The 71,571-nt window shown below is 36.1% G+C and overlaps 5 protein-coding genes across 10 annotated transcripts; 3 read left to right on the forward strand and 2 right to left on the reverse strand.

Moving 5' to 3' along the window:
* Nucleotides 1-4,173: 4,173 nt before the first annotated feature.
* On the reverse strand, nt 4,174-9,187 carry atp5fa1 (ATP synthase F1 subunit alpha). The gene is made up of 11 exons (XM_058759070.1): nt 9,032-9,187; nt 8,232-8,307; nt 7,961-8,130; nt 7,168-7,341; nt 6,894-7,060; nt 6,517-6,817; nt 5,159-5,383; nt 4,955-5,062; nt 4,726-4,870; nt 4,485-4,635; nt 4,174-4,394 (listed from the first exon to the last, which is right to left on the reverse strand). Exons 1-11 carry the CDS (start codon nt 9,089-9,091, stop codon nt 4,316-4,318), a joined length of 1,656 nt encoding a protein of 551 aa, XP_058615053.1. The 5' UTR covers nt 9,092-9,187; the 3' UTR covers nt 4,174-4,315.
* A 5,764-nt stretch (nt 9,188-14,951) lies between these two features.
* On the forward strand, nt 14,952-19,138 carry haus1 (HAUS augmin-like complex, subunit 1). Of its 2 annotated transcripts, none has more exons than XM_058758049.1 (9): nt 14,952-15,068; nt 15,518-15,692; nt 15,824-15,959; nt 16,133-16,267; nt 16,754-16,877; nt 16,972-17,037; nt 18,167-18,238; nt 18,814-18,861; nt 18,955-19,138. In XM_058758049.1, exons 1-9 carry the CDS (start codon nt 15,048-15,050, stop codon nt 19,012-19,014), a joined length of 837 nt encoding a protein of 278 aa, XP_058614032.1. In that variant the 5' UTR covers nt 14,952-15,047; the 3' UTR covers nt 19,015-19,138. The 2 variants fall into 2 exon arrangements, with proteins under 2 accessions (XP_058614032.1, XP_058614033.1); XM_058758050.1 differs by lacking the exon at nt 14,952-15,068 and adding an exon at nt 15,118-15,136.
* Nucleotides 19,139-19,193: 55 nt separating this feature from the next.
* ark2n (arkadia (rnf111) N-terminal like PKA signaling regulator 2n) lies at nt 19,194-42,020 on the forward strand. Of its 3 annotated transcripts, XM_058758047.1 has the most exons (5): nt 19,194-19,363; nt 23,149-23,910; nt 35,520-35,591; nt 36,248-36,332; nt 37,153-42,020. In XM_058758047.1, exons 2-5 carry the CDS (start codon nt 23,220-23,222, stop codon nt 37,313-37,315), a joined length of 1,011 nt encoding a protein of 336 aa, XP_058614030.1. In that variant the 5' UTR covers nt 19,194-19,363; nt 23,149-23,219; the 3' UTR covers nt 37,316-42,020. The 3 variants fall into 3 exon arrangements, with proteins under 3 accessions (XP_058614030.1, XP_058614029.1, XP_058614031.1); XM_058758048.1 differs by lacking the exon at nt 35,520-35,591 and having other exon boundaries at nt 19,197-19,363; XM_058758046.1 differs by lacking the exons at nt 35,520-35,591; nt 36,248-36,332; nt 37,153-42,020 and adding an exon at nt 29,267-30,028 and having other exon boundaries at nt 19,195-19,363.
* Nucleotides 42,021-44,220: 2,200 nt separating this feature from the next.
* Nucleotides 44,221-64,704, forward strand: ark2ca (arkadia (RNF111) C-terminal like ring finger ubiquitin ligase 2Ca). Of its 3 annotated transcripts, none has more exons than XM_058758410.1 (8): nt 44,221-44,420; nt 54,844-55,042; nt 55,276-55,437; nt 58,993-59,119; nt 59,349-59,453; nt 59,537-59,632; nt 59,730-59,833; nt 61,114-64,704. In XM_058758410.1, the coding sequence occupies exons 1-8, from the start codon at nt 44,360-44,362 to the stop codon at nt 61,229-61,231; spliced, it is 972 nt and encodes a 323-aa protein (XP_058614393.1). In that variant the 5' UTR covers nt 44,221-44,359; the 3' UTR covers nt 61,232-64,704. The 3 variants fall into 3 exon arrangements, 2 of the variants coding, with proteins under 2 accessions (XP_058614393.1, XP_058614391.1); XM_058758408.1 differs by having other exon boundaries at nt 55,312-55,437; XR_009267957.1 differs by lacking the exons at nt 54,844-55,042; nt 55,276-55,437; nt 58,993-59,119; ... (2 more) ...; nt 59,730-59,833; nt 61,114-64,704 and adding an exon at nt 46,088-50,142 and having other exon boundaries at nt 44,280-44,420.
* A 1,865-nt stretch (nt 64,705-66,569) lies between these two features.
* On the reverse strand, nt 66,570-69,097 carry LOC131528389 (beta-1,3-galactosyltransferase 9). The gene is made up of 2 exons (XM_058757475.1): nt 69,092-69,097; nt 66,570-67,676 (listed from the first exon to the last, which is right to left on the reverse strand). The coding sequence occupies exons 1-2, from the start codon at nt 69,095-69,097 to the stop codon at nt 66,570-66,572; spliced, it is 1,113 nt and encodes a 370-aa protein (XP_058613458.1).
* Nucleotides 69,098-71,571: the final 2,474 nt, after the last annotated feature.

A 71,571-nucleotide genomic window follows, 5' to 3' on the forward strand; every position in this document is an offset into this window, starting at 1 on the left:
AATCAACTTTGTCATATTGACTATGCAACATAAGTTTCTTATGAATACAGTTTCATGATTTTAGGCCAGAACAAAATAGTAAAAATGTTGAAGTTGGGATGTAATGAAAGCACATATTGTGTGACACATATTCAAATACAACTTATTATCGAAAAAGAAAAAAATTCAAACAGAGACTTGTTTCATATTAAAAATTCATGATAAAGGCCAGAAAGGGTAAAACTTTACTTAAGCCTTTTATAAAATTAGTTTTAATACATTAATTATGCATCTTACAATGCATTGCACATGGATAATTGTAACCACAGGTAATACATTAAAACACTTATCAATTCATTGTTAGACTGTGCATTTTAAATGCGGTTAAAATTATTTACAAGAAGATATAATGTATTTCAACGCACATTATGAATAACTATAATGCATTATATCATTTAATAACCCTTTATAATGCATTATACATAAAGCCTTTAAGTAAAGTGTTACCAAAAAAAAAAATGCATGGATGAGTTGTTCACAATAAGATCAAAAACATGCATTTTAGAAAATATATAGAGTGGATTTTACTGTAGTTTCATGCCATCTTTTTTGACAGATCCATGTGCAAAGTATCAAAGATAAACTATCTAGAAAAACACAAGATGGCCTATAAAAACAAAAGACACAAGTGAAACCAATGTCTGATGGCAGATTACAGATGTGGATGTGACAATTTTATTAAGAGGAAAGTAAAGGGACAAAAAAATATGCAAATAAAGCCTAGTAAAATTAGAGTAATAAGTCACTCTAGGTCATATGACAACAGCAATACAATAGAAGACACAAATGGTATAGTAAAACTCAAGAATGAACAATTACTTCATAATGTAATGTAATACATAAGCCAAACTACAGGCTGATCATTAATATGAAATACAACTGATGTGCGGTCACAGGTGTGCATATATCAGCATATAATGCTGCTCATACAATCAGAATCTAGAGTCAATACTTTCTGTTTTATAAATGGATATATTGAATATCTGCGTCTCTTTGTTCCTCCTCATTAAACCTGAACCCCCTCTTATCCACATGTGCTGATGTCTAGATTCTCAGACGTGGATTCACCGCTAAACCTCATCTCAAATGACGCACACTCGTACAGCAGGCCTGGAGCATCCGGTCTGGTTTATAGATGCGCACACACACACACACACTCCAACATCAGACCTTCCGAGTCCTCGTGCCAAGAGTGTGTTTGTCATATTAAAAACTTCTACCACGGGACATAATAATACCGGAGCCTTTACACATATGTAAATATAGCAGCAGAGAATTTTACACATGGGAGATCAGATGTGTTTGTGTGTGTGATCGTAAGCTTTTCGTAGACGTGTGTGTACTGTATCCCGCTGGTATATAACATCTCCTCCTGCCCAGTAAAGGAGCACAACCTTGTATAAATACACTCTTAAGAAAAAATGGTTCTAAACAGCAACAGATTAGGGTTTTTTGGCTTTTTGTTACACACTTTTAAAAATAAAGATTCTAAAAGGGGGGTTTCAATGCCATAGAAGAACCATTTTGGTTCCCCAAAGAATCTTTCAGGGAATTTTTTTTTTTTCCCCATGTGAAGAACATTTTATTATCTAAAGATTTATTTTCAAGCATGTACTCATAAAAATTGGCATCAATAGTTTCATGAATTTGAATATCACTGGAACCTTTCCATTCAAGGTTCTTTATAGTGTAAAAAGGTTCCATAGATTATTAAATTGGTTTTTTTAAGAACTGTTCACTGAAAGGTTCTTTAGGGAACCATAAACGGTGGTTCTACTACAGCATTGCTGTGAAAACCCCCTGTTGGAGCCTTAGTTTTTAAAAGTATAAAGAAACTTTTGTGCATTGAAAATGTCCCATGAGATCATTCATGGAGCCATAGATGCCAATGAAGAACCTTTATTTTTAAGTGTTGAATCTTTTTTAGAATGTTCCATAAGTAAACATGCTTTGAAAGTTCTTTAGAGAATCTTATTAAAGAACCTTTTAGTAATAGTATACCCCCGCTACCTGGTAGGAAACCAGTTAAAATTTGAAAGTTAACATTTATAGAAAGAAATCAATTGCCTGTTGAGGATGTGTAGGTGGATGGTTGAGCTCCAGAAAATCAATAATGAGGTGGTTTTGAGGTGAGTGTTACAGATTTTAAAAGCAAAAAGGCGTTGAAAGGGGCCTAAACTCTAATACAGTAAAATGGCTCTTCAGAATGATATGGTTCTAAACAGGAAACAAGTTACAAATTTGATGTTAAATTTTTAAGGAGGAGACTGTTGAGCTTTAGAAAATCAATAACAGTTACAGATTTAAAAAAACAAGGCAGCGGGGGGGAAAAGAATCCTATACTAACACAAAGATCCAGTTCTTCAGGACGGCATGCTTTTAAGTCACTGTGTGTAAAGAACCTTTTAAAAAAAAATAAACATCTTACACACGTGCCAAGATACAAGCTACACATGTACTCTTCCAGACTTGGCTAAATGATTTTTTCGTGAGGGATTTGTGCTTTGATTTTGCGAATTTAATAATTGGATCCAGCTGTTTGATTCTGATGAGAGACGCAGAGAGAACAACATGCAATGGTACTTTGTCAACAGATGCTTGAGGGTCTGTGTGTGTGTGTGTGTTTTCTGAGGTACATTATGCAAGCGGCTAGGATGTGAGTTTACAGAGATGATGTAGGTATATATATATATATCTCTCTGTGTATATATATGGAGAGAGAGAGAGAGAGTTCTGACATCAGAATGTAAAACCTATTTGGTTCTAGGGGCAGGCGTTCAAAAGTAACCATAATCCTATTTAATATGTATATTTAAAGCTATATTTAAACAAACCTTGATCAGCTACTACAGTATAATTTGCCATCTTATATGTGCCGAAGTGCATTGTTTCCACCTGGTGGTAAAGTCATGAAACACAAACACTAGTAGAGAAGTTTTACTTGACTGTCTCTAGTGGCGGAATGTGTGTAACTGAACTGAAATGACCTCAACCATATTACTAGTGGCAGACAATCAAAAACTAGGTAAAGAGGTTTGAAAAACTTCATTTTTCCAGGCAATGCAATCAGACTTAAAATAAGAGTCCCAGATTTCAGCTTTCATGCAAACCTCAGATTCCCAAATCTCTAAATGGACCCCCCCCCCCAAAAAAACACTCCATGGCTGCCAAACCTTGCTCTTTGGGAGATAGTCAAGTTCTCTCATCTTCACCTGCATAAGCAATATGCTCAATTACCGGCTGTCAGCAGGTACAGAATAGAGAGTCAAACACAAGGGCACAGCAAAACAGAATTCCCACTTCACAATTAAGTTTCCAATTTTAAATTGTCAGACCAGTATAATCATTAAACTAAATGAAAACATTAACTGAAATAAAAAGCATCCATCCTAACTGGGGGAAAAAACCCCGCAGAAACTCAATTACCTTACATTTATAAAAATGGCCTCACAGACTAAATATATTGATTATTAGTAATGGAAATGCCAAAGCTTATCAAAAAAATATATATATATTTTAGTGTCAGTACACACAGACACAAATGACTTTGACAGTGACCATTATTTATAAAACAATCAGTTGTAGAACCAGATGTGAAGCCAGTGGCTGTAATGGAACATAACACTTTGGAAGTTGTTAGTCATTTTTATGACCACTAGATTGCCACAGCATAAACAGTTTTGAGAAGCTTCACTGCGCCATCACTGATAGTTAGAAGTGAGTGTAAATAAGACAAACTGAAAACAAATAACCACATTAAAAAGCCAAGCTATAACAAAACAAGATAAAAGGAGAAATTTTAGAAAGCACTTGATGCAGAATAAATGTCAAGTTACTAGAAAATGCACCAGTTGGCAGGCCTAAACTTTCTAGCTGCAGAACAATGAAGAATTTTAGTACCATACATAACAGATTTGAGTTTCATTTTTTATTCAAACTAAAGTATATTATGGCATTTAAAAAAAAAAAAAAAAAAAGCTTCTTAAACCAATTAGAAAGTAGACATACAGCATTCAGATAAAAATCACGATTTATTCACTTTAACACCACACCAGCATCAAGGCTATTTTCATGCCGATCTCAGCATAAATGATAAAAATCACAAGAACACAATAAATGCAGAGAAGCAAGAGATGGAGTTGGGAACACTTTATTCTCCGTTAGGAGACTTCTGTACATTGAGGATCAAGTGCCACTTGAACAATTCTTTAGGTTTGTATAAATTTAAGCAGAAGCACTATGCAAACATTGACAAAACAGTGATACAGGAAATGGTCTACTCGAAGCTTGAGAGGAAGTTAAGCACGACCTCCTTGAGTTTTGCATCAGAGGCCTCTGAAATCTTACCGTCGGTCCTGAAACGCAAGAGAACACACATTTAGATGTGAAACTCAGTAACAAAATGTTCACTGGCTTTTCTTCCACAAATGCTCATGAAAACTTGCCTGATGGCTGAGAGCAGATCCTGGTGCTGGCTGATGACGTGTTGAAGGAAGGATTTCTCAAATCTGGTGATCTTGCTAGGCTCCATCTTGTCCAAGTGTCCTCTCACACCAGCGTAAATGACAGCCACCTGCTCCTCAATGGCCATGGGACCTTAAGACAAAACAGCACAGGAACGTTACAAACTTGTAGTTTACGAGTGAACCTGTCCTCCTATGCAGTAGGGGGCAGCAGTGAACTTACAGTACTGGCCCTGCTTGAGCAGCTCTGTGAGTCGCACGCCTCTGTTCAGCAGCTGCTGTGTGGCAGCGTCCAGATCAGAACCAAACTGGGCAAAGGCGGCCACCTCACGGTACTGGGCCAACTCCAGCTTCATGGTACCAGCCACCTGGAGAATGAACAGATGGGTGTTTTATAGCCATTTTGACATCGAAATGAGCTCAAAAGCATCAACTGGGAGCAAAAAACGAACCTGCTTCATGGCCCTGGTCTGGGCAGCAGAGCCGACACGGGACACAGACAGACCCACGTTAATAGCGGGACGGATACCCTTGTAGAACAACTCAGTCTCCAAGAAAATCTGCAGGAAGAGATTGAAAAGATCAGCTTGAGAATCAAATCGTTGATTGTGCAGAAGACCTGCTTGCGCAGAAGACCTGCTTGCATGGCGACTCACTTGTCCGTCAGTGATGGAGATGACATTGGTGGGAATGTAAGCGGACACGTCTCCGGCTTGGGTCTCGATAACGGGCAGGGCGGTGAGGGATCCACCACCGAAGTTGTCGTTCATCTTGGCTGCTCTCTCCAGCAGACGGGAGTGCAGGTAGAAGACGTCACCGGGATAGGCCTCACGACCAGGGGGACGACGCAGCAGCAGGGACATTTGGCGGTATGCAACAGCCTGAAGAGTGCATGGTTTACAATTATTTTCTGCATTCAGACTCCAGATGCGTAAACTCCTTTAATATAATTCATAAAGCATCCTAGGATGCATCTAATGAAGTTGGGAGAGCATCTAAAGCATGTACGTGATTGTGAGGCACTTTAAATGAAGTGGGTTTTTTTTTGTGCGACAACATAATTCCCATCAGATCGGCACAATTTAGGAGGAAAAACAAAAAAAAAAGTTCAGGTTGTTCATTTACAGTGCTGCACAATTTTGCCAAAATTCTGTATTTTTAATACAGCTATAAATAAGCAAAAATATTACAATTATAAATGTCAATGCATTTAATAAAAAAGGAATTTAACAAATGGATTTTAATAGTACAACTGTAGGAAAATATTTATGGCTTTAATTCATTCATTGTCAAACATTACACCATTGAACCTAATTGACAGAAAACTGCAGGAAGAAAGCCCTTAAAAGTTTCTTGTTAGAAGCACTTCAGGTGCATGCAGCTGATGCACATTAAAGTGATCCGTTGAAGCGATTCTTAAATCCACATTAAAGCATTCCGAACGCAGAGCAAATGGGGTTTGCATGAGGCAGCATTTACGGTGAACAAAGCCAGTGCAAACCCCAACTGATAATGAGCTGCTCCTATCCAAGAGCAAATTGCTGCACTTTGGGTGAAAACATGCAGGGATTTAATTAAAAAAAATAAAATCCCTCTTCACAATTCATAATCCAGTCACAATTCAGTTTCATTAGGATTAATCATGCAGCCCTAACTACCATATAGTTTAGCACTATAAGATGGGGAGAAAGTACCAAGCACAACTTTGACTTTGATATTTGGACCAGTGTATTAAAGAGGAGGTCACACTAGCAGTTTTGTAGGCAAAAAGTCCATTGAATAGTCAAGTGTAGCAATAACTAAAACACAGCTCACATAGAGGCTTGGTTTGTACAAAGTGACTTCTTTCTATTGGTCAGCATGGCAAACCCACAGCCAATTTGAGCTAGCGGAGTAAATCCTTCACCCTCACATGAAATTCCCAATTCAATGGGTTCCTGGATTTGGCCAGAAAAAAATAAAAATAAAAATTCTCACTCAATAGTAGACCGCAGCTTTAGTACGAAGTTCTCACCTGTTTGGAAAGATCGTCGTAGATGATCAGGGCGTGTTTGCCGTTGTCTCTGAAGTACTCGCCCATGGAGCAGCCGGAGTATGGAGCCAGGTACTGCAGGGGAGCAGCATCAGACGCGGTGGCAGACACCACGATGGTGTATTTCATAGCACCAGTGTCTGTCAGCCTCTTCACCAGCTGGGCCACGGTGGATCTCTTCTGACCGATGGCCACGTAGATGCAGTACAGCTTCTTTTTCTCTTCAGTGCCATCGTTGAAGCGCTTCTGGTTGATGATGGTGTCGATGGCAATGGCGGTTTTGCTGGAGGAAACAAATGGAAATGGATGACCAAGCGCAAATGAAGCAAGGATTTAAATTAGTCAAGTCACTATCTTACCCAGTCTGACGGTCTCCAATGATGAGCTCTCTCTGGCCACGGCCAATGGGCACCAGACTATCCACGGCTTTGATGCCGGTCTGCATGGGCTCCCTCACAGAGATGCGGGGGATGATGCCAGGGGCCTTCAGACCCACACGCCTACGCTGATTAGAGCCCAGGGGTCCCTGTGGAGGAGAAATGGAGACTGATTGGTCAACTCAAGTACGACATTTATTGGATATAGAAATTAAGAGCAGCTAAAACTATGCAAGAATCCAGATGGTGGTCAGACCTTGCCATCAATGGCGTTTCCCAGAGCGTCCACAACACGGCCGAGCAGCTCCTCTCCGACAGGAACGTCCACGATAGCCCCGGTTCTCTTGACAATGTCACCTTCTTTGATCAGTTTGTCGTTACCAAACACCACAACACCAACGTTATCAGGCTCCAAGTTCAGAGACATGCCCTATGGAGAGAAACGAAAGTCAAAAGCTACCAGTTAAACAAAAGCAATACTAAGACCGGATTACATACTCCTAATTAAAGCCCAGTTCATTTGTAGTAAATGTTAGTACAACTACACGTTTTGACTGGACTATTTAATTAGGCAGTCTATAATTTATATTTTACACTTTTTAAAATACCTACACCATTTCATACTGGAAAAAAAAAAAAAAAAAAAAAAAAATAGTATGCTATACCATTTCATTTAAAGGAATCACATTTTATACTTCATTTTACTGTAGTACGTAAAATTTCAACTTATTTTTAAATAAATCAAGACTTAAGTGGAAACACCACAAATGTAATCAAAACATAGAACGTCCATTAAACTACAAAAATTAAACTAAAAAAGTTATTCATAAATAATTAAGACTTCAAATTAAAATATGGAGTTAAAAACAAAGTCAATACTTGACTGGCAAGCATATGCACACCAGTTTCTCAAAACATTCAGAACTACAATAATATACCATCAGAGCTAATCAAAGCCAAAACCTATGTATATTGTGTGCATTAAGCAGAATATCAATCAAACTCCTTGACAGCTCAAGCCACGACCTCTTGACCCCTGGCTAACTCACCTTCAGACCGGAGGAGAACTCCACCATCTCTTCAGCCTGCACGTTCCTCAGCCCGTACACACGAGCGATACCGTCACCGATGGACAGCACACGGCCGGTCTCCTCCAGATCAGCACTAGTTTCGGCTCCAAGAATCTTCTCCTCCAGAATACTGGACACCTCCGCTGTGCCTGAGAAATAAAACTTTGCGTTGAGTGTGCATGACAGAAAGTGCAAAAAAATAATGCAATAATACTAGAAAAACCCAGAAGAAAAAGTACTGTTTAATAACCTGTCTTCTGCAGCCATGGTCTGGCAGTGTGCAGGTTCTTCGCTCCAACGCATGCAGCAGCAACATTCTTGGAAACCTGCAATTGCAAATATATTGGTTATAATCCCACAATGAAAGTGTTTGTGATGAACATGCAGCCATAAAAATCGAGCTTGTTGCAAGCGAGCCCTTGACCTTCATGTGCCATCAACAACAACGTCACTGGAGCTAAACCCATTCTCTCCTTTAAATAAGATTTAGAAAGCAGACCAACTACAAATACCAATCAAAGCGCGTTTGTTTAATTTCTCATTTGCAAGAAGTCACTATTGCATACTGATTGCCTTTAATGATCATAATGCGGCACAAAGCACAATGTCGTCATCCAAACTTCCGCATAAGTGAAGAATAAACTACAGTGCAACAACAAAAATGATAGATTATGGACGCACTAAAACATTAAACACTAAAAAGACACCAAGTTTACGTAGTAAAGTTAATGACAGCTGACATGTCATCCACCCAAGCAGCATTTCCTGACCTTCAATTGGGAAAGTCATTCATTGATTACAACCTTGCTAAACATGCACTCGTACGCTTTTCTAATTTAAATAGAAATTCAAAACACGTAGATTCCGTTCCCTTAAACTACACACGGCTGTAGCTCAATACGAGAATCAAATAAAGCTAAGAGAAGCGCAGCATACGCAGGCCCTTTATTAATGCAAGATGGCGCCGCGCACCTTCACGCCTTTTACAAGCGCTGACATTCACCGGCTCCGTGCTGCGCGTTCGTTAAAACACCACAAAATGAGACTTACGAATCCGGCCCGTCTGGGCAGGGTGCGGGCCAGAGCCGCCGCGACGCGAACGGAGAGCATGTTTACGGAGAGTTTGTGTAGTGGAAGCTCGAGCTAGTGTTCTCCTGCTGCGGCCGGCTGGAGCGCGATGAGCCGAGTGAAGGAAATGGAGGTCGCGAGCGCAGCTCATATAGGAAAGGTCAGCGACTGACCCGGATGTAGTTCGGCGACACGACGACGAGACTTTTTTGTTCATATAAATTATAATAACATATAAAGTCAAGGTTATGTCTATCAAACAGCGTTTGTGTTGATTAAAAAATAATAATTTACTTTTATGCATTTAACAGACGCTCATCCAAAAGCTGACATATTATGACTGATTACTTCTTTTCAGAATGTAAAAGAATTCTGACCAACATTAATTATTTTAGAAATATATGTATAAACAATTTTTATTATTTATACATTTATTATTATTATTATATTTTTAAGCATTTATACATGTCCTTCAATTAAAGCTATAAAAAGGAAAAAGATAAAATAATAATTATGTATAAATAATTATGTTTTGTGAAATAAATACACACTTGATATTCTATCAATTGCATATTTATTCTCTAACTGCTAGCTTTTCTTGAAAAACTAACACTAGCTAAAAAAAACTAAAACAAACACCTTGCTACGTGTACTGTGTTAGGCTAACCAAGACTTGTCATAGCACTTGCATGTTGTTGCTCTTTTGTTGGTTTTGATTGCTTCTATTGTCCTGTCTTTGGATAAAAGCCTCTGCTAAATGACTAAATGTGACCCTGGACGACAAAACCAGTCTTAAGTGTCAATTTTTCGAAATTGAGATTTATACATCATCTGAAAGCTGAATAAATAAGCTTTCCATTGATGTATGGTTTGTTAGGATCGGACAATATTTGGCCGAGATACAACTATTTGAAAATCTGGAATCTGAGGGTGCAAAAAAATCTAAATATTAAGAAAATCGCCTTTAAAGTTGTCCAAATGAAGTTCTTAGCAATGCATATTACTAATCAAAAATTAAATTTTGATACATTTACGGTAAGAACATGGAACATGATCTTTACTTAATATCCTAATGATTTTTGGCATAAAAGAAAAATCGACAATTTTGACCCATACAATGTATTTTTGGCTATTGCTACAAATATACCCCAGCGACTTAAGACTGGTTTTGTGCTCCAGGGTCACATATGTAAATGTAAATGTAATAAAACAGTTGGCTAAATTATATTCACATGGTTAAGTTTTTTTTTTATTCCAATAAATGGTTATTTATCCTTTAAAAAAACACACTGAGCTTAAATTATTGGGTAACACTTTACAATAAGGTGTCATTTGTTAACATTAGTTAATGTATTAACTAACATGAACAAACAATGATCAATACATTTATTACACTATTTATTCATCTTTGTTAACGTTAGTTAATAAAAATAGAGTTGTTCATTGTTAGTTCATGTTAGCTCACAGTGCATTAACTAATGTTAACAAACACAACTTGTGATTTTAATAATGCATTAGTAAATGCTAAATTAACATTAACTGAGATTAAGAAATGCTGTAGAAGTATTGTTCATTCTTAGTTCATGTTAACTAATGTTGTTAACTAATGTTAACTAATGAACCTTATTGTAAAGTGTTACCAATTATTGTTTAAAAGAGAATATTGTACTGTGAAAATGTATATATATTAACAATTATTAATGCATTGTTTCTTTTTCCTCTTTAAATTCCCTTGAAACGTTTTGTTCGTTTGCAATTTTTTATTTATTTATTTTTTAATTCAATGCTTTGAATAATAACACAGAAAGGCATTCATAACTGGGAGATTTACAAATAAAGACTGAGATTACACTCAATTTTCGTTCACACTCTGTATAATCATATAACAAATTCAATTTAAAATAAAATAAAATAAATAAAAAAACATTGGTGAAGAAAAAAAAAAAGGAAGGAAAAAAAGACAGAAGAAACAGGGGAGTAGGAGGTTTTCACATTATGAAACCAAAATCCTCTAATAAAGTAAACAAATATCTTGCTTTGGGACTTTTCATCCCTCTTAACGTCTCCAACTATATTACAAATTCCTCTTTACACACCAGTAATCGTGGGGGAGTTTATGAATGTAAAATTTTAGCAAAAGCAACATTATTTATTACATAGGATATCTTTTTATCCTTAAATAAGCCAAACTTAACAATTTCCCATGAGAGGATCAGTCTTACAGGTAATATTTGGTGTATCCAAAAGAATGCATCATTCCAGAATGTTTGTACCAAATTACACTGAAAAAAACAAGTGTTCAACTGTTTCTATCTCCAAATTGCATAATTGGCATATATTAGAATCCCCAACATTAAATCTTACTCTTAAAAATTATTTTGCAGGATAAATGTGATTCATAATTTTAAAGTGCACCTCTTTACATTTAGGGTTGACAGGGAATGCAAGAAAATTGGTTCTAATTTCAGACACTTTTTTCTTATCAAAATGACAAAATATATAAGATCTCTTTACTGGTCCTGGAAAACAACGTTTTCTAGAACTAGAACATTTTTTATCAGCAAAGTTAACATTTTCTATCATAAGATCAGGCATTTTGGAAATTAAATTTACATTTAGTTATTTAGCAGATTCTTTTATCCAAAGCGACTTACAAATGAGAACAATAGAAGCAATCAAAAACAACAAAAGAGCAACAATATGCAAGCGCTATGACAAGTCTTGGTTAGCGTTAGCCTAACGCAGTACACGCAGCAAGTGTGGGTTTTTTTTGGTTGTTTTTTTTTTTTTATAAAGAAAACAAGTAGATATAAATAACAAAGAAAGCTAGTGTTAGAGGGTCAGCTAGATACAAAGAAGACTAATAAATACAAAGAAGACAGATAGATAAAATAGAATTAGAATAGAGAGTGCTAGAGTTAAAGGGTCAAATAAAGATGGAAGAGATGTGTTTTTAGCCGATTCTTGAAGATGGGTAAGGATTCAGCTGCTCGAATTGAGTTGGGCAGGTCATTCCACCAGATGGGAACATTTAATGAAAAAGTCAGTGAAAGTGATTTTGTGCCTCTTTGGGATGAACAATAATGCGACGTTCACTTGCAGAACGCAAGCTTCTAGAGGCACATAAGTCTGAAGTAGTGAATTTAGGTAAAGGGGTGCAGAGCCAGTGCTGGTTTTGTAGACAAACATCAATGCCTTGAATTTTATGTGAGCAGCTATTGGTAGCCGGTGCAAATTGATGAACAGAGGCGTGACGTGCGTTCTTTTCAGCTCATTAAATATTAATCTTGCAGCGGCATTTTGGATTAATTGTAGAGGTTTAATGGAATTGGCTGGAAGACCTGCCAAGAGAGCATTGCAATAGTCAAGTCTGGACAGAACAAGAGCTTGAACAAGGAGTTGTGTTGCATGTTCTGAAAGAAAGGGCCTGATCTTCCTAATGTTGTATAAAGCAAATGTGCAGAACTGGGCAGTTTTAGCAATGTGGTCTGAGAAATTCAGCTTATCATCAATTACAGCTCCAAGGTTTCTGGCTGTTTTTGAAGGAGTTATGGTTGATGAGCCTAACTGGAAAGTTAAATTTTGATGAAGTGATGGGTTTGTTGAAACCACAAGCAGTTCTGTCTTAGCCAGGTTGAGTTGAAGGTGATGGTCCTTCATCCAGCAAGAAATGTCTGTTAGACATGCTGAGATGCGAGCAGCTATCGTCGGATCATCAGGATAGAATGAGAGGTAGAGTTGAGTGTCATCAGCATAGCAGTGATATGAAAAGCCATGTTTCTGAATGACAGAACCTAGTGATGCCATGTAGACAGAGAAGAGAAGTGGTCCAAGAACTGAGCCCTGAGGCACCCCAGTAGCTAGATGTTGCGACTTGGATACCTCACCTCTCCAAGATACCTTGAAGGACCTATTTGAGAGGTAAGACTCAAACCACTGGAGTGCGGTTCCTGAGATGCCCTTTCCCAATAGGGTTGACAGGAGGATCTGGTGGTTGGCTGTATCAAAAGCAGCGGACAGATCCAGCAAGATAAGTAATGAAGACTTGGAAGCTGCTCTTGCAAGTCTTAGGGCTTCAACAACTGATTGGTTGCTGTCCAAGAGGTTTTTCTGTGTGAGAAAGGCAGAGACTTAGTTGAACACAGCTTGTTCAAGTGTTTTTGCAATGAAAGGATGAAGGGAAACCAGTCTGTAGTTCTCTGAAAGAGATGGGTTAAGGGTGGGGTTTTTTTTAAGTAGTGGGGTTATACAAGCCTGTCTAAATGCTGAGGGAAAAACACCAGTGTGATTATTGTTGAATATTATTATTATTATTAATGATTATTGTTGAATATTTGACTTCTTCCTTAACTAAATTAATCATCTGCAATGGTATACTCTTAATGATAGTATCATACATTTTAGGGATGCAACTTACATTGTATTTACCACAAATATCATCATAACTCAATATATTCCCTAAGTTATCCATAACATGTGTTAGTGACCATATGCCTTTCTTCCAGCAATCATCAGTAAACATAGATTTTCTATTCACCAAAATACACCTGTTATTCCAGATAGACATGCTATGTGGGCTAAAATTATGTTTAAAAATCAGTTTCCAGTATAATAGTACTTGTTGATGGAAAGCAGAAAGTTTTATGGGGAGTTTAGACAATTCAAAATCGCTTTGTAACAAAAAACTAATACCAGCACATTTTTTTGAATATAGCTGTAGGAATCTGAAACCAAAATGAAGATTCATTATTTATGAACGACTGTAACCACTTAAGTTTTCATTTTCCATATGAAATCAAAATGTAACTTATTTATTGCCTTTATCTTTTTAGCAGACACTGCTAAAGAAAAACATGGATAGATGAATCTAGAAAGACTTTCTACTTTCGTTAATAAGATTCTACCAAAGATCGTTATGTTTCTCTGCAACCAATTGTTGATTATTAATCTACATTTCTCTAGATTTTTATCAACATTTAAGTTTTCTAAATTATCTGTTTTCTTAGATAACCAATTACCTAATTATTTAATTTAATTTTTTACTGGGATATTATATAATGATATACTAGGGTGATCATGGATGGCCAATAGCTCGCATTTTGACATATTCAACCATAAACCTTAAGCTTTTAAAAAAAATGATTATAGACTGGAGTGCTAAGGGAATTTGCTGTTCATTTCTTAGAAAAAGAGTCGTATCATCAGCAAATTGACTGATAATAAAATGATTCCCTTCTAAGTTGATGCCCAATATGTTGCCCAATTTAATTAAAATAGACAACATTTCTGCAACCATGATAAAAAGTAAAGGTGAACAACCACAACCTTGTCTAATACCTCTTTTGACTGAGAACATTGAACATGTACCTTGAGTAAGAGCTACAGAGCTGTTTATGTCTTTATAGAGCATTTTAACAATATTTATAAATTTTGGACCAAAACCAAAGTGTTTAAGAGTTTGAAAATTAAATGAGTCTTCCACCATGTCAAAAACCTTATAGAAATCCAAACCTAAAATAAACCCATCTTCTTCAATTAAATGACTATATTCAATCAAATAAAAAATTAACCCAATATTATTATAAATTGATCGATCCTTTAAAAATCCTGATTGTATCACACTGATAATTTGTGATATTCCAGTTTTCAATCTAGAAGCCATAGTCATAGTAAATACATTGTAATCTGTATTTAGAAGTATTATGGGGCGTAAATTATCTAATGATCTCTTATCTTTACCTGGTTTTGGTAACAAAATTATAATATACCGAATTTCTTTCTTGACGTCTTTTTTCCAGATGGATAAAATATTACTCGTTGTAATTGGGCGGTGCTTCTGCATCCCAGAATCTCATTGGTCGATTTGTCATGTGGGTAGCCAATGAATAATGCGCTTTGAGACCCCGGAAATAGAAGAACAAATTTAGTGGCGGGATGTTTAGTTGTTGTATTCGGAACAAGTAAATTCGATCGGATGTGACACACAGTTCGTGGAAAAATGTGCGAGAAAAGCAAAATCGTGAGTTAATGTCTTTGTAGAATACATTAGCGTTATATACACCAAGCTAATAAAGTACTGAATACGATGTAAGTTGCTTCAAACGCGTAAACGTTCACTGCAGCTCCGTTGTTTGTGTTTACCTGTGCTAAGTACACTTACTAGTCTTATTATACTAGATATACTATATTTTACGTCTTATGCAACACGTCCTTACATGATAGATGTGAACAAAACAGAAAGAACAAAATACCTTGGCACTATTATGTTTTTGAACATGTCCTATAGCAATCCCATGGTATTCTTTATAGTTAAAAAAAAAAAAAGGCAATGCATATGGCAGTCATTCAGAATCATATCAACGTACCATGATGTTCTGACACAAACAACTTGGTTTTATTCCATTAAATGTATTGCATGTAAATGCATGTAGCATTTACAGTGCATCTGCATATACTGTGTAATTGCAGGTGAGCCAGTGGCTCAGGAAGGTGTTTGGGCAGCAGCCTGTGCCGGAGTTTGAAGTGAACACACGCACGGTGGAGATTCTGTACGAGCTGGCGGAGAGCAGTGAGATGAGATGCAGAGAGGTTGAGCTGCTCATCGAGGACCACAAGCAGAAAACAGAAGAGTACAGCAGCGACGGTGAGACTCTGAGACAGCCACTTTGGAAAATGTAGTCTGACAAATGCGTAACGATTCTGTAAGTGTACAATTTTTTTTTGTTGTGGAATAAATTAATTTGGGGTTACTGACTTCATTGGGGTCCTTGACAGGAGCTCATCTCCAAGAAGTGCTTCTCCAGGCAGTGGGACTTCAGGCTGGAGGACTTTCCAAACCCACAGTGGACCTGCTGTCGGTGCTGGAGGAAACCGCTGAAGTGCTCAAACTCAGAGACACATCACTTGGGAGGTAAAATGATACTCATAAATGCATCATATACAGCAATTGCATCACATGCAAGAGATGATTTAGGCATGTTCCTGAGTCCAGATGCATTGTGGTTCTGGAACGGTTCATTTTGAGCTAAGTCTGACATTTGCATTGTGAGTTTTGTGGTTGATTTCACACTCTTGGCTGTCCAGCTATATGCCTGCAATCAATAAACTGACCAATGACGTGCTGGAGGCAGAGAAAACAGACCGGAGGTTGCAGCGGGAACTTTCTGCAGTTAGGAAGAAAATGACTGCAACGGTTGTTCTTCGGAAGAAACTTCAGGAGTAAGAAAACACAAAAGATAATGCATTTCACATTGCTGTTATTGTGTTATTAACTGTATACATTTTTAATGAAGGATTCTTACCGGTCATGGTTTTTACTGTCATTTATTCTGCTTTCTTAAGTCCATTATTTTCGTGCGAGGGCCCCTCATACTAAAATTTAAAAAGCTCCTATTTTTTTTATAAATACCAAATTTATAGTCTAAAAAAATAATATTATAAATATGTCCGAAATATTATTTGGAAAATATTTAGTTTCTATTAAGTTACATTATTATATATTTTTTTCCTACACACTATAGTACTGTACTAAAACATTTTTAATCTTATTTCATTTATTTGTTTTAATCACATTTTTATGTGTATTATTATAATTGGATTTATTTAATCATTTATGTGTATTTAATATAATATGTGTAATGAATTGTTGTTTATTTTAATCTAATTTATTTCAATTTATATCTAAAACTTGCATTTGTTTTCCAGTGATCTGATGAAGATTACACACATACAGCAGGTGGAAGAAGCTACAGCAGAGGAGAGGCTTCTGAACATGGACTTCATGAAGAATAAATCCAGAGATCTCACTTGCAGGAATAAGATTGCACAGGTGCGTGTCACCATTTTCATCCAGTTGTCAAATTATTATCATTTAATATCTTTCATGCAGCCCTATACAAACAGAATCTGTGTGTTTGTGACAGGAAAAGCTGGATTCACGGCAGATGGAGGATTCTCTTACCCATCAGGCCATCCTGCAGTTATCAGAGGTAAACTGCTTGACCAGATTACAGATTGATGCCATATTCATGCAACATCGTAATTACTGAAATGAAATGTAATAATGCCAAAAATGATCCATGTGCAACTTTTTTGATTTTGCAGGCAAATTACATTAATTTAGGCATTAATCAACCTATATATATTTAATAAACATACACTATATTGCCAAAAGTATTGGGTCACCCCCTTCAAATGAACAGGTTTGAGTACTTTAGTAGAGTACAAATGTTAATGTTTAAGCATATAATGATATTCTAGGGAATTGTGTGCTTTTAATTTTATAGCAACAGTTTGGACAGGACCCTTTTCTATTCTAACGTGACAATGCCTCTGTGTATAAGGCAAGGTTCAAAAAGAAATGATTGATTCAGTCAGTGTGGAAGAACTTGACTGGTCTGCAGAAAGCCAGCTGAACACCTCTGGTGTGACTTTAAATGCAGATCTTGAGCCAAAAACTCATCACCAAACACCAATGACTTGATACAGTCATTTTAGACACTTCCAAAACTGTTGCAACAGAGATGGAAATACAATTTTTAAATACATAAATTATGTTTCCATCTTTCTTGCCACAGTTTTGGAAGTGCCTTTTTCTGTTCTAAAGAAGGAGGTGTCCTAATACGTTTGTCCATATAGTGTATGTACAAGTCATTGGTGTTTGGTAAAGAGTTTTTGGCTCAAGATCTGCATTTAAAGTCACACCAGAGGTGTTCAGCTGGCTTTCTGCAGACCAGTCAAGTTCTTCCACTCTGACTGAATCAATCATTTCTTTTTGAACCTTGCCTTATACACAGAGGCATTGTCATGTTAGAATAGAAAAGGGTCCTGTCCAAACTGTTGCTATAAAATTAGAAGCACACAATTCCCTAGAATATCATTATATGATTTGTACTCATGGAAATTATTAAAGTAGTCAAACCTGTTTATTAGAAGGAGGTGACCCAATACTTTTGGCAATATAGTGTATTTTGTGCACACCTCCTATTGGAATTAAAGGTTTACATTTATATGTTCATAAATGTAAAAAAATATAAATTTAAGGAATATCCACTGTATCAGAACTGCACTATGAAATTGAATTGCATTCTTTTCTCTCATCTTTTATTCTATACTTAGAAAATCGCAGCTCTGAAAGAGGAAACACTACCTTTGAAGAAGAAACTAGAGCCGTATACCGACTTGAGCCCTGTAAGTACAATTTACATGAAGATTACAGAATGACAGAATTGTTTTATTGAACACTGAAACCATCTTGAGTTTTGCTTAGGAAAGCACTGATTGGTTTTGTTGTTTGATGTGTGGGTTGGTTAACAAATAATTATTTTGTCATAGCACAGTATGAACACATTATTCAATAAAATAATCACTTTCACGTCGAAATAAATAATTGCTAATTGTTTTAAAATTCTATCATTGTTCTTTAAACCGTTTTCTCAGTTTATCATCACTATTATATAGGTTACAGGTTATTATATATAATTAAAACTTTAAATTACTTGAAATAATTTTAATTTAGTTTGACTTAATGTACTAAAATAACTAATACTAAAATAAAAATGAATAAAACTAAAATAAAAATTACATTTAATAAAAACATTACATAAGCATCCAACAGAATTACTAAAACTTTAAGTAAAATGAAAATGGAAAGTATATGAACTGATTCAAGACATGAATAAAAACTATAATAGTATGTCAATAATACTAAAATAACACTGGTTTTCATTATGGTTGTATATTTATTTATTTTTATATTTTCCCAGAGTCCAGCACTTGCACGGGTGAAAATCGAGGAAGCTAAAAGAGAGCTGGTAATTTGATTTAATGTAACTTATTTTTATTTTAATATTATTTATCTTTGTTGGATATAGTAATTTTTGTGTAATGTTTTCTTTTTCCCCAAGGCTGCCCTGGATGCCCAGCTGGAGCAGAAAGTGGACTTCATGAACACTTTATCTCGATAATAAAAAAATAAAAAAAAATTATATATTCGAAAATAAACAATAAAATAAAAGTGTGTTAATAATTGTAATGTGCTGTCTGTAATAAACGCAATTCCTCTCCGAATCTCACGGTGGCGCCTTTTGTTTTTCCCGGCTCCGCCGCAGCGGAAATGACGATTACACATTTGTTCCAGCGACGGCTAGTGGGGACATTTTAAATTAGCAAACTGTGCTAAAGCGGTCGCAAAGTCGAGAACACACAGCTGTTATACCACAAAACTTAAGTTAACTCCTTATTTTCCTCATGAATATGGTGCTGCGAGCCTGAGATGTTCCACAGAACACACACATGAGGACAGATTCGAACCTGGTAAGCTGCTGTCGACGGCTATCGAGCGCGCTCTTATCACTGCGCCCTTCCATTTTGAGCCTCTACTGCAGTTTTGACCCAAACCTACTCTCGGTTTAATTAATGCACGCGTTTATACATGCATACATGCGGGTTATATCCACGCAACGTGCAGATGTACCGGTTACCGTGCAACTTTCAGTCTGGAAGCGTTACAGCAACAGTGTGTCGCAGGACGAGTGTTTGTGCTGCAGTGTCTGTATTAGCATAGAGCAACATTTATTTTCGCTTGTTTTACTTTTTTCCTTATTTCTGTAATTATTTAAGAGCCGTATTCCGTCGTATGCATGCACTATGATTTATAAGCTGATTTTGAGGAAGTATGCGTTGATGTTTATTCATTGCAAATAAGAGCGTGTAAAGCTTGGGGGCCGTTGCATGCTCGCTCGATCTTCATACATGATGGATGCATTGATGCCTGTCTGAGAGCGCGTCGTGTCTCAGGGTTCCTGCGCGAGGAACTAGTCATGATATGGAAACTCGTATAAAGATTACCATGGTAACCGCAATTTTAGCCAAAATACCATCGCTGCTGCAGTTTTTGTTGCTGTCGTAATGAACGTGGGATCTCCTTTAAAACGTGTAAGAAGCTTTCTGAATCTATATTTTAACTTCTCGTATTCAAAGTTGACATGGTATCTAAAATCGTTATGCTACAGTTTGTAAGTATTGTCTGATCTGTGGCAGTCACTCAGTGCGTGCTTGGCTTGTAATAATACAGAATGTTATATTTAGTTTTTGATAAGACTCTGCCATATGTATATGTAAAATGAATGGGGGAAGGGATATTTCCCGTTCAAAATATCACAAGTTGCTTCTTGTTTGTTTGTTTATTCTTGTTTTATGTGGCATCTTTTAATTTGTTGCATCCACAGCTGTATTTTCTTTACTGTTAATTAGAAGAATAAATTTGAGGAAGATTCTTTTGCTCAAGGCTGCATTTATTTAATCAGTAATACAGAAAAAAGACTGTAATTGTGAAATATTATTCTCTTTATTTTAAAGTGTTTTATTTCAATCTGCTTTAAAATATAATTTATTCCTGTGATGCAAAGCTGAATTTTCACATGATCCTTCAGAAATCGTTCTAATATGCTGATTTATAAACAATATCGGAAACAGATGTGCTGCTTAATATTTTTAATTTTTTTGGACCTGTGATACTTTTTCTGGATTCTGTGATAAATAGAAAGAACAGTGTTTATTCAAAATATTTTGTTTTCAGTTTATTTTTTTGTTACAAACTCTCAAAGGTTTGGGGTTACTAAATTTCTTTTCTTATTTTTTAAAGAAATTAGCACTTTTATTCAGCAAGGATATAACAATGGATTAAAAGTGATAGTAAAGACATTGTTAGAAAGGATTTCTATTTTGAATAAATAGAAAAAAGTATCACAGTAAATATTAACAGTTTCAACACATAATAAATCGGTATATTAGAATGACTTCTGAAGGATTGTGTGACACTGAAGACTGGAGTAATGGCTGATGAAAATTCAGCTGCATCACAAATAATATTTTAAAGTATATTAAAATAAGAAATCAATAAAATAAATTGCAATAATATTTCACAATATATTTTTGATCAATTAAATACAGCCTTGATGAGCATAAGAGACTCCATTAAAAAAAAAAAAAAAAACATGAAAAATCTTACTGATCCCAAACTTTTGGATGGCAGTGTATATATAAAACATCAATTTCCAAATTTTTGATGGCATTATTTAATGTGTACATACGCATTTCAAGTATTGAGCATCAGATTTCTGAATGAAGTGTTTTGGTGTGTAAAACAGGGTCATGAGTTACAATAGTAAAGTTTTGGTTTTGCTTGTCTGGAGAGGAGAATTTAAAGATCTGTAGTGTTTTGTTTCACACGTTATGGAAAACTTATGAGATGAATTTAAAATTGATTGAATTGATTTTTCCATACTGAAAAAGTCATGAATATTTATATATTCAGTGTAAACGTTTTATATATATATCTGGTTTGAATTCTTAAAGTTATGAATATTTTTATAGTTGGTATGAACTTTTCTAGTTATGCTTTCATTGAAATATTGTGAGATCTAAAAATTTTGCATATGTTGCTGTTTGTGAGATTAGTCTCTATTAAATGATTTTTAATATGGCAAACTATATTTGTAAGTTTTCATGCAGTGTGACCGAAGCCTCTTCAAACACTTGAACGCAGCAAAAATTTGTTTATGGACATAAGGTTTTGAAAGCATTTCAAGGCCAGGCTGTTGTGAAATGCAGCATTGTGCATTGGAGTCCGATGACATGTAGAAAGGTTGATGAGAGCTTCACTGGTGCGTGATAGTTCAGTGTTCTAGCTGGTTACCCGAAGCCACTGAATCCCAGTGGTGGTCAAAAGTGAGAAACTGAACTAACCATATAAACATTAGACATTTGTCACCAGTAGGGCTGGGCCAATTCTTCTATTAATACAATTTTTAACTAGTCAACTTGAAAATGTAACTGCAACATGATTCAAGTAACTTTTTCTTTATTAACTCTCTAGTTAAAGAAAATTCTATTCCAAGTGCACCACACACAAAGTTGTCAACCATGTAAATGTTAAACAAATCACTTGTTAAATATCTTTGCAGAAAAGATGCATGAACTACATCTTGTACAAACGTGTCTTATACATATATGTTGAGAAATAATATAAGGAAAATGCTTTAAAAAAATCTCAAATTAAGGTAATTCAAAATGACTGAAGGTATAACACCAGTAGATTATTATTTACTATAAATGTTCTGTAAACAGCAGCTTTCAGCCTGTCACCACGATGCAAACATGAAATATCAAACGTACAGTATGTTCTTTACAGGTTTTCTTTATTCGATTGCGCTGCTTTTCCATTGTTTTTTTTTTCAGTGTAAACATGGATGCGTTTGACTGTTGCGCTCGCGTCTCTTGCATAGGGCTGGGAAAATAAATCGATGCATCACGAATCGAGAAATGATTCAGCTTCGAATCTAAAATTTTCCGAATGCATGGCGATTCTTTCTCGAGTCGATTCTGAGCTTAGTTTTGGACAGCAGATGGCGCTGCATGCTTTAGAAACTGCCGCACTCTGCTCGTTTCCAAATCCTTACACACACTTGAACCTAAAATAATCATTCATAAAATTCTAAAAGGTTGAAGTGATTTACAAGGGTGTTCACAGTGGGCTGTGTTTACATTAATCTCGCATCATAAAGCATTCTGAGCTGAGGTGAAATTACAGACTCAGCCAAACGCACAAGCGCTCTTCTTCATGAGCGTTTGAGTGTGTGGATAAAAACTGGATTAGAGCGCCATCTGCTGTTAAAATCTAAGCTCAGAATCGATTTCAGAGAGAATCACGATGCATTCGGAAAATCTCAGAATCGATTCTGCACCGATTTATTGTCGCAGCCCTACTCTTGCAGCATCTCATGCATGAAACGGCATTCAAAAAACACGGCGCTCAAGTTGAAAGAAGTTCACTCCCATCTTCTTGCATGTTTTTCTTATTCCATTGCCTGCATCGCATCTTTGTCAACACAAAAGTGCCTTCTGTGTGATATGCGGTTGGATCGTTTACTCTTATCATTGGCATAGTGTCTAATTCTAACGATTGGTAATATTTTTACTCAATCGCGATTTCCTCGATTTCTAAAATCGTGGCAAAACATTAAATTTGAATTAATCGATAAAATCAGAAAAATCACCCTAGTCCGCAGTTATATTGACACACAATTCCTGTTTTCCAGGTCAACTGCCCCTGTTTATTGCCAGTCAACTGCCACTTCAGAGACTCTGCCCCTGGCCCCGCCCTCCAGAGATGACTGATGCCCAGAAGGCCAACGAGCTCCCTGAGTGCCCCACAGAGGGCGGGGCCACAACCGAGGAGCAGGACATGCCCCTGAGACAAGATACCACGCCCACCAGCTCACCGGCGTGCGATGAGCCAATCAGCTCGCAGAGTCCTGACAAACAGCCCGCCCCCGGCCTGCTCTCCATGCCGTGCTTACTAAAGGAGCTTCATAGAGACTCCGCCCCCGGGCAGCCGCAGGAAACGGACCCGCCCCCGGCTGCTGCCCAGTCCTGCGCGCAGGAAGACAGCGATTCCTCCGTCTGCCTGCGGTCGCCTTCCTCCTCCGGTCACCTGGGAGACTCTGACACGCTTTCATCAGCGGAGGAAGTGCCTGCGCCCGTTCAGACGGCCGGCAGGAAGTCGCGGCGTTCGCATTCTGAGAGCGACACGTCCTCCGTGGCAATGGCAGCCAAGAAGAACCGCTGCCAGGAGAAGCAGGTGAACGGGCGCGTGCGGGTCAGAGGCCCGCGCAGCCAGCAGCAGAAGCAGCGCATGCGACAGCTGCGACAGAAACGCGAGGCGGCGGCGAGACGCAAACCTGATGTGCTCCAGGACAGCAGCACCAGCGACAGCGACATCACAGCCCACTCGTCCTCATCCTCGCCACTAACGGCCTCGTCCGACAACGAGGGAGAGACAATCAACTCTCACGCACCAGGTAACTGAACACACACACAGCATTTTGTCTAGGCTACTTTGTGTGGACACGCATACAACACAAACAAATCCTGAACAAATCGATTCGCTGATGCATCACGGTTCTTTCCCAGATGATTCTGGATTAGATTTACAAATATTCATTTGTTTATTATGTAACGGCCAATATGACTTGTTAGGTGTCTGACAACTAGTGGAACCCCTTTTTAAATTTTTTTATTTTTGTAATTTGACAATAATAACTAAACGTTAGATTACAGCTATATATATATATATTTTTTTTTTTTCAATATTATTAGTAAATGTGCTATTGATGATGATAATAATAATGTTAATGACAATAAATCATTACTTATCTGACCATCTCACTTTTAATTTCTGTTAAGAAAATAACAGTGCCAGTAAATAACACACTTATCTTTCTATTGATGTTATATTGCTATTAATAATAATAACTGTTGATGTTATTATTTTTAATACGTTTCCTATCTGATATTTCACTTAATATTTTTTTACATTTTTCATTGTGTAATTATTTTTATTAATATATTTTATTAATGTTAATTACTAATTGCTTATCTGACTGAAAAATAAAAACTTATATGGTGCCAGTAAAATGACAGCAATAAATTTATATTTATTTATTTTTATTATTTTCATTTATCATTATGTATTATTATTATTATTTCAATAAATAATTACTAATCTGACCATCTCACCGAATAACTTACAAAATAAAAAATAACTATATGGTGCCAGTAATCGGTACACATTGTTTTTAACTGGTTAAGAAAAGGTGTGGAAAAAAAAAAGTAGTATGAAATCTCACTAAAACCCTTTGCTGTTGCTGGAAAAATTGAGATGCATCGAGAATCGTTTTGGAATCATATTGTGACTCTGAATCGAAACGGAATCTTGAGGTGCGTGAAGATTCCCACCTCTAGTCCTGAAACAAACGAACACCTGCAGTGAAGCCATTTTGACATTTAATTTCTCTCATGCACAGTGTTGGGGGTAACGCATTACAAGTAACGTGAGTTACGTAATCGATTACTTTTTTCAAGTAACTAGTAAAGTAACGCATTACTTTTAAATTTAAAAGAAAATATCTGAGTTACTTTTTCAAAAAAGTAATGCCAGTTACTTAGTTTTTCCAATTATTCACTGACAAGTCTCCTGTCCCCATGTTGGGAGAAATCGGAAGTACAGAGGCGTTGTGTGCGCTGTGTGAACATGTTACTGTAGTTCTAGACTAAATGTCAGCATGTATTAATTCATCTCACTCGCAAAAAACAGATTTAGTATTCCTCAAAATGAATTAAAACAGTGAACTGCAAACTCAGAATATGACGCAAACCTGCAATAATTAAAAGTTAAACAACACAAATGTATCTAATCCCATTTTATTAACCAATGTTTTTGCTGTTGATCCAGTTCAACCATACTAATAAGCAAAAGTGACTTTAGATAAACTAACAATTGTGCTTCATTGTTTTTTATTGCTGAAGAGCGTTGAACCACCTTCTCCTGCGTTCTATTGTACAGACGTGAATGTAGTTTTCCTTCAACCTGAGGTTTATTCATTACACGTTTTGGTGTGAAAGGGCTTTTACATTTGCTATAAATAGAACTTCTTATATTAAACACAAACAATCAAGCCCTGCTCATATTTAAAAAGTAACGCAAAAGTAGCACAAAAGTAACATAATGCATTACTTTCCATAAAAAGTAACCAAGTAACGTAATTAGTTACTTTTTTAGGGAGTAACGCAATATTGTAATGCATTACTTTTAAAAGTAACTTTCCCCAACACTGCTCATGCATTGTTTGGTGCATGTTTCCTGAATGACGGAACGGTTGAATAAACATACACTCATAGATCAGGCAAATCACACACAGTCTCGTCACAAAACATGACGGATCTCCTGCAGCGGTCAGGTGTGTTTTTCTGTGCATGCATGTTGAATGACCTCATATGCAAAGCGGCAGGTGAGGAATGTTTTTCCACTATCAGAATACAACAGCGTTCTGACCTTACACTGACCTCAGTCTTTAGTGACCACTAACTCTGGATAGTCTTTAAAAGCTTTCAAATCCAAGGTTGTGTCAAGTATAACAAAATACACAGCAGCTAATTTGGGTAACGTTTTTGTACTTTCAATAGTCTAAAGCTGTTGCTTTTCTGCCGACAAATGTTCAAGCAATAGATATTCACTAAAATAGCAATTAAACACAATGACATTAGAATCAAGTATATTTATGATCAACAATGAATGCTGATGGACAAAATGAATTTCATTGTAATGAATGCAGAGCAAAGTCCATTTGATTGGAGGTCAATTATACCAGATATTGGATGAAAGGTTTGCATTAGTATATCACAAGATTTTCTTCATTCTGTCTTGTCTTTCAGTTGCCTCAGTATCTGTTGTCTTTGTGTCCTATATCTGTGGCTTGTGTGTGTAATGTGTCTGCAGTTTTTTTGTTCATTTATTCTTATACATATACTTGTTAGTTAGGATATGCATTATGTCCTTGTGGGGCCACCAGGGGGCATTTCCCTATTTGGGGCCACATTGTTGGCATGGCAGGAGTTGAATCTCAGTATATGTGATCGTTTGTGGAGCATATCATTACGGAAGTTATAAGCGGCCATGCATTATTTTTTTCCCCCTTGTTTTCTCGTGATCTCGACATAACGAGTTGTTTTCGTCGTGATCTCGACATAACAAAGGTTGTTCTCCACGTTACACAACCGTGCCAACAGGTGGCAGTATAGAACTATAGATGGGAGTTGTATACTGTATATCCACTATACGCATTTGGGACAGAGGACCTTCTTCGTGATCGCTATAATTTGTGCAGTTCATTACTGACATTTAATTAACTTATAAATGTTAAATGCTTGAATAAATATGATCATTTTGCTTAATTGTATCCGTTATCTTTCGTCGTTACTGCTGCTCGACTCATCAGTTTCTCATTTACAACGACGTATGTGCATCTTTCTTATTTTTAATCTTTATCGTTAATAAATGTATATTAATAAGAAATGTGATTTACATGTGTATAATTTAGTTCAATGATGTTATAGTGTTGTGACCTAATCTTTTGTATTTTCAACATTTCTTTGTAAACCACACACGCACACATAACAGCATCCAAGCTTGTAACGCACATATATCACAGCCTATCCTACATGACTAATAAAAATCACAAAGAAATTATTCCAATATATTATTATATATAATTTTATATATAAGGAAAATTAAGTGAGTTGAATCCAAGCAGCTTAAGATTTTTAGAATAGGCTAGTTCTTCTTTGGATTCTTCTAAGGCGCTCCGCCTGTGTTGAATGCTTGTTGTTAGACCATTTAAACATGTTAATTACACAAATAAAATGTTTAGCGTAGCCTAACTCTGGACAAAATCAGCAGTGATTAGCCTATTTATTTTATTGTAGACGTTATTTCTAATTGAAGCAACATTTGCTGAAATATCCACAAGATAAAGTATAAGAGTGCACAGTTATCTGTCGATCATTTGCACCTCAAAGGGAGCATTACAAAATGCTTAACGCTGCTTAATGCATTAGAGAGCGTTTTTAAAAGACCAAACTCAGTAAACACATTATTAATAAATTATAATGGCCTATGTACAGACAAGCAGATGATACGCGTTTTTCTTATAGCCTATTTCTATGGGTAAAACGCTTAACGCGTTAAACGCATTGCGTTCTTATTATGGGCTTATTTGCTTGTCTGTACATGGAATGCTTTATTAATGATGTGTTCACTGAGTTTGGTCTTGTAAAAACACTGCCTTAATGCATTAAGCCACGTTACGTGTTGTCCATACGGTTGGCTATTCTATGGGAGGAAAATGCTTAACGCGGAATTAAACGCATTGCTTTCTTATTATGGGCTCATCTTCTTGTCTGTACATAGTATGAATTACTAATAATGTGTATACTACGTTTTGTCTTTTAAAAACACTCTCAATTAACGCATTAAGCCAGGTTAAGTATTTTAGAATGTCACAGTCAAGGTTGCGTTCGTTACTGTAGCAACAGTAGACTCACGATGCATCAAACAATTAATGTTAAAAGAACCACTTTTGTTATGTCGAAATCATGAGGATAAAAGAAAGAAAAAAAAATATATAATAATGCATGGCCGCTTAGAACTTCCGTATATCATAACTTTATATTGTAAATTATATATTAGTTGTGCAGATTTATGTAGTTTTAAGGCCTGTTTGGTAGTTCCAGTTTTGTTCAGTCTTTTAGCTTTATTTATTTATTTATTTATTTTTTGAAAGCAGATGCAATTGCAGCAGTGTTATAACTACTATATAGTAATGTAGTATTTATTAATTTATTTTGGATTAACTTTTATTTTTAATATTTGCCTTTTTTTTTTTTTTATCTTTGTATTTTCTGCTTTCATTTAAATTTTGAATTGACTTGCATTTTTGTTAAATTTTTTTATTTTAGTTTGTCATTTTATGTGCTTTTGTCATTATTAATTTTTTATTTCTGTATAGCTTTAATTTCAGTTTTACGTTTAGTAATGTTAGTAATTTTTTCAACACATTTTATTTCAGTTAATTGTCAAGGCAACATTTCCAAGTTACTTAAGTATTTCACCTAATATGTAAGTATTATTTTGATATTTTATTTCAGCTTTATTTTAGTTAACAAAATCCATTTTTTTTGATAGTTTTAGATAACAATAACAACACAAGCAATGTTTCTAAGGTATTTTCCCCTGAAGTTATGCCTCTAAATCCATCCTTTTTAAAACGGTCATCTAAGCTCTACTTTTGTGCACATTCACCACCTTAAAAAATTGCTAGCACTTGTCAAATCATCTGATCTTACTAACATTCCTGTTATAACGCATAATTCGTGAGGTCTTTGATTAGGTTTGCGTAAATCTTGTTAATTAGTCTTTTTATTCATTGATTATCTCTCAGGATGGCATTTATAGTTCAGAAATTCATCTGCTCTCTGATATGTCTCTGAACAAGCATAATGATGCAGTAGTAGTTGACTAGTTTTTCAGACAGGTTAATTTCAAACGTCTCTAGTTACACTTCTGTCTTTATTTCTTCACATGTAATATTCTGAGGGTTGGTTGGTGTTATAGTGGTTCAAAATCTGGTATCTTCCTCACTGTGTGATCTTTAAGCCATCTTTAGTCATGTGACCGTTGGTGAACTGTACCCAGAATGCACTGCGAGAGCTGCATGATTGTCCCCAGCATGCTCGCCGGTGTGCACGCAATAACGCCGCCGCTTTCTGCCTTCCTGTGTGTCTGACGTGTCTCTCTCGGCACTGCCGTCTGTCTTTAAGCTGGCCATCGCCGAGCCGACGCTTCCGGAGCATCAGCGCGTGGGCGGGGCCAATTCGACATGGGCGTGGCCAGCGGAACCCTGGGCGGAGTCTTGGAGGAAGCTCTTACGCGATTCGCCGCGATGCAGAGACAGACCGAGGAGCGCTTTCGCGTGTGGATGGACAGACTGACCCGCCTGCATTCGGACGATGACCTTTCGTCCAGCGAAAATCAAGAGGGGCGGAGCCACGTTAGCTCGTTCCTGCCGTCGTCGGAGTCGCAGGAAACACTGGCGGCCTATCAGATGGCTCGACTCAGCGCCATCACGGTTCCACCGCCTCAGACTGCCGGTGTCAATGGAAGCGCAGAGCCGCCTGAACCGAACGTTTAAAGAACAGTGACGCAACACAACTGTGCCGTCTCAATTCGACCGCTGAAGTGGAGGCTTAGGACAGTGCACAAACTTTCTCTTTATCTCTTACTAAATTCATCTTCATTCTGGCTTCCACATCTATCTCTTTCTCTCTATTAAAGGATCAGTTTTCCTACAAATGAAACATTTACTCATCCTCATGCCTTTCTGAACCCATTTGAATGAATATTGAATAGTGGATTTTTGAGGAATATTGTGGTAATTTGATGAAAGTGAACAAGAAACTCAGGCTGTCGAGCTCCAGACAGTGTTATTTTAGTATCATACCATTCTACTGTATGATACTATTATAGTTTTTATGCATTTTTGAATCAGGTTTTAATTTTTATTACTTTAGTTAATTTTTTTTTTTTAAATGTAAACTTTTTTAGTTTGTTGTTTTAGTATATCATTTTAGTAAACAAAATTCAAATGAGAAATGTCTGTTTCAGTTAATGTTCATTTTAGCTTTTTTTTTTTTTTCATTTTTAGTTGTGTGTATGTATATGTGTATATATATACACACACACATTAAGTTAATAAAAAAATTTGTGCTGTCAAACGATTAATCGCATCAAAAATAAGTTTTTGTTTACATTATATATGCATGTGGACTGTGTATTTAATATGTATATATGAATACACACACACAATATATATTTTGAAAATATTTACATGTTTATACATTTATATATTCAGATATTTTATATTATATATAAATATATTACATGCATAAACATAACATATTTTTACTAAATGTATACATGCATGTGTTTGTATTTATATATACATTATAAATATACACCTTATACACGCATATATTATGTAAACAAAAACTTATTTTGGTTGCGATTAATCGCGATTAATCGTTTGACAGCACTAAAAATTTTTTTTTTAACTTTTTACATTACAAAAAAAAAAAAAAAACTATAAAAACCCTGGCTCTAGAAATGCTAAAAAAAAACTAAAAAAAAAACGTTTCATTGAATTATAAAAATATTTGATAATATTGTATGATTTCAGAAGATGTTGATTATAGTGCACGAGTTATATGGAAGGCTTTTATGCTGTTTTTTGTTGCCCCCCCCCCCCCTCCATTTTTGGAGGTTGTCAGAGCCAGTTGCCATTGTAAAAAAAAAATAACAGCCAGGATATTCTAAAATTCAGATCTGGCGTTCAGTGGAAATAATAATATAATATGGGTTTGGAACGACATGAGGATGAATAAATAAAGACAGAAATTTCTTAAACCATTTCTTTAACTTCATGTGTCTTCTATTAACATTTTCCGTTGTTTTATATTGGCATCTCAGGGCCGCCCTCCACACTCAGTGCCTTTGCGATCTCATTGCTTTGGGAGAGCCAGTTTCTTCCAATCACTTGGAGATGAATCATTTAAAAGAATCATTTGTCTTGCCTGTAGAACTGTTTCATGACATTATTTCTACAAGAGACTTCTGAAGTTTCACATCGACTGCCATGTGTCTCTTTGTCTTCATCTGGGCTGGCATGTCTACCAAAGATCTCTTGTTTGCATTGTGGATTGGTTTAGGTTCTTATTTAATCGCTTCTTCCAAAGCGGAATATGCATGATATAAGCTGACAGCAGAGAGCTGTAATGTAATGACAGCCTGTACATAGGTTTTTATGCTAAATACTAACTTACGACACAAACGAACATCAAACACTGATAGAAACAGTCCGTGATGCACATGCAATAAACTGGTGATTCTACTACTTCTACTGGACACAATGTCTAAAGCAAGAGATACTGATCACTTTTTTTGGCTATATGTGTCTATTTAAGGGTGATTTCCATAAAAACATGTCAGAGTCGTATTTTACCCCAAAGTTAATGTTTACATAAAAACAAAAAAACCTAAATTTAGATGCATTAAGTTTTAATGCATTTTGAAATTATTTTGACCGTTATGCACATTAGTTACTGTAATGCATCTGGTTGTTTTTACTCTGAGTTGATGCTTCTCATTATATTGTGGTATCTGAAATATCCCATAATACAATAATTTAAAAAAAAAAAAAAAAAATTTAAATGCAGCACAACATATACTGATATATAAATAGTTTACTTTGAATATTTGTTTGAAATATTAGAATTTTTTTTTTTCATGTTCCTGCAATGAGAATGTTTTTGTTTTTTCAGCAAAATCTTCTTAATTGTTAATGTCACAATTTCAAAATTATTAGTATGCATATAAATAGACTTCAATATATTGCCAAATATAATTTCATGTCATTTCTTTTTGATTTTAGGGTGAAATATGAGCTGGCCAGATTTCATGAGATTCGCCCGTCATGTGCTTCCTCCACACTAACACAAACACACTCATAGTAAAGGTTTACTGTAGTTATAGACTTACAGGAGGACTTGAAAGCTGTTTGCTGTACTGCTTTACTGTATAGAGTGTCTGAAGGAGATTGTTTACGTTTTTATGTCTTTTGGTGTAATAATAACCAGGCCGCCTAAGTTTAGTGTCATAATGTTTTAGATGGAGGATAGAAATTCCTTCCTTCCTTAGAAACCAAGAAATGAGTAACCAGAGATAGATGTCTTTTTATTTGTTCCAAATATGTTTCTTTATTTTTAATGTCCTATACTACTGCCTCACCGAACGTAAAAGTGTGCCAGGCGACGTTCAGTTGTGTTTTCATGTCTATGTAACACATTATTGACGTGTGATATCTGCTCTGTCGTTAGCTGGTAAATAAATATACAAGTATTTTACCAGCATTCATCTGTTTTGCCTGACTTTCATAGCCTTGTTATCCAGGTAGTTTACATTTAATGTCCATGTATGGATCGTGGGGTGTGCCGTCTGTTATCACAGACTATACTTTTGTAGAACTTTTAATTTTTTTATTTTAACTAAGTGTTTTGAAAACAAGAAAAAAATTACCATATTTACTTTAATAACACATCCCCCTGGTCTTATAAGGAACAGTTCATCAGTGCACTTTATTCTATAAAGGAAAAAAGTTCGTCTTTGTAGTCTTAAGTTAACAAAATCTTCAATAATAGTGAGACGTACATTCAATTCCTGATGGATAAAATAGTCTTTACACATTTTTACTGTCGAATATCCTCTTTCTCTTAGAAAATGTTGTATTATGGAGAAAAAAAGGGATTCTGAACACTTTTTCCAGTGGAAATAAAGGCATTATTTATGGATAATTTTGTCAGTATTCAGTCAAAAATTTAGCTACTGAGCTTTGATTAATTATGCAGTTTAAAAAAAAAAAAAAAAACCTGTGCTGAGAAAAAAAAGTAGTTGATAAAAAGATTGAATCTAATATGTGGTGGTAATATAGCATAAAGAGAAACTTGTACATTATTTTTTGACTGAACACCACAAGTGTAAAGGGCTTTTCACACTGAACGCGAAAATTTGGCGCGATGACGCTTTTGAATCGAAACAATAGATCCCTAAACAAACACCGAAGAAGAGTAAGTTCCGAGCGATTCCGAAAGAGAAGGGAGTGGATGCTGAGTTCTTGTTATCTTTGGCATCTGAGAACAGATTTATTCTCACATGTTCTTAATATAATTTCTATTAATTCTCCACTGAATTATGTGATCGGGAGTGTCCGTTTTCTTCCACGTGTGCGAGTGTTATGAGTCAGAGCGCGTTAACTCTCTAGATCTAACGTATTAAAGGGGTCAAATGACGTTGCTAAAAAGAACATTATTTTGTGTATTTGGTGTAATGCAAAAAACACATTATTTTCCACATACTGTACATTATTGTTGCTCCTCTATGCCCCGCCTTTCTGAAACGCGTCGATTTCTACAAAGCTCATCGTTCTGAGAAGCGAGGCGTGCTCTGATTGGCCAGCTATCCAGTGCGTTGTGATTGGCCCGAATACCTCAAGCATGAGATGGAAATGTTACGCCCCTCACCATATTGTGATGCAGTGTCCCGGCGCAAAGACACAAAAACCCATTATAAAGGAGGCATTTGTTGCATCCAGTGGGGACATAATTACTGATTATAATGACTTATACTGTCTTTTACATTACCATGTTTGCATTTGTGATCGGAGAAACGACAAACAACAAGCACTGCTCTACACAGCTCAAAACTTGCGTTTGAATAGTCAGTGGCAAATTCTTTAAATATGAAAACATACTTACAGGCTGTGAGTCAGAAGCGCCAGACTGTCCTTGCAATGTTGGAATTGCCCCACTTTATGGAAACAGTCTTTGAGCATAACATTAGCTGGCAGGCTACTCCCAGGTTCAGGAAATAGTCCTCCGTTAAAATACGCTGCACACACTCGAATATTTGGGTTGAACTGTTCTGGAACAGTGTCGTAAATACAACTTAACCACTGATTTCTAGTTGTGTCCTCTTTTGGAAGCCCAAACAAAGTAGTTTCGCTTTCACAACGAAACACAGCGTCTCCAGGACATGGAGCCGGCGGCAGCAACAATACTACAGCAAGAATGAAAATCACACCCCCTTTCTTTGCGTATACATTTGGGCGGTGTTTTGCAAATCTCCCCACACCGTGACGTAGACATGTGGGGGTGTGTTTGAACGAGCCGTTTTATGGGGGTGTGGTCGAGTCTTAACTTTTATAAACAATATCTCTTTGGTTTTGAGACTTTAGTCTTTGCAACTTTAGGGATCTTATCTATGCACAAACAGCTTGTAACACTCCAAAGAGAAAGGAAAACTTGAAATCGCATCATATGACCCCTTTAAAAAAAAAATAGAGTGAAATTTATTTCTACGCATGAAATATGAAAGCAAATAGACATGATTATTATGACGATATATTTTCTGTATGTGTTTTGTATGCAGCTCGGTAATTTTATAACAATAAAGGATGTTTATGACACTAAGCAGTGTGCTTGTCTGCCTATTACAGAATCAAAATCAACTATAGATCACAATCGGAAGTTATTGCAAGCACTCGATGATGGTTTAAAGTGGGTTTTAAGCAAAAACATTAATAACGTACATAAATTTTCGAATGTGGCTTGATGCTACTTCTGTTTGTATTTTAAGATGTTTTCTTGTAAGCATTATAGATAGTTTGTGTTTCTGGCATAGAACGAAACTTTATTTGTCTTAATTTAATGCTGTATATTGAGCAGCAGACGATGTTAAATCCATATACGAGACGCATATCTGAGGAAAAATGCATTGTTGGTCGGCGCCACCTAGCTTGCAGGCGTGAATTAGCAGAATTAGCTTGGTGTGAAATCAACGTTCGTCGCTTTTTCGCATCGCGCTAAGTGTGAAACGGCCAGTGTAAACGCGTCCCAAAAAAGTACAAGATTATACATTTTTATGGAAGTTTTTTGAGCGAAGTCAGTAAGTTTTAGTCCAATGAGATAACAGTAAAGGAATCGCTCACCAAAAATGAAAATTCTGTCATTTACTCTCGCTCAAGTTCTTTCCAAACCTGTATGAGTTTCTTTCTTCTGTTGAACACAAAAGAAGACACTTTGAAGAATGTTGGTAACCAAACAGTTAGTGGTAGCTGTTGACTTCCATAGTTTTGGAAAATAGTCAATGTCTACCATCAGCATTCTTCAAAATATCTTGTTCAGCATGAGGGTTAATGTTTTATTGCTGGCAAAACGTCTAATGTGCATTTAATGTAAATGCTGTTTAAATTTCATTTTTATTCAGGGAATAATAAAGTCTGCAGCATGCTACAAATGCAGTTTAAACCTAAAAGCAAAACATTCAATGTTTCACTTTAATCTTTAATCCAGCATTTGGAAATCTAGATAGATTTTCAAAAGGAACTAATTAGACTAATAAACAAATGTCTCAGCAGAATTCCGCACAGACAGATCTTCTGAACGGCGTGTGTGTGTGTTGCAGTGGGTCCTGCAGTGATTGGACACTATGATATTTCAGACACTCACTCCGAACAGGAACAGCAGTCGCTCTCAGGTTCGTTTCTACTGTAGTTTGACTGTACATTCGTACACAATGGCTGCGTCCCAACTCGCATACTAATATTAGATTAGCAAACTTGTAGTACTTTCAAAAATGTGCGTCAATACGTGCTTTTAGATCACAATCCCTTGCACTACCAAAGAGATGTTTTGTGATTTTTGTGCAATTTCACCCTTTTCCGTAGACAAAAGTGGGAAGCAGCTACAGTAGTTTTTTTGTTATGGATGTGATTTCATGAATTTGAAGTATTCAATCAACAGACCGAACTTTAATTTTGAGCAAAATTACTTTATGCAAAACCACTGGGGCCGCAACATGCCACCTCAATTTCCACTACAACCAATCATGTGTAATTTAAACGTTGTGTTGAAGTACTTCTAGTGTGCGTATTGTGATGCAGCCATTTCCTCATTGACTTACCTCACATTTACTGAGATGAATATGTTCTGGCCTCAACTACAGGACATTTTGTGTGCAGTAGTGAAATCCAGACAGTTTGTCAGGAGCTGTTTGATTTGTTTTTGTGTATGTGCGTTTTGTTCCTGTTGTTTTACATCAGTTTCTCTCACATTTCATTCTGAGGATGGCAGTGAATGTTGAAGCTGTAGGTTTTTTGTAGTTTTGCTGAATGTAGTGTGTTGTTTGTGTAGGTGCAGTAGAAGTCCAGCCATCTCAGGTGAGTCTGGCGTCCACAGACAGTGAAGTGGAGATCGTTGGAGTTCAAGAGAACGCCAGGTGAGCCGATCCTCGTCATTCAGCAGTCGTTTAGTAGTATTCATATTCTAACTAGGTAATCAATAACATGCACATCACGTTTTGCTTCCAAACAAGAATTTGCAGAATTGTAAATTGGTAGTTTAACTACATTTAAACAATTCTTGTAGAATGTATCATGACCTTGTAGTAATTGTGAAACTACGCTGAATATTTGGACTATTGTAAAAAAAAAAAAAAATGTAATTAAAAATTATTAGTCACACCACACAACTATTTTTTAGAAGCAAAAACTGTAAAAAGTGATTAATTAATAAATAAATGACTGGTTGCAGCTCCTGTATGTGTGTGTGTGTGTGTGTATATATATATATAATGCTTTATATTACACCCAATGACAACAAAAATGGTCTTGATTCTAGCCATTTAAATATTTGCCAGTGAGAGAAATATTAGAGCAAGAAAAAAATATCTGTCCATGGGCTCAGAAAAATCAATTTAATTCAAAGGGAAAACAAGTTTTCATACCCCTTTGACACACGTTCTTCTTTTAAGCATAAAGTCCCTTTATTTTGTTCAACTTCATATCTTCATTTTGTAACTCAAGTAGGCCTAAATCTTTCTTGATTTGAGAATGTTTACATATTTGAATTGCAAAATAAGGCATAAATACCAAGCAAGGTATTCATTTTTTGCACCATATGCAACTTTGAGCTCATATTTAAGACAACTTAAGGCCTTCATCTGTGGAAATGTGGATTTAGACCAGCAGAAACCCTGTTTATTAAATTTTTCAAGGTTTTTTTTTTTTTTTTTGTGACTCTTGTAATGTTATTTTCAGCGTGGTCTCGAGGTTTCCTCGCGGAGTGATCCAGTCGCTTTCTTCCTGGAAGCAGAGAGCTCCGGCTCAGTGGACGTCCGTCTCGGCGCAGTCCGGCTGGGTTCCTCCTCCTGAGGTGGTGGATCTGACACTGGATGAAGACCGGCACAGATACCTGCTGTGATCAAACACACTCACACATACACGCTTAGATACACACTCATATACATGTGACTGGTGGGCCGAGTGACTCAAACCATAATGACTGTTGAATCTAAGAACACAGAACGATGCTTTCATTAAATGAAAAACACTTCAAACTGCTCAATGTTTGCTTCTGATGGATTGTTTGCTACTGTGAGACACTGGATGAGTAAATGACAGCAGATTTTATAGGGTGGTAATGTTTAATGAGCAAATACTGTACCAAGTTCTCCCATGATAAAGTCAGGTATCAAAGCTACTGCTCTGAAAAACTAAATATGGGGCTTCCTTATAGAAATTAATACTGAATGTAAACAGGTGAATCTCACAAAAACATATTTGGTCATATTTCACTCCAAAATCAAGAATATAGAATTTATATTTAGCCGAAAACAAGCATAGCACTTTTTTTAGTGCTATTAAGATTTTAGAATTGACATTTATTGTTATTGTCATTTTTAAAAAGACTATAATTTGAAATATTTAAAATGTTGTACTGATTTAATTTAAAAAATATATTTTAATTTTATTATAATTATTAAAATAATTTTATCCTTATCTATGTTTTTTCTGTAATACAGTAAATCATGGATGCTCTACGTTAGAGTGTTTATGAAATTGTCAAATTTTGAAAATGTTAATCATCCTAAAAATGTGCTTTTTATTTCTTTATTCAGATTATAATTTCTTGTTTGTTTGTTTTTCCATTGATTTTGGGGCATTTTTGTGAGATTCAGCTGAAAAAGTTTAATCGCTCCTCAAACCTCAGTCATTTCAAAATGGCAAATCAGGGATGTTTTACTTTGTCACATCCTCAGATTTCAACGTCTTCTCTTCTTTTGAGTCACTTTGCCCCCCTGAAAAAACAGCCACACTTACATGATCCTGCTGTCGGCCTCAGGAGTCGCTTGCTGAACCGCCCCAGCCCCTGTTTTTGTGATGTAACTTCCTGTTAAGCTGCTGAAGAGCTGTTAGCCGAGACCTAAACGCAATCCTGCTGGTCTTACTCTCAGCGGAGCCGGAGCGGACGCCCCACTGCTCTGTGTGTGTGTGTTCACTGTCAATCATTTGATGCTGCTCTGCTGTGTGGGGAGAAGCCTTGGATTGTGTGTACCTCACCCAATACTGCTTTCACAATACGTTTGCGTGCGTGTGAGTGTGTGTGTGTGTGTGTGTGTGTGTGTGTATCCTGAGCATTAGAGATTTTCAGAGCATGTTCATTACATACATCTTGCATCGTCATGAAACGGACCCTTGCTTTTATTATGCCAATGGAACTTCTTATTCAAATACACTAGCAGTCAAAAGTTTGGAATAATTACGATTTTTTTTTTCATGTTTTTGAAAGAAGTCTGTTATGCTCATCAAGGCTGCTTTTGTTTGATGATAAATCTAGAAAAAAACTGTAATATTTGTGAAATATTATTACAATTTAAAATAAGTGTCTTCTATGTAAAATGTAATTTATTCCTGTGATGCGCAGCTGAATTTTCAGCATCATTACTCCAGTCTTCAGTGTCACATGATCCTTCAGAAATCATTCTAATATGCTGATTTGCTATTCATGAAATATTCATATTATTATTAATGTTGAAAACCATTTTTGCTGTGTAATATTTTGTAGCAACAGTGATACGCTACCATTCAAAAGTTTGGGATGAGGATTTTTTTCAAAGAAAAAATTAATACTTTTATTCAGCATTAAATTGATTACAGGTGACAGTAAAGACATTTAAAGATGAAAATAATAAGCAGCACAACTGTTTTCAACACTGATGATGATAAATGTTTCTTGAGCAGCAAATCAGTATATTATGTGACACTGAAGACTGGAGTAATGATGCTGAAAGTTCAGCTTTGCATCACAGAAATAAATTGCATTTTAAAATATATTCAAGTAGAAAACAGCTATTTTTCTCAATATTACAGTTTTACTGTATTTTAATCAAATAAATACAGCCTTGGTAGGCAGAAGAGACTTCTTTCAAAAATATTAATAATTCCTAACTTTTGAACTGTAGTGTATCTTGTTGTGAATACAATCAATGTGTGATGAGAAAAAAACAGTGATTTTTGTTCTAAATGGGGTCTAATTTGCATATAGACTTTTTAAGCAGTTTAACCACAACTTTTGTTTTATATACATGTTTCTATGGTTGCATCATGCTATCCCAGACACCACTGAAGCTATTTATTGATATTTGCTGTGTTTTACTTGATGTTACATATATGGATCATTTCTTCGAAGAGCAATATGAATATTCATCTTGAAAACTGTGCGTATTAAAGGGATGGTTCACCCAATAAATGAAAACTGTCATCATTTGTTCACCCTCACGTCTTTTTAAACCCTTTTTAGACTTACTTTCTGCTTTAGAAAACAGAAGATGAATTGAAGAATATTCGTGCTGATTTTTTCCATTAAAAGTAAACTGCATAAAAGTGATATGGACTAGTTTTATGGTGCTTTATTGTCATTTATGGCGACTGAAAGTCGCTGTGCTTTCATAATATGGAAAAGAGCAACATGAACGTTCTTCAAAACATCTCCTTTGGTGTTTCTCAGAAGAAACGTAAGTCCATTAAGGTGACTAAATAATGACAAAATGTTCATTTCTGGGCACACCGTCCCTTTAAGTTTGAGTCTTGGCAATATATTCAGTCTGTATACCATCAGATGTAGAGAAAGGTTTCCTTTTGTTTTTCTTCCTCACGATTGTCACTTGTCAGACCACTGTGTGTGAGGAGCACTCACTACCTGAATGTGAATTATTCAGCTTGTGTATCGCCCTCGAACCCTGCAGGACGTTTCTGAAGCTGTGCCAGTGGCCATTTTGGCTCACTTAGCCCCGCCTTAAACTGTGACCCGCCCCTCTGAGAGTTTGATTGGACTTCTACTTCTGTCAATCACAGGAGGTGAATATTAACAGCTGATTGAAAAAGGGAAAATGAAGTTCCAAAGCAGGAAAACAGATAGTAGCTGAGAAATTTAAAGGGATGGTTCATTCAAAAATTACAAATTCTCTTCTTTTTCTAGCTCTCATGTCATCTGAGGTTTTTTACCTTTTTGTTTGAACTTCCTTTAAGATGCGTCCCTCTGTCAAACACAAGCAATTTCTATTCTAAAACTCTAAGACATTGTCTTCTCTGGCCTCGATAGTGAAGGCAGTTGCTGGATCCCAGCTGCTGTCTCATGTTCAGGCTGCTTTTGTGAAGGAAAGGAAGTCCTTTCAGAGTTAAAAGTGGGCACATCTGTCACTAGTGACTGTGGACACTAGCATTCCCGGAATGTGTCATATCTGCTTTTCCTGTGTTAGCAAAGAGCACAGAGACAGTCCTGCACTCTCCGGGATGAAAGACTGATGCTTTAAAGGGATAGTTCACATAGATACTAAAATAATCATCATTTAATCGCTCTCGTGTTGTTCTAAACCTGTACGACTGACTAAAAGATGTTTAGTAGAGTTTACTAAATCAATGGGGACAGATGCTGTAAATCTCCAAAAGTGACATTAAAACACTACTGAACTAGTTCATGCAACTTGTGCATCTCACAAGCAGGCAAACAGTAGCTTTGTGAGGAACAGTTCCAAATTTAAGGCATTGTTTAGTGAAAATATTCTTAACTGAAGCTCTCAAATCTCATTTTCACTTATGCATATTCATACTTTTGAGCTTTCTATTCAACAAAGAACATGCTGCACAACTGTTTTCAATATTGATAATAATAAAGAATGTTTCTTGAGCAGCAAATCAGCATATTAGAATGATTTCTGAAGGATCATGTGACACTGAAGACTGCAGTAATGATGCTGAAAATTCAGCTTTGCATCACAGGAATAAATTACATTTTAAAATGTATATATATATATATATATATATATATATATATATATGTATAAAACAGTTATTTTAAATAGCAATAATATTACTGATTTTGCTGTATTTTTGATCAAATAAATGCAGCCTTGAGGCATCTTTCAAACATATTAATCTCAAGTCCCCGAAGTGTATTTAATTACATTTTTGTTGACATTTTTTGGAGCTCAGCAGCATTAGTTCCCATTAACTTTCTTTGTAAGGAAGAGAACATTGAACACATTCTACAGAAGTTTTGTTTTCCGTGAATGAAGTCGTACGGGTTTGGAACCAGAAGTGAGTAAAAGATGACATTTGAACTATTCCTGCTGTTGTCAAATGCTCTCCCCAGCATATCCGGCTCTTATTTCTTAGCATTTCTAAATGTTATGTTTCAGATTTCACAGCATTGTGCTCTCAAGCCTCCATTATGATGACGACATCCTCCTCCTCGCCTGTGTTTTGTCTCCAATCATGTGTCTTGTGTTTCCTGCTGGAATGTTTTGTAATTTGAGACAGATTTAAGAATCCCAGCAATAATCCAACATCCAGAGAACAGAGGGACAGACCTATGCGACTGAATATAATATAAGTCACGTGACGTGAGGGGTTTGGATTTTTATTAGGTTTCCACTGCATTTGAAAAACACTTTCCCTTTAATTTAATCATGTTACTCTATTTTTGTTCATTTCATTTTGACAGTATTTTAAATTAACAGCAAAAGAGTGTTAATATTTTTTGCTTCTGCAAGTCTTTCTTCCTTTAAACATTTATGTAGAATAAATAAAACTATTTTAAGATAAATAAATAAATAGAGATATTTAAAGAGTACAATTGTGATTTCTTGTGTGTGTTTTTTTTCATTATTATTAAAATGAGTTAACAAACTTGTGTTAAACTTGTGAATGATTGAGAGTAACAGAGAACAGCCAAAACGTGTATATAATACAGACTCCAGTGTGAGAAAGCAGCCGGTGACCTCTGACCCCCGGGGGTCACAGCTAGGCAGCTGCCACAAGAGGCTCTGTTCATCCCTAATGACAAAGAAATAGGAGTTTCCGTCATGCAGACACCCGCAGCTGTATGTTAATGTGAGCTCAGTCTGCGGGCTTTACTACAGAAAAAGTTTTATGGTATGAATTCAGCTCTGCTATTTTTAGCCAAGATATTATAAGAGACTTAATTCAGTTTGAATAACATTTTAGGCCAACAACCTAAACATATTTTTATGCTTTTGAAAAAAAGTCACCTGCTCACTAAGGCTGCATTTATTTGAACAGAAATACAGTAAAAATTGTGAAATATTATTACAATTTAAAATAGCCTAGCTGTTTTCCATTTGAATTTATTTTCAAATGTAATTTATTTCTGTGATCAAAGCTGAATTTTCAGCATCATTACTCCAGTCTTCAGTGTCACGTGATCCTTCAGAAATCTTTTGTAACATTATAAAATGTCTTTTCAGTCACTTTTGATCAATTTATTGCAACCATGCTGAATAAAAGTATTAATTCTCTTATATATATATATATATATATATATATATATAATTAAAAAATCTTACTAACCCCAAATTTTTGGTTTGGTATGGAATGGTAGTGTATATGCATAGCTTTTTCTTTTTTTTTTTGTGGGTAAATGGTTTAAAAACAATTTTAAACTTTATTTTGTTAATTCTATTAGAATAATTGTGCTTCATTTTGTTAATGACACCATAAAGCTTCTGAACGCTTTTGATGGAATGTTGCTATTTCCATTAACTTTTATAGTTTTTAAATGTTTGTTCTAGTTTATAATGTATGTAACACTAGAGAGATTAATTCACTCGCACAAACAGGACATTGAGAGTCATAATATCTCTTTAAAAGCTGCTATTCATTTGGTTTGTTCACTTTTACAAGCTGTCAGTATGATCACATTAAACTGCAGTTTGAATTGATAAGGTCTTGGATTTGCATATGGTTCAATGTTACGTTAAGTTCTTTTAATTTAACAATAGACTGTTCTGTTTATACTGGGCAGAAGTCAAGTAACATACTTTTAAGTACAGTGACTGTAGGAGAAAGGTTTCTTCATAACAAGCAGCGTAATTGATGTTGAATGAGATGTGTTACTTTATAATTGGAAGAGCAGAGAGAGAGGCTGAGGGTCTTCACAGGGGTCGTGGTGAGAAGTATGAACAGAAGGAGCAGAGATAATCACTGTGTGTGTGTGTGTTTGGGGGAAGGGGTTCAGGACGGGTAAGGACTGACATATGGAGTGTATAGTCTTTCAAAGCAACCAGCCCCCTTTATGGCCAACAAGCTGTGTCTGTCTGTCTGTCTGTCTGTCTGTGATTTGCTCGTGCTTTCTATCAAAAAAGATTTTTTAAACACAAAACAACAGGTTGATCATGTTTCTGGTGGTCTAAACATATACCAAAAACATCAAATCTGAAACTGTCACGTGTGTTGACAACAGTTACCTCACACTTCATGATACAGTCTTAAAAATAAAGCTTCTTTACTAGTATTTATGGTTCCATGAAGAAACTTAACATCCATGGAATCTTTCCATTCCACAAAATGTCCTTTTAAGAACATGAAAGGTTCTTTGGAGAACCAAAAATGGTTCTTCTGTGACATAACTGTGAAAACCCCTTTTGGAAACCCTTCATTTAAAAAAAAAAAAAAAATCTAAATTGTTTTGCCAAGTCTCTAGAGTCCTTCATTGTAATTCATTCAGTCAGATTTTTTCTTGTGTTTATTTATGGTAAGGATCAACATGTCACAGGAGCTGCGAATAGGACACATAACATAGAACATTCCTAGACGGATTACACAACCTTGACCAACTTCGCAATGCAGTTTTTTTATTATTTATATATGTTTCAAAATGTATTTGCACGCTGACGTCATAGCTTACAAATCTTGACGCGTTTTGGTAGCTGCGCGTTTCCGCCGCGTCCAGCACGTCAAACCCCCCTACAGCTAATTCACAAAAGACTCGCCGCCGTGCCGAGCGCTCTGATTGGCTGAGGCCCGAGCCACAGGAAGCGGCGCAGGGCTCGCTGATTGGCTGCCGTTCTCTTTGTGTGCGTGCAGCTGGCGTCTGGGCTGCATTTTGAATAGTCTCGTATTGGAAGGCGAAGGTGTCCATGGGCAGCACAGCAACAAAGGAGCCAGGATGGTGTTAGTGCACGTCGGATATCTGGTTCTTCCCGTCTTCGGTTCGGTCAGAAGTAGAGGTAATAGCGCCTTATTTACTGTCGCACTCGCACGCGCTCGCGTCTTTTCTCACGAGTGTATTAGAAACGCGCAGATGTGATCAAAGGCTGCTGGCCTGGCGGAGCGTCGCGTATTTCCCAACACAAATACGGAGCGATTTGCTCAGTGGCGTAACATTAAAGAAAATATCCATCATTTGGATACACCAGGAAGAGAGTGTGTTTTAGTTCACTGGATAAGTCGTTATCGGGTCACAATTTGGAAAACGCGTAGCACGTTCCTTAGCGCCGTCATCCTTTGTGTCAGAAGCCATATGTAGCAGGCTTTAATATAGAAATAACTCTAGGCGTTTATGCGTAGTCGTCTATTTGTCTCGCGTACAGCTCCTCAGTGGGGCGCGTCAAACTAAAACGCTCTTGTTACAAGCTTTCAGCGCGATGCGACGAACGCGAACCTTCGTATTATAAAGCAACAAAGTTGCACGTTTGCAGCGTCGACAGCTTTGGCGGCGTTTTAGCTGGTTGCAGTGTAGATAACGCGTTACGATCCGTTAAATTCCCTCACATCCGTTCCGCCGTGTGCGGTTTTGTTGATGAATAATTAAACATGGCTTCAGCAGTCAGTGTGCTGATGGGCAGCTGCAGTGCCACGAAATATCCTCAGCTGAACCTGCTCGCAATTTCAGCTTTTACAACACGAATGCATGGAAAAATTGGATCGTTTTAATGTCTAATCATCGATCGCAGCATGAAGTGTTTAATTCTGCTGTAATGGAGAGGAAAAACACCTGGATCTTAAATCACAGCTTAGCCAGCCATGTCTGGACAGAAAAAAAGGTGCATCCATGTACAGTATCTGTGCACGTCAATAATAATAATAATAGCAGAAATGCGCCGTTTTTAGCCGTTCTGCACCGCTATTCATAATCGTACCATGTTATGCATTTTATAGCCATGTTTCACCAGATGCATTCGTATATAAAATGTGCAATTAAATAATTATAGTGGTTTGTAATTCATTTTGTTGACACCAACAGAAGATAAGATGCATCCATACATAATAACATTAGATGCAATGCGATGCATTTTTGTAGCCATGTTGCACCAGCATGTGTATATAAAATTTGTGCAAATAAATAAATAATCGTCGGATATGCATTTTACTGTCACCAGCAGAAAGCAAATGCATTAATATATGTGCATTTGTTCAATAAATAATAATAGTAATATGAGGTGCATTTTGTAGCTCTACTACACCAGCACGAGTATTTAAAATGTGTGCAATTAAATAATTTAATAGTGTACAAATTTTACTGTCACCCATTATTACCAGCAAGTGCATCTTGTATGTAAATGTATATAAAATGTGAGCAATTAATTATAGTAGTATGAATTTTGCTGTAACAAGCAGAAGAGCAATGCATCAATATATTTGCGCAACAATAAGAATTCTAGTAATTTGAGGTGCATTTTGTAGCCACACTGCACCGACATCTGTATTAAAATATATGCTATTAAATAATATATTAGTGTATGATTTTTACTCACCAGCAGAAAACCAAATGCATTGATGTATGTGTGCAATAATAATAGTAATAATTTGAGGTGCATTTTGTAGCCATGCTCTAGCACCGATGGTTTCATTGATTGTGCTTGTATTTGTTTCTATTTTTTTCCTTGTTCCATAGTCTGGGGGCTGATTCTACATACCGCATTTTTTCAGAGCTCTGTTCCCTTCCATTGTGTATCTAACGATCACCCGCCGCTGCTGTGCTATAGCCTCTGCCTGCCCTGCATCTAGCTGTGTTGTGACTCCCTCTTCTCATTCCCTCTCTTTCCATCTGAAGACGACATTACAAACAAACTCTCACTCATCCAGTATATCCTCCTGTGTAACCGACTGCAGAATAACACTCTCTCTTCTCTAGAAGAATCCTCTTGTCTTCTTATTTTTAAATGGTCATTGTTGCTTTGACGAAAATAACAACTCATTGTAGCATTTAGCTTTTTTACGACTGTCATTGTGATTTGTCCCATTCTCAGTGTGGATAGACCAACATTTTTGCTGTAAATTTCTGTCAAGTGGATGCATTGGCCTCTCACTCGATCATAGCCGGGCTTGATCGACCCCTAAACACTGTCTCTGTCTTGTCTTCCGGGAAGGTGCGCTGTGCCGGTGGGATTTGCCACAGATTTGAACTCAGAAACTTACTAGAGAAGCTTGACGTCCATTTTTCTTTTCTAATTATGTATGTACAGTTGGGCTCGATAATATCTCCGTCGGTGACCCTTCGCTCTGTGGGTTTTTCCTCCCTAGGGTGACTCATTAATGATTTAATCAAATTAAACCTATACCGACTTCCTTAAAGGAATAGTTTGCAGGAAAAAAAAATTCTGTCAGCATTTACTCACCTTTATCAATGCCCATATGCTGTTATTTGTTTTGGTTAAAAAAATATTTTTGGAGGAGACTGAACAGAGCTCTAGAACAGGGAAAAAAGAACAAAACAGCTTTTAGTATCATTTTAACTACTTTAAAAAAAAATTTACAATAATTTGAATTAGCTTTATTTATTTATTTTTAAATAAAATAATAATAATAATAATGATGATAATAAATATACTTTTTTAATATTGCTATTTGGATTTAATTTTAGTTTGTTGCCAACTAACTGAAATAAATTGAAGTTTTTCATCTAATATTATTATTCTATATGATTTAGCTTTCTTAAGTAACAAAAATGGTTTTAATAGTTTTAGGGAACATTAATAACCCTGGTTTAAATGGCTCGTACACTATATTTCAAGTCTTCTGACATCTTACAAGTGAAGTTTCCGCAGAAACTCTGAAATCTCATTTGCATTCGGTGGTTTTGAAGGCCAAAAATGCAAGTGGTTCTGGTATGGAACTGAATGCAAGTTCTTCACACAAGCTTTTGGTCACTATAAGATGGCTGTTTAAGGAAAACATCTGTAGCAAAGATATGAAAAGGCATGTTTTGACAGCATATGGGTATAGAATGACATGAGTGACTGACTTCACATATAAAGTCAAGTATATAATGTTTTTTGTACACCCATTGTGGTATCATCTTCAAAGGTAGTGTATATATTGAGCTTTATTAATCCTCAAAGAGTAACACATGGAAACCATAGAAATGCTACTATTTCAAGACTGACAATATTAAAGGAATAATTCACCCAAAAATAAAAATTTGTTAAAAATGTACTTGCCCTCAGGACATCCCATAGATGAGTTTGCTGCTGCATCAGATTTGGAGAAATGTAGCATTACATCACTTGCTCAGCAATGGATCCTCTGCAGTGGATGGGTGCCGTCAGAATGAGAGTCTAAACAGCTGATAAAAACGTCACAAGTAATCCGCACCACTCCAGTCTGTTGATTAACGTCTTGTGAAGCGAAAAGCTGCATGTTTGTAAGAAACAAATCCATTATTAAAGCATTTTATCTTTAAACAAGTCTTTTATCCGTAATATTACTTTCTCCAGTAAAGAAGTTGTCTAGTCTGAATCAGGTGAGAAATATGCACAGATTAAACACCATTTACAAGCCAAAACGGTTCTAAACAAATGTGAGTGCATTCTGATGTGAGAACAGAACAAGGGATGGACTTTATCACTGGAGGAAGCATTATTATGGATTATGGCCAAAAGCAGTGTTTTAAAGCAAAAATGTCTTAATGGTTTGTTTCTTACAAATATAGAGCTTTTGGCTTCACAAGATGTTAACTGATGGAGTGGTGTGGATTATTGTGATATTTTTATGAGCTGTTTGGACTCTCATTCTGACGGCACCCATTTGCTGCAGAGCATCCATTGGTGAGTAAGTGTTAGAATGCTACATTTCTCCAAATTTGATGAAGAAAACAAACTCCTGTACATCTTGGATGGCCTGAGGATGAATAAATTGTCAGCGAATTTTCATTTTTGGGTGAACTGTTCCTTTAAAGATGACCTAAATAGTGACCTAAATTTTATTTAAGAAATACAGCCGTCTTCAGCTTGGAAGTAGTAAAATTACTCTGAAGAAACAGAAACAAGTATCAAAGCTTTAGTTTATGGCTCTTGACTGGCACACTGCACCTGACCGCCACTCAAACCGACCCTCATTCATTTGATTTACCCATGCTGCAAAGCCAGCATTAGCCTAGCGCTACCGGGCGGCGCTCCTAGCGCTGTGCGAGCGCGAATGTCATCCACTTTACAGGGATCACTAGAACTGCACTGTAGAAGTCCTCCTAGTATCGAAATGTCTCTATTTCTTTGGTTGTGGTTCTCTGCCTTCTGTTCCTGTACTAGGCTGTAATGCATGACCATGTTTATTGTTTTCCTCTTGATTTTGATTGTTTCTTTGTTTTGGAACATTGAACAGCAAACTCCAATGTATCTTTGTGTAGACATGTCCTGCTGTACTGACGTGTTGTAGCATACACATCTACCCATTGGATGCTGCTTCTGTTATGTTAACTTTATGGAGCATGGTTGGGCCTTGCCTTCGCTCTTTATTTGCATGGAATTATTATTATTATTACTATTATTATGATCACACAGTTCCACTCATACTAATTTTCCAATAAAGACTGTAGATTTTCCCCTAACCCTCAGTGTGCTCTCTGCTGATTTCCATGTGTCGTTCCCTCAAACCCCTCCCACTCCACTCTATGGCCTCTTTGGCCCCTCCCTCGAGTCATCTCTGCTCCTCCCACTTGCCAGAGTGAATCATGGGAATGTGCACTCACAAATATGGAGGCAAAGTAGTCACTTCAAGTCTCACACATCCCATCTGCATCTCACTATCTGACCTCCTGCATTAGCGTATCTCTCCTTCGTTCTCATTGTTTCTTCTGGAGAAACGGGTTTCGAGTAAAAATTGATACATAAAGTCAACATGAAGTCAGAAATGATTGAATTTACATGCTTAATGTGCATAATTTTGTTAGACTTTGGAATCCATCTTCTTTCTCTCCAATCATTTTGGTCAATTTTTGACAGACAAAACCTTTTTTTTTTGTATTAAATGTCTTGTTGCATTTGGAAATACAGTACCATTCAAAAGTTATGGGCAAGATATTGTTTTAAAGAAATTAATACTTTTATTCAGCAAGGATGCATTAAATTGATCAAAAGTGAAATTTTTGAAGACTTTTTGTTAGAGGATTTTCATTTCAAAAATGCTGTTCTTTTAAAACTTCTCATCCATCAAAGAAAATTATGAAGTAGCACAACTGTTTAACTGATAATAATAATAATAATAAATATTTCTTGAGCAGCAAATCAGCATATTAGAATGATTTCTGAAGGGATCATGTGACACTGAAGACCGGAGTAATGATGCTGAAAATTCAGATTTGTATCACAAAAATGATTTGCATTTTTAAATTCATAAAAATAAGAAACAGTTATTTGAAACTGTAATAACACTTCACAATTTTTAGTGTTTTTTTTGTTGTTTTTTTGCCCAAGATAAATGTGGCCTTGGTAAGCAGAAGAGACCTCTTTCAAAAACATTTTAAAAAAAAAAAAAATTTACCAACGCAAAGCTTTTGAACGGTCGAGTACATCGGATTATGAAATGAAAATTATCAATTGGCTTTCATGTTGATTGTCAGGTACCTCAGGTTTAATATGATTAGCTCAATCTAATGATGTTTATTCATACACATTTTTTGATGGTTTAAATGGATGACCAGTCATAAACGGAGAATCGATCTGTTCAGATACATGGTAATAATTATGCAAAAAGCTTGTGATTACAGAAACTGCAGGGAAAACTGGTCTGAATAAATGTAGATTAGTAATTAGTTAAAAGGATCATGGGATAGAAAGTCTTAGGCCGTAAGGGCAGGATAAAACGCATCTGAATGACGTTTATTCTCAACAGAACTCCTTCATTAAGCTCTGCTGCTTGACCTTCAGGTGATGACCTTTATTTCTAATGATGGAGGTCAGACAGTTTCCAGTCCATAAATGTCATAATCTCAGATAGAAGAGTTCATGGTTTACTAGAGACTCACAATGTGCAATATACTGAACGGCGAGTGCATCTCACTATTATTCACTGATCAATGTTTTTGCTCGGGTTTGTGAGGGAAGCAGAGGAACAGGATCATTAGAATTCAGAGCGCGTGAACTGCACGCTCCATACGTTTCTGCTGATCTAAGAGTTTTGCTTGAATTTCTGGAGCCCTGGGGAATATTTCCCGCTGAGAAAATCGCCGGTTTCTCCTCTGTTCTGTTCTCCAAAGGCACCATGAAATGAGACAATAACGATTCCATATCAACAGTTTCTGCACTTTTGCACTCGGAAAATTCCATCTTGTCCTCCAAGTGCGAGCGTGTTTCCATTTCCCCCGAGACCAGAGACTTCTAAGCATTTTGAAATTTTCTCGTGACCTTTTACAACACAACTTCGTCCTAATATTCACCTCAGGAAAAAAAAAAATGCAATTCAAAACCAAGTGTTTCATACAAAATACTGCTGGAAATGAGCGATGCTGAAAAATCAAGACTTCAGAATGTAGTAAAGTTGAAATGGAAATTCTATCGATTATTGTAGAACACCAAAGGTGGTATTTTGAAAAATGTCTTGTTTTGTCTATACAATGAAAGTCAAAGGTGTTCAATGGTGGTCCAAGTTTTGATTCAACGTTATTCATAATATCTTTTGTGTGTTCAGTAGAAGAAACATACAGTCATAGAACAACACAATGGCACAATGTTAGTTTGTGTGTGCTATTCTTTTAAGGCAGAGGTCAGATTCATGCTTTTTTGCCATCACCACTTTACCAATAGTGTTACACTCTTCATTCTGCATTACTCAAACACACATCTGAATGGCCAGACATTGTTTATACTTTTACATGTATTATTGCATTATTGTGGCTGTAACAAACTTCTCTACATAAGGAGGGATGATTGAATCAGTCATTTTCTGCATATTAAGCTGGGCTACAAGAAATTATTTTAACATAAATGACACACTTCAGTTTTAACATCTTTAATAGACTTGACTTACCATATTTTTGGACTAACATTTAGCAATATAGTCGTCATCACAAATACCACCCTAAAAATTTAGGGTGTTTATTTTGCTACTTGTCAAACATATAGATGAATGCATTTTAAATATTGATTTGGAATATTTTATGCGAGAAGAAATATTTAGGCCTACTGTTAAAATGTTTTGGGTCGATTAATATATATATATATATATATATATATATATATATATATATATATATATATATATATATATATATATATATATATATATATATATATATATATTTACATTTTAACAGTAGGCCTAAATATTTCTTATTTCTTCTCATAAAATATTCCAAATCAATATTTAAATGCATTCATATATATATATATATATATATATATATATATATATATATATATATATATATATATATATATATATATATATATATATTTTTTTTTTTTAAGAAAATACTTTTTTTTTTTTTTTTTTTCAGCAGGATGCACTGAATTGATCTGAAGTGACAGTAAAGACATTTATAATCTTATAAATGATTTCTATTTCAAATAAAAGCTGTTCTTTTCTGTTCATCAAAGAATCCTGAAAAAAAAATGTATCTCAGTTTTAACACTAATATTATCAATGTTGAGCAGCAAATCAGTATATTAGAATGATTTCTGAAGGATCATGTGACACTGAAGACTGGAGTAATGATGCTGAAAATTCAGATTTGATCACAGAAATAAATTACATTTTACAATATTCAAGTAGAAAAGAGCCATTTTAAATAGTAATATTATTTCAGATTTTACTGTATTTTGATCAAATAAATGCAGTGTTGGTGAGCAAAAGAGACTCGCTGGAGAAATGTAAATCTTACAGACCTTTTGGACAGTCATGTGTGTATATATATAGCCATGCCAGTTTCATTTCTTTTTCTGTACATATTGCAATTTTACAGTTTAAAAAGCATCTGACCACAAAATTACACAAACCACACTAAAGTGTTCCAAAAATGTTTAATAATAAAATTCTATAAAGATATGGCATCACCAAAGCAGGATTATGTTAGTAAGTAGCAAACTTTTAAACTTACTCTGTTATTTTTTATTAAGTGTGTGTGGTTCAGGTATGCCCCATGTTGTGGGGGCATAATGTCCCCAAAAGGATAGTAATACCCCAAATTTTTGATCTTGTGGGGACATTGTTTTGTTTTTTTGTCCCCATGAGGAAAACAGAAATCATGCTACATATGCAGAAACGTTTCTGTAAGAGTTGTGTTTAGGGGACATTTTAGGGTTGGGAGATAGAATATACAGTATATACATAAAAATCATTATGTACTGTATATGGAAAGACCCATAAAACATGGAAACCGTGTGTGTACTGGTATATATGGTTTATGAGATCACAAATGTGTATAATAACATGGGTACTACAACGTAAACATGGTTTATGAGGACACTTCCTGTGTCCCTGTGAAACAAAAGGCTTAAAAAAACATACAAAAGGGTGTTTTATGAAATTCAAAAATTGCCAGTAGTTTCCTGTAAGGTGTAGGGTCGGTGTAGGGCAATAGCACATACAGTTTGTACAGTATAAAAACCATTACGCCTGTGGAGAGTCCCTGTAAACCACAAATACCAGACTGTGTGTGTGTGAGAGCTGGACAGCTGAACGGCTGAAATAGAAGTTTGAAGAGCAGCTGTCAAACAGTCCCTCCCTCCCTCCCCCTCCAGTTCTCTCTCCTTCCCCTCCCCCTCCTCAATCCCATCATTCCCTCCCCCTCTGTATGTCCCTGAAACCCCCCACCCCTCCATCTGTCTGTGTTATGTCCGTCACTGAATCCGTGTGACTGCTGAATCAGCCGGGTCCACTCTCATGAACACCTGTCATTAGGGCCAAACCACCTTTTGGAACCAAGTGTATTACTGTGAATGTGTGAGACTTCTGCTTCATTAGCCACTGTAGGCAAATAACTAGAAAAATAACAGTGCAGTAAACAGTAAATCGTTTTTTTCTCATAATCATGACTTAAGTCATAACTTAGTCTTAAAATCAATTTTGACCTTTAAAGTCATTTCTTCTTTTTGTCATAATTTCAACTTATAATTATGACTTGCTAGGTCATAACTTTGACTTTTTGTCTCATAATTTTGACTTAATTTCATAATTTCAACTTCGTGTGTCATAATTTTGATTTATAATTATGACTTGCTAGGTAATAACTTCAATTTAGTATGTCATAACTTTGACCTTTTTATCTCATAATGTTTTTTTTTTTTTTGTCTGAATTTCTCATAATTTTGATTAAGTGTTATAATTTCAACTTTATCCCATAGTTAGGATTTGTCATAATTTGAATTTTGACTAATCTCATCATTTTATTTTTTCTTTGCATACATGGCGGAAATAGGCTTCTTAATTTCTGTTAAAAATAAGATGGATACATTCCCTCTTAAACAAGCTCTCCAGCCTGACAGCATTAGGTCTAGTATATTTCGTTTGTAAAAACACACAACTAATCCTGAGGGAACGGGATCAGTTAGATCTGTGGTAATCCAGATAAAGAACGAGTCCTACCTGCCTTAACGCGGGCCGTTAGATCCAGCAGGTGTGTCAGCGTAAGAATCGTCAGCTGGCTTCAGTTAAATAACAACAGGTAATATTCTCAAATGCAGGACATCAATCAGAACGGCCTCTGGTTCTGCTTCTGCTTCATCTCTTCAATAAGATAATACACCACATCACTAACACTTACAAACATTTACTATGGTAAACCCTTTCTATTAAATTGCCATTACTCCAGATATTATTTCTACTATATTACATTAGTAAAAAATTACATTGAATTTAATGTTCAATGTAACCCTAATTAGTTTTTAGAATTTATTTATTTACTGTTATTTTTATAATATTACAGTATTATATGCTGTTTTTATTTAACAATTATTTTTTAAAAATATTTTTCATTATTTTCATTTTAATTTAGTTTATTTTCATGTTTTATTGATGACTAACAAGTTTTTCTGTAGTAACAATAACGGCAGTAAATGTGGTATTTTTGCAGAAACTATTGTTGAAATTTAAGTGATATTTTAATGTTAATTTAGAATGGAATATTAACGTACTATTTACTGAATGCTGTGAATTTTATGCTGTATACTGCATACTGTTAAAAAAAAAAAATGAAAAAACATTTAATTTGCTTGTTTCCTGGATCAGGCTAAATATGTGAAACCTTTTTACATTTTAAAAAGCCGTGTACTACAATGGATGTCACATAATGTCATCATGTTAGATAAATGGCATCCAGTTATTATCTTAGAAATAAATGTTTATTTTGCATATTGAGCACAGCATTCTGGACCATAGCCTTAGTCATCTTCACACGTTGTTGCTGATCTCTGATGGGTTATTGCTTGTCCCGTACAGGAGCACACTTTAGCAGGCACCAGCATAGTCATGCTACCTCCTGCCGCCATTTTCACCTGGCTGCTACGGCAACACCGCTGCCTGCTGAGTTCCCGCCCCCTCCCCTCGCCCCGCCTCAGTACCAGGAAGTCCCGCCCCCTTTCCTACCTCAGGCCTTACAGCAGCAATACCTCATCCAGCAACAGCTACTGCAGCGCAGGTAAAAAAAAAAAAAATTAATTTAAAAAAAAAAAACACGTGCACATTCAGTTATATGAAATGTATCTTTCTTTAAGGTAAAAGACAAAATATAAATAACACACACATTGTATTATAAATACACACACACTGTAAAGTGCTTTAGGTGTACAGCAATACACAAAGCGCTATATAAATGCATCATTCATTCATTCAAAATAAGGAGAAACGAACAAAACAATTAATAAATAAAAGGTCCATTCTATTCCTCATACTGTCGCCTCTCTTCAGACGCACACAGGAGCGAGTCCCGCTGAACACTCATCGGTTACGCCCAGGATATGAATATGCTCCGCCCCTCCATGTCCCTCAGCCAATCCCACAGCAGCCCAGATACCTGGCAGAAGGCACTGATTGGTGAGTTCTGCAAAATCATATGCATACAAAGCAGCAGGAAACTATCCCGCCCCCACCCTTAGTTACTGTCACTCACTCGGACAAACAAACGGACCTGCTAACTGACTTACAATTAGTGCTGTCAAACGATTAATCGCATCCAAAATAAAAGTCTTTTGTTTACACAATGTGTGTGTACTGTGTATTTATGTATATATAAATACATGCATATGCATATATATATATATATATATATATATGAAAAATGTTTAAATATACACTGAACACAATTATAAACGCAACACTTTTGTTTTTGCCCCCATTTTTCATGAGCTGAACTCAAAGATCTAAGACTTTTTCTATGTACACAAAAGGCCTATTTCTCTCAAATATTGTTCACAAATCTGTCTAAATCTGTGTTATGCCGAGTTCACACTGCACGATTTTCAAACTCGTCGGATCACTGTTGTTGTCACACTGCGTGACTATCTGGGGTAGCATTCAGTCGCTGCTGTGTTCACACTGCACGATGGATCGGCGACAGGGGCTTTCACATTGCACGATTTCACAATAGGAAGAATCGCCGACAACTCTGTCTGATCCGCATACTACGTTTCACAACAAAACACACGCGAGAAGTGATAAGGAAATAACGCTAGAACCTGTGTGCATCAGCCTGTTGTTCTCGAGCGAGACTGGAAGTATTAAAAATATATAGCGCGCAAATTGTCTGTGCGCTGATTTCCAGCTACAAAAACAGATTATGCAGGAGGGAGATGCAGGGAACAGGGATTGTGTTCTGCAAAGAGTGGTAAATAATAATTTTGCAGTAACTGTTATGCTGATGTTGCGGCTGGTCAAGCGTTTGTTCTTGTTTCTGTATGATATAATTGTACATATTAAAATACTGATATGGTCTATAACTCCTCACCGAACTTCCCTCTGCCCTGTATCTTTGTCTCTCATTGGCTGAAGGTCATCGCCGATGTAGTTTTCAGTCAGAAATCATTGCACACAGAGTGATTGTGAATCGCCAACAGCTTCAGATATTTAGCATGTCAAATATTTCACAGGCGTCGGCGACGTGTCGGCGACTCCCTCAGATCGCCTCTTTGATAATTCACACTGCGTGATTGTCACTCTCGTGAACAAGCTCCGATTTGCCTCCGATTTCGGGCATTTGTCTGCGATTTATCAAAACCTGTCAGCGAGTGAAAAATCGGGCTAAAATCGTGCAGTGTGAACTCGGCATTAGTGAGCACTTCTCCTTTGCCGAGATACTCCATCCACCTCACAGGTGTGGCATATCAAGATGCTGATTAGACAGCATGATTATTGCACAAGTGTGCCTTAGGCTGGCCACAATAAAAGGCCACTCTAAAATGTGCAGTTTTGTCACGCAGCACAATGCCACAGATGTCACAAGTTTTGAGGGAGCGTGCAATTGGCATGCTGACTGCAGGAATGTCCACCAGAGCTGTTTCCTGTGAATTGAATGTTCATTTCTCTACCATAAGCCGTCTCCAAAGGTGTTTCAGAGAATTTGGCAGTACATCCAACCGGCCTCACAACCACAGACCACGTGTAACCACACCAGCCCAGGACCTCCACATCCAGCATCTTCACCTCCAAGATCGTCTGAAACCAGCCACCCGGACAGCTGCTGCAACAATCGGTTTGCATAACCAAAGAATTTCTGCACAAACTGTCAGAAACAGTCTCAGGGAAGCTCATCTGCATGCTCGTCGTCCTCATCGGGGTCTCGACCTGACAGCATATGTTATGGACAATGAACACAGGTGCATTTTATTGATGGCTTTTTGAATGCACAGAGATACCGTGACGAGATCCTGAGGCCCATTTTTGTGCCATTCATCCACGACCATCACCTCATGTTGCAGCATGATAATGCACGGCCCCATGTTGCAAGGATCTTTACACAATTCCTGGAAGCTGAAATCATCCCAGTTCTTGCATGGCCAGCATACTCACCGGACATGTCACCCATTGAGCATGTTTGGGATGCTCTGGATCGGCGTATACGACAGCGTGTTCCAGTTCCTGCCAATATCCAGCAACTTCACACAGCCATTGAAGAGGAGTGGACCACCACTCCACAGGCCACAATCAACAACCTGATCAACTCTATGCGAAGGAGATGTGTTGCACTGCGTGAGGCAAATGGTGGTCACACCAGATACTAACTGGTTTTCGGACCCCCCCAATACAGTAAAACTGCACATTTTAGAGTGGCCTTTTATTGTGGCCAGCCTAAGGCACACCTGTGCAATAATCATGCGGTCTAATCAGCATCTTGATATGCCACACCTGTGAGGTGGATGGAGTATCTCGGCAAAGAAGCGCTCACTAACACAGATTTAGACAGATTTGTGAACAATATTTGAGAGAAATAGGCCTTTAGTGTACATAGAAAAAGTCTTAAATCTTTGAGTTCAGCTCATGAAAAATGGGGGCAAAAACAAGTGTTGCGTTTATAATTTTGTTCAGTGTACTTGTGTATATAATATAAATTATATGAATATTAATATAAATACATGCAATATATATATATTGAAAATATTTACATGTTAGCACTGATTCACTAACTTTAACGTTTTAGCAAGAGATAACTTGCTGAAGCACAAGATGACATTAACGTTCTGCTTGAGCAGATGTAACTGTAACTTAATGAGAGTATGACAACCAGAAGATCAACGTTTTCTTCTTCATTGGGATTGGGGTCGAATGCTTTGGGACATTTTGCTCTGTTTTGGTTGGGTTTAGGAAATGGAATAAAATAAATTTCATTGCACATCCTCTCAGTATACCTGGAATCAGTGTTACAAGGACCCCAGGTACATTGTTTTACCCTTTTTGTAGCATAAACACCATCGATCTGATGCAAGCTTTGGATCTTCCGATGTTTCTCTATGACGCTAAAACATAAAGATGTCCGAGTTCCCTTCCGTTTTTTTTTTTTCTGAATTTCTTATAAACTCTGCCATTGCTAGCTAGAAACTTGTAATTGCAAGTTTACATCTCACAATTTTGACCTTTTTCTTCAGAATTCTGAGTTTACATCTCGCAATTTTAACTTTCTTTTTTTTTTTCTTGGATTTCTAAGTTTACATCTTACAATTCTGACTTTTTTTCTTCAGAATTCTCAGTTTACATCTTAGAATTCCAAGAAAAGAGACAAAATTTCAAGTTAACATCTCAGTTCTGTTTTTTTGTTTTGTTTTGTTTACAATCTTTTTTGGAACAAAAAAAAAGTAAAATTGCACCTTTTTTATTCTGACTTTTTTCTCGCAATTGTGAGTTCATATTTTGCAATCCAAAAAAATTTCTCATATTTTTTTTTTTTTTTCTCAGAATTGTGAGAAGTCACAATTAAATTTTATTTATTTTTTCATTTTTTATTCTATAGCAGAAGTAAGCTTCCATAGCAAATAAACTTCCTTGACATTTAGGAATAATCTTCATGGTCAAAATTTGAAAAAAAAACAATACATAAATTCTCTGCTGCTGATGTTGTTTTAAAATTGCTTTTAATAAAATGGAAATGTGTGCTTTTAGGGACCTAAGCGTGGACGCAGGAGTGCCGCATCAGTATCCTCTGCAGCAGATCCCTCAACCCTACCAGCATTACCTGGCCTCTCCCAGAATGCACCACCTCCCCAGGAACACCTCCTCCACCCAAGTGGTAAGTGTGTGTTTATACATACATGCATACATACACACATATATATATATATATATATATATATATATATATATATATATATATGTGTATATATGTATGTGTGTGTATATATGAAACATTACTTATGTTTTATTTATAGAGTTTTATTTCTTTATAAGTCTTTTATAATAAGTGCAAGTGTTGAATGTGGTCCTCAATGTTTAAGTCATGTATGCTGTGTTTTCTGTAGGTTGTCCATGAGATAAGGAATTATCCATATCCACAGCTCCACCTGCTGGCGCTGCAGAGCTTGAGTCCCAGCAGACACTCATCTGCTGTTCGAGAGAGTTATGAGGTAAAACACACATACAGATGAACAGTAACTCGCATACATTCATGCTTTGCTCTGTTTAATTCTGAATCTGTGATGGTGTGCAGGAGCTGCTACAGCTGGAGGATCGATTGGGAAGCGTCAGCCGAGGGGCCATACAGACCACCATAGAGAGATTCACCTTCCCCCACAAATACAAGAAGGTACATGCACAAACTGTTCACATTCACACTTTCATTTTCATGTCCAACCTACAGTTTTCTGCTGCTTACACACTTGTGTCTGTGTTTGTGTGTGTAGCGGAAGCCACTGGATCTGAAGTTATGTGTGAGCGAGGAAGAGTCGGATGTGGATGAGAAATGCACCATTTGCCTCTCCATGCTGGAGGATGGAGAAGATGTCAGGTAGTATATAATAAAGACAGATGAAACTTTACACTGCCATTCAAAAGTATGGGTCAGAAAGAATTTTTTTTTTTTTTTATGTTTTTGAAAAGTCTGTTCTGCTCACCAAGGCTGCATTTATTTGATCAAAAATACAGTAAAATCAGTTTATTACAATTTAATATAACAGTTTTCCATTTGAGTATATTGTAAAATGTAATTTATTTTGCTGAATTTTCAGCATCATTACTTCAGTGTCTTCAGTGTCACATGATCCTTCAGAAATATATACTGATATACTGATTTGCTGCTCAAGAAACATTTCTGATTATTATTATCAATGCTGAAAACAGTTGTGCTGTTTCATGTTTTTTTTTGGAAACCATGATCAAAATCTTTTTTCTTTTTTCTTTTTTTTTTAAATTTTTTGTGGCATTATAAATGTCTTTTCTGTCACTTTTAATCAATTTATTGCATCCTTCCTAAAGAAAATTAATTAATTAATTAATTTATTTGTGTATGTTTTGTTTGTTTGTTTTAAAATCTTACTGACCCCAAACTTTTGAACAAAATTGTTACACCAAGAGGTTCAGGAGTTGATGAGTAGATGATAATTAATTGCATGAAAATGTGTTTTTAAATTATTGAAATATTAACTTAAAACCACAGGAGGTACAAAGTTTGCATCCTTAAACTACACAAGAAATGCTACAAAGTAACATTTATATACTGTTATAGTATTTTTTTTTTAAATATATTTTGAATAGCCTTTTAATTTTGTATTTTCAGTTTTTCGTTTTAGTTTTAGTAATTTTGTCATGTACATTTGACTCTTTTTTTTCATATTTCATTTGACCTTTAATTAATTGATATCTCAGTTTTAGCAACTTTAGAACTTCAATTTGAACTTTTTCAAGTTAAATTTTTCATCTAACTTTTTTTTTTTTTTAAGTTTATTTCAATAGTTTTGTTTTTAACCTTAATTTTAACAATTTACAAAGGAATATTCTTTGTGGATTTTTTTTTTTTTTTTTTCTTGGAAAAAGTCAGTTTGACCTAAAACTGTTACATTTTTATCTAATATTTATCTTTTACTTTAATAAACTATTCTTATTCATAAAATAATTCTAATTAATAAAAACTATTCTTAATAGCTTGAGGTTTATTTAACGATAACAATGCAAAATACAGGATGCCCATTACTAAACCCAACAAGAACAGAGCATGTCAAAATACAAAATGCAATATGCTAATGCAGTTCTACTCATCCCAATAAACCATTTCTCTCTCTCTGTTTTCAGGCGGTTACCCTGTATGCATTTGTTCCATCAGGCGTGTGTGGATCAGTGGTTGGCCACCAGTAGGAAGTGTCCCATCTGCAGAGTGGACATCCAAACACAGCTCACCCCCGAGAGCTGAAACACACCCGGCGAAATAACACATTAACAAATAACTCGCACACACACATGCTCTATTTCACTCTTATACATCCACAGACATTTCCATCTATATACACACACACACACTGTATATTACCTACACATGATGAGCCATCCAACACACTAAACACACACTCACACGCTTTACTGAGCCAATGACAATAACTGACACTACACACTCACACACACACGTGCTGGTAGAAACTAAAGGGTCTGTCGCGAGGAGTGATTCTGTCTGTAGGGAAATGGTGTGTGTCCGTAGCATATGTGTGTGTATTTGTGCAATTCCTTAAGCCATGAACTTTACTAAAGACCCTCAGCTTGCATACAATACACACACTCACACACACACACACACACACACACACACACACACTTACACACTAAATATAATATATACACGATGGCGGATAAGACACTGTCAAATCTAGCTGCTGGAGTGTGTGTGTGTGTGTGTGTGTGTCCACTGTATTTCTGATCTGCAATACTGCTTTAGTCTTACACACTGGAGCTACTTCAGCTTGCGTTTGTGCGCTTGTTCACCATTTTGGTGCGCGTATGTGTGTTAATATTTTCATGGGTTAGTGGTGCACGACGGTGCATGTAGAGAAGCCAAAAAAGAACACGCAACAAGAAGAAAAAAACACAAAAGCAACTCATTTCCGAGAAAGCAGGAGGAGGGCTGTTGTCTTACAAAAAATAAAGTAGGCGGAGAATGTTGTGATTGGTGGATTCGTGTAGATAGGCGCAGTAGTAGTTGCATGCATCTGTGCTTGGATTGTTGTTTCAAGGTACACCTGGAAGTGTGCGTGCGCGCGCGAATGCATGGATGTGTATTAGCTCCTTTAAGCTGTGACGATCCGTAACATTATCAGACTCATGTAGCGTGTGCGTGTGTGTGTGTGCACGAGAGAGACCCTGCCATGACCTTTGACCCTAAATGCCTACTGAAAAAAGCACATGTGAGCATAGCTAAAGTGCCCGGCCTCACTCTGGTGCTGCGCTGCCATGGTTACTGTATTTATTATTGGTATTTAAACATGCAGTGTTTGGAGGGGGCGGGGCTTGTGTGTGTCCAACCGTGTTCTTGTGTGACAGGTCTCCCCTCGTGGTTGCTATGCTGGTTGCTATGCTGTATTGCTAGAACTACAATGTAGAATGTCGTGTGATAGAGGACCATCCGCCAACAGCACATAAGCAGGTCAAAACGGATGAGCACGATGCAGGGATTATTCATATTTGGCCCGAAACATACGCAGGTAGTTTTCTGTTTCAGCTCAAATTTCGTGAATCTTGCTGAGCAAGTTAAAGTTGACATGTTTACAGCTAACTACACAAACAATAGCACATCCGGTTTAATGGTGCAGAAGTCTGAACACTGGCACCCTCTTGAGCACTGAAGTTTGCAAAAATGCACATTATGCAATGCGTATGTTTCTGGCTTTAGTTGTTTATAGGATTAATCACTTTAGTTGTTTGTTTAATTTTAACAACTTGCAACAAGGGTATTTTTTATATTTTTTATATAGATAGTTTTTTTCCCCCAAAATGTCTGGTTCAATTTTGCTTGATATGTAAATTTGGCATTTTCTCTTACTGTCTGTTTCAGGGTGTGTTCAAAATCTAGCAATCTACCCTATATAAGCAGTTAACTATGGAAGCTTGTTGCCACTTTGGAATAAAAATAGTAATTGCGACTTTTTATCTTATTTAGACATTTTTCACACAACTCTGACAAAAAACTCAGGAATTGTGGGAAATAAAGTCAAAATTGTGAGAGAAAGTGCAATTACTTGTTTTATTATTTATTCCTTGCAGAAGCAAACAAAAAAATGTAAACAGAGATATAAACTCAGAATTCAGAGAAAAAAGTCAATTGCAATATATAAACTCGGAATTGTGAGAGAAAATCATAAATCATATGATTTGCCCGCATTCTCCACCAATTTTCAAATTAAAAATTCTGAAATTGCCTTCTCTATAAAGCATACTTTTTATTTTTGTTCTATTTTGCTTCATTTGACCTAAAAGTAGATTTTAAAAACATTTCAGTTAAAAAAAAAAAAAAATCTATATTCATTTCAGCCATTGAGCTGCACTTTTGCCTGCGCGTTGGCTCCTCCCCCTGGTGTTCTGTGTGCTGATTGGCGGATGATGGCTCGTGTTGATCGTTTACACAGGGTTATGTCCGTTGAAATGCCTTAAGTATTTAACAATCATAATTTATTACTAACTGTAGATATCGTGGGTACGTATTTAATTTTGTATAGTTTCATTTTTTTGCAATGGAATCATATTTTATTTATTTAGAAATAACATAAAATGATTAAAACTCTTACCTCATGTTTGAGTTGGTTTGCGGGAATGCTTCGCATGCGGTTGGTCGTGTTCGTGTGTGTTTCTCCCTTTGGTGCTGTGACCTTACTGACATTCCGCTTGCTGATTGGTCAGACACGGCAGCGGAGTGGGAGTATTATGGGTTTTGATTCGCTGTCCTGTTTGCACTCTTAGTTTTCCAAGGCCACCCTCTCACTGGCATCATTTACCACTCTGGCGACCTTTGCAACACAATCTTTCTCTCTTTCTCTACTCCTCTCTCTGGAAGTCTTTCTTACATTGTCAATGTTTACATGATCTTTACCTCTCTCATCTCATGTCTGTCTATAGTGTCTCTTTCTCTGTTTAACAGTTTTATTCTTGTTAATGTTTACATCCTCTACTTGCTTTCTCTTTTGTCATGGGTTTTTTTTTCTTTAACAGTCTTAAATTATTGTTTACATTCTCTCACTTTCTAAGGGTGTGTTTGAAATCTAGTGAGCCACCCTACATAGGTAGTTACCTTCTAAGGCAGCATACTAACTGAAAAGAAACCTTATAAGTGACTGATTTCAAACAAAGTACATAGACATCAACAAATATACAGTACACGAGATCCAATTTCACATACACTGGAAAAAATAATGGGTGTAGAAATTTTCACAAGGGAAAAAAACAGCAAGTGGCACGTAGAATTAAACATGAAATATTTAAGGAAAAAACTGGAATATTCATTTGTTGTAAAGCATACTTAAATGTAAGTAATGTAAAGGGTCAATAATATGCATTATTTATATATATATATTTTTTACAGTGTTTCATATTAACATATTGCTAAGCTAACAAAGCTCTACGGTTAAAAATATGTAGTATGCGCACATATTGGTTAAAATGGTCCACTGTTTTTAATCAATATATTTGGCCACTGAATGGAGTATAGTTATGATTTTGCCCGCATTCTCCACCAGCTATTGTGACCGAGCTTGTCGCAATGCGTTCTGGGATTGATATCTCTGTTAAATATATATATGTAATCTTAGTCACTGCATAGGACACATTGCATATTCTGTTGTCTAGTCTAAGTAGGAGGCTCGCTAGATTTTGGAACAAGCTCTTTTTTTCTTTTTTTTTCGCAATCTCTTATTCCTTGTGCCTATTTCTGTTTCATCTCTGTTATTGTCAGTCAGCGCTTTCAGACTGTCTCCAGGGCATGTGAATCCTCTTTCGTCCTAGTTTATTTTGCCAGTCTCTCTCTCTGTCTCTCTCTCTCTCTCTCTTTCTCCCTGTCTCATGGCAGGGTCAGGACTAACAGAGTATGATAAAGCACAACAGATTTAAAATGCATGTTTTTCTCAGGTTTCAATATATACATGACTAAATAGAAATATACAGCTACATAGAGAAAATAAAGACTAGTGCAGATGTTCTACTAATGATATTAGAAGATTGATTTTTTTGCTGCTGCTTGCATTTGAAAAACAAACAAAACAAACAAAAAAAAGACATTAATAATAATGTTGTCCTAAAAGTGCCAGTGACAGGGGTGCCGCGTGCTGTGGGTGTTTTTTCACTAGCGGATTTTCTAGCAGAATATAGACTATTTATCATTCATATTAAAGCAATAGCGCCTCCTGCTGGTGTGACTGCTAGTGCGTAACTGGTCGAGTAAAAAAAGTCTGTGTAAAATGTTAGAATTCTCTTTTGGTGGAATTTTTGTACCTTATTTATTACTACTACTAATGATGAATTTAAAAGTGGCATCGCTAAAATGTTTTTGGTTTGTTTTCATTTTGTTTAATTTCAAAGCTTGTACATTATCCTTTTTGTATGTGCTCATTTTGTAATAAAAATGTTGAAATGCTTAAAGGCCCATTTTGTCTTGATTTTCACAAGCACGTCTTTCTATATCAAACATTATATCAATTTGAAAATCCAGCTGAAACATGGTGGTATCTGGTTTTATGTGGTTTTTGGCTTTTCCAAGCTAATATAGATAGCATGCACAAAACTTGGACGCTTTGTACAAGCTAATTTGCAATATGCATAGTGTTTTATTTATTAGAATTATAAATCACTCAGTATGTTGAGAGAGCAGTATATCCATCTTAACACTAGAGGGCCAAACAGACTTTTTTTAAAAGCCTAATGAGACAATATATGCAAAAAATCAAATACAAACTACATTTTAATATACACATTTATAATATCATCTTTGGCATTTATTTGTGAATCTATTCAGTAAGAGAGACAAGAGAGTGTATCTATTGCCTGTAATATGCTCATTTATTTTTTAATAATTGCTGAAATGCATTACATTCTGTGTTAACAAAGCAATAAATAATTCACTCACTTTTTCTTGCACTTCTAACACTCTTGTAGTTATGACAGATGAATCATCATTAGAGTCAAGGTGAAATTAAGTTTGCAACCCAAATTGCTTCTGTAATGTGATGTACACTACTGTTCAAAAGTTTGGGACAATAAGATTGTAAGAAACGTAAGACGTTTTTGAAAAAAAAAATCCTTTATGCTCACCAAGGCTGCATTTATTTGATTCAAAATACAGTAAAAACTGATAAATTATGAGATAATACTACAAGTTAAAATAACTCTTTTTTTCCATTTAAATATATATAAAAATTACATTTATTCCTGCAACATTACTCCAGTCTTCAGAGTCACATGATCTTTTATAAATCATTCTAATATGCTGATTTGCTGCTCAAGAAAGTTCAAAAGAACAGCGATAATTTGTAATAGAATTCATTTGTAACCTGTCTTTACTGTCACTTTCAATCAATTTAATGCACCCTTGCTAAAAATATGAATTATTTTTTTCCCCCAACTTACCTCTTAAATTTGATATGTTGACTTTAAGGCCTTTTAGAGTAGCAGAAACATTTTATGCACTAAATAATACAACAGTAGAATTTGAATACTTTGCATATTTTGATAAGCTGAATATTTACAATAATTTATACACATAACTATCACCATCCGTTCTAGCCCTGTGATTTGTCGTTATTCAGAAAAGAAAGTTTATCCAGGTAGGTCATTGCTTTGCACACTACCAAACTGTAATAAGTCTCCAGCATGCCACAGCTCCTCCCCTTCCCCGCCCCTAAATCCCGCCAGGCCATGCCCATCATCCCCACCCCCATCCCGGCAGAGCTGAATAGGAAGTTGTAGCAGCAGGGATTATAGCGGATGTGTCGGTCGCCAGAAAACCGAGCGCTGTGAGTGGCCACCACACCTGCCCGTCTTGCACACAGGCCAATCAGGGCGTTGGAGGGAAGGGGCAAAGATACATCCTCAGCGGCGACGTAAACTTTTCTCACAACGTCTTGAGACAGAAGAAAGGCGGGGCCAGAGCAGTAGTCTGGAAGGTACTTCTCAGGGTACACTTGATAGGGCAGGTAATGCGGTTTGTCGGGGTCCCGCTCAGGTGCGGCCCGATGGATGACCCTGCCTAGGTAAAGGTCATCAGGGTGCGTTCTCAGTCCAAGCAGGTATGATGTAAGCGCAGGAAGGTTTACATACACAGAATCCTCAGAAAGGATGATAAATCGGGCTTGTGGACAAAAAAGTAGGATCCATCGAAGTGCCATTTTAACTTGTTCCCAGTGTCCTCTCTGCCAGTCACCCCTTGAAACACCTCCCTCGAACTGCACAATGTCACCGTAGCGTGCAGACTCCTCCCTCATCATGTCAAGCTCCGCCCCTAAATGGGAGGAGTCGAGGAAAAACAAAGTCCGCACGGCAACGTTGTGTACCGACGTCTGATTGGCCCAGGAGTTTCGCACCGCCTCCCTCTGGCTCGAGTTTCCAGGGGAACTCAGGACCAGCGTGAGGATGAGGAGGTCCTGATGATGAGGGCAGGGTTCGGTGTTAATGGGGTAGAGCTGTGAGTTGTTGAGCCTGGTCTCAGTCAGGTCTAGTTTGCGTGCACGTTCCCGGACCTCCAGGACAAAGCGGTCAGTGTAAGCGGCGGGAGACGACTGCAGAAGAAACTCTTCCACTATGTCGCCGCCAAACAGCAGCGCATGAAACAAGATGACGTTACACAACAGGAAGCACCACTGATGAGTCTGCAGCCGGAAAACACAGATCTGAGAGAGGCGAACAAGAAATGTGACCAAACTAGATTTTTGCATTCTCTGAAGAATATGCAAGTGGTGTTTGCTAATAGCAATCCATGCTAGGATTGTTATCCCGTTGCTAAGGTGTACTGAATAGTTTTTAATTGTTAAAAACCATAAAAAATATTTGTATTACTTAAAATAAGATACACATTGAACTTAAATAAAATAAAATATAAAAAATTGAACTTACTTTATTTCAGTTAGTTGCCAAGGCAACATTTCGTTTTTTTATTTAGTTTAACTTTAAGTACTAAAATAACTAATTGAACTAAACAAATAAATAAATTATAGATATGTTTTTTAAAATAATAATAATAATAATGACAAAAACACAACAAAATTACTCAAACGTTTAGTAAAATCAAACTGAAAACAATATAAAACAAAACAAAAAACTACAATAATATATAAATTATACTACAATTACACTGCTAGGGAGTTGGTAGGATTGTTTGGGTGGTTACTATGGTTTTAGATTAATACCAGTTTTTCAGTACATTTATTTTATCTCTATATTTATTTTAGAATATTTTTATTTTAGCTTTAATTTTAGGGCTATAAGTGTTAATGCATAATAAAACTGCTATGATTTAAATATGTTTTAACAACATTACATTTCACAAGGCTTTATTGCTATTTTGGTATGTAGTGACATTTCAATAATTTAATCAAGGCAGTTATAAACCCTTAATGTTCATAAATTTAGACATTCGTTTAGATTTTATTTTAGTTACTTTTAAGGTTATAAAAATATTTTCCAATATTTTCCATATTCTTCCAATTATGTTATTTTTTATTTTTTTATTAATAAAAAGTGTTTATTTTATCTTTATTATTAGTTGCCACTAAAAAGTATAACCATCACTGATACAATCAGTTGCATTTTTTTTTTTTTTCAAATCAAATACACATACTGATAAATCTCTGCTAAAAGGACCATGCAGCATGAAAATGGTTTATTCTGGTTTTGTGCTTAGCTGCTGAACCAGCATGGGCAAGGAAAATCTAAGTCAATCAGCATGATTTCTGATGCTGTAGATTCTGCTAGTTAAGCAGTTAACCACCTATCCAAAACACGACATATGCTGGATATAAAGAGAGGGGCCAGATGCATAAACTGATTAGACTAGTCTTAAAAGTTAGTCACCTAATTTGTTTCTGCAAGACTGGTCATAACTTTTTTTAAAAGCAGTTGCATTATATTGGTCTAATTTAAATCCGATAATTAAGGCTAGTTAGTCAAACTAGTTCTTAAAACAAAGTCTTAACATGGTGACTATGTTAATGCAACTGGCCCCAGAATATTCTAGAACAGTGCAAATAGGCCATTAGCACTAATGGAAAGGAACGATGATAGAAACTGAGGACAAATATTTACTTACCTTCATGATTGCTCTTTCTTTCCTTCTTTCTTTCTTTCTAAATCAGTTTGAATTCCTATTGAGTTTTCTGGCGCATGAACTAGAGTGCGTGCTGCTCACCTGGACGTCGTTTCTGCAGTAAGCTGACACCAGGCAGGTAATGGTAACCTAACACAGCTCCATCTCCACTGGGCAAAGATGTCCAGCTTCACCTACAGTAATAATGGATGATGTCAGGATACATTACTCAAGAGCAACTCACACACAGGCTGTTCTCAGACTGCTTATATTTCCCTCGGCCCATATCATAACTACCGTTATGTTCTGATCTAACAGAACATTTGAAAGTAACAAGTTGTAGAAAATTCAGATGTACAAAATAAATGCCATTTTACATAATATTGGGACTATATAGTAGATTTGTTCATATTATTACCGTTGGATTTTCTGAAAAGTGTGCTTTCGTGCTTAGGTAACACTTTACAATAAGGTTTCATTGTACGTTATGTACCTACATCAGTTAACATGCATGAACGAACAAAAACAATACTTGAGCTGCATTTATTAATCTTTGTTAATGTTAATTTTTACATTCAGTAATACATTTCAAATCAAAAGTTGTAAAATTTTATATTTACATTTACAAATACATTTTCAAATCAAAAGTTGTGTCTGTTAACAAACTTAACATTAGTTAGTTTTGTGTATTTTTGCGATGTTGGAGCCCCTTGCAGTAAGTGAGTGGAATTCACTGTGGTAATTATAGTGAATAGCTGTCCAAAGACATTAGAAGGTGAGCCTGCAACCTTTAGCTGAAAAAGCGTAATGGCTAATGCTGACGGAAAGGAGACCAGAGGTCATTTTTTGAATGGATAGCAATAGAGGAGAGGCTTCACTACACTGAATAAACAGATTTTTAGAGGAAACAGCTTATCATTTAATGAATCGACAGCCTATCGGCTAATCTTCAACATGTTTTACAGTAAACAATACTTTTGGATTGAACTATTTTTGGAGTTTACACTGAAAAAAATTCTGCTTTATAAGAGAAGTCACTAACTTTTTGCGACAGGTGGGATTCAGCTTATGGCACTTCTCATTCATTCCTATGGTATCCGTAAACGGCGGCTGAGTGTCGCACAAATCTTGACTGAAATTTAGTGACATCAAGGCTGTAATGTGATTGGTTATTAAGGCTCACGTGATCCAAGTTGACCGTTACACTTTCTCCAATAGTAAGTAATACAGACCCTCCCATCTCCCTATAGTAAGACGATCTCTGGCTGTACTCGTGTGTTTGTTGCTGCCGTAAAGCAATCCGCTCTTTTAGCAGAATTTCATACCCGCTCACCAAACTTACATACTCCCAGAAGTTTGGTAAAGAAACAGAAGCCATTCGCTTCATTAGATGTCATTGTACCATCAGAATGACTTTGAAACTGATATTTCAAGTATGTTGCTTTAAATAGACTGAGTGTGAACTAACATGAACAAACAACGATTGTATTTTTATTACCTACTAACATAAACAAAGGTTAATAAATGCTGTAAAACATATTGCTCATAGTCAATGCTAATAATGCACTAATGTTAACAAATGAGACATTGTAAAGTTGCCGAAGAGAAGTTTGAAATGGGCTTCTTTTTTAGTTGAAAAAAATAGTAAAGATAGCTCCATAGCAAACCGAAAAATAAAACTCAATGGGTTGTATTTTGTGATCATGATATGACTAGCTAAAATATATATAAATAAAAAATAAAGCCTATTTTTAAAAAGCATTTTATTTCAGGTAGTTGCAGAGGAAACATTTCTTTTTTTTTTACTTGAAGTACTAAAATTATGGAAGCCCGTTTCTGCCACTGAATAAAAAATAAAAAAGGTAATTGCGACTTTTTATCTCACAATTCGGACTTTTTTTCTCATAATTGCGTGATACAAACTCGCAATTCTGCAAAATAAAGTCAGAACTGTGAGATATAATCTCGCAATTGCGAGTTATAAAGTCAGAATTGTGAGAACATATCAGTCCCCCTCAAAATTGGACATTAACTCGCAATTGCGAGTTTATATCTCACAATTCTGTGAAAAAAAGTCGCAATAAACTTTTAAAAAAATTATTATTATTCAGTGGCGGAAACGGGCTTCCATATAAAATAAATTAAAATTAATTTAAAAATAATAAAAAATAAAAATAACTACAACTAAACTAAAATTTAAGTGAAAACATTAAAGATCTAATTCAAAATATTAGAAAAAACTATAGTAGTATATCAGTGTTACCAAAATAACACTGTTCCAGAGCGCCATGTAAAAATAAAGACTAGGCCTGTCATAAAGCGTGTGATGTAATTTATGTGTTTGTGTGACAGTGAGTGTGTTATGGTTTGTTCCTGGTGTGAACATTTGTCTTCTGTAAGAATGAAAGACGTGTGTGTGATGATTCATATGTCAGAAGAAGAGCTATTTCCCCTCGTCCACGATCACATTTACATGTTGTGCA

Source organism: Onychostoma macrolepis, chromosome 21 (assembly GCF_012432095.1).
Source record: "Onychostoma macrolepis isolate SWU-2019 chromosome 21, ASM1243209v1, whole genome shotgun sequence".
Lineage (NCBI taxonomy): Eukaryota > Metazoa > Chordata > Actinopteri > Cypriniformes > Cyprinidae > Onychostoma > Onychostoma macrolepis.

Excerpts from the sequence above, each read along its gene's own strand:
- atp5fa1 (XM_058759070.1), bottom strand. The coding sequence starts at position 9,091 with ATGCTCTCCGTTCGCGTCGCGGCGGCTCTGGCCCGCACCCTGCCCAGA. Across the intron at positions 8,131-8,231 it reads ACCATGGCTGCAGAAGACAG|GCACAGCGGAGGTGTCCAGT; the intron begins GTTATTAAACAG and ends TTTATTTCTCAG. Across the intron at positions 5,384-6,516 it reads ACGACGATCTTTCCAAACAG|GCTGTTGCATACCGCCAAAT; the intron begins GTGAGAACTTCG and ends TGCACTCTTCAG.
- haus1 (XM_058758049.1), top strand. The coding sequence starts at position 15,048 with ATGTGCGAGAAAAGCAAAATC. Across the intron at positions 16,878-16,971 it reads GCAGGAATAAGATTGCACAG|GAAAAGCTGGATTCACGGCA; the intron begins GTGCGTGTCACC and ends TGTTTGTGACAG. Across the intron at positions 18,239-18,813 it reads CGTATACCGACTTGAGCCCT|AGTCCAGCACTTGCACGGGT; the intron begins GTAAGTACAATT and ends ATATTTTCCCAG.
- ark2n (XM_058758046.1), top strand. The coding sequence starts at position 23,220 with ATGACTGATGCCCAGAAGGCCAACGAGCTCCCTGAGTGCCCCACAGAG. Across the intron at positions 23,911-29,266 it reads AATCAACTCTCACGCACCAG|CTGGCCATCGCCGAGCCGAC; the intron begins GTAACTGAACAC and ends TCTGTCTTTAAG.
- ark2ca (XM_058758410.1), top strand. The coding sequence starts at position 44,360 with ATGGTGTTAGTGCACGTCGGATATCTGGTTCTTCCCGTCTTCGGTTCG. Across the intron at positions 44,421-54,843 it reads CGGTTCGGTCAGAAGTAGAG|GAGCACACTTTAGCAGGCAC; the intron begins GTAATAGCGCCT and ends TGTCCCGTACAG. Across the intron at positions 55,438-58,992 it reads CTGGCAGAAGGCACTGATTG|GGACCTAAGCGTGGACGCAG; the intron begins GTGAGTTCTGCA and ends GTGTGCTTTTAG.